Below are 72,089 nucleotides of genomic sequence, written 5' to 3'. Positions count from 1 at the left end.
TTCCGATCAGGTTACAAGACGTGCAACAGTATACTACTGTATGTAGGAAAATCCCCCGCCCACTCTGATTTATGTGAAACCTGTGTGCACCCTTCCATTGAATGTATAACAAAGAAAAATAATAATAATAAAGTGAATGTTACAGGAACACATTAAAAAAAGGTTGGCACTTCCTTCCCATTGGTGTTGGTTTATGCCTTAGGGGACTCGGACGCAAATACTTGTATTTGAAAAGCACGTATTTTCCACTGCCTTTCCCTACCCCCATTGCCCTTCCCCCCTGGGAGCCTGCACAGGTCATGCAGTGGACAGGGAGGGAGTTCAGGTCAGGTACAATACACAAATGCCGACAATCTACAGTACTGTGTTGCTCAGTTAGTTGCGTCGGAATACACTAGTTTATACTCATTACCGCTGTGTATTTGTATATAGCGGAATGAATCGCTGCTGCAGATTTACTTTGATTTATGTGAAACCTGTGTGCACCCTTTCATTAAATGTATAACAAAGAAAAACAATAATAAAGTGAATGTCACGGGAACATATAAAAAAAAAAAGGTTGGCACTTTGGGACTCAAAGCTGGGACTCTCAGTGTGGGACGTAAGAGCCTTCATTGCTAGGTTGGTATGGAAGAGGAGACAATTAGCTACCAGAGGGTACCAACTCCAAGTTTCTGTGACCCCCACAAGGCTCATGGCAAGCGTCGGAACCCATGGTGGGTCTGAATTAACGGGCCCATTATAGTCTATGGGAAAATGAGTCCACTTTGCATACTGATATCTCTGGTTCTGGGTGTCCCAGAGACTCGGGACTGCTACCATTTAAAAGAGGAGACTCTTGGCTTTCAGGGCAGACCAACGACTAGTTTATGTGACACTGGAAAGGGAAACAGTAAGCAACCGTGTATCGGGTCCCCTCCAGTTGTCCGCCTAGCTTGCACAGGATGCAGGGTTTCTGGCTAGATAGGAAATACTGTACAGAAATGCTAAGCATGGTAATTTGACATCCAGGAACATAGGGAGGAGTTTATCTCTCTCCATTATACTTAGAAAAATTACACTTGCCACTGTACGTTACAAGCTGTTCGTGCTAATTAGTACAATAGTAGAACATACTGTACAGAGATACTAAGTACAGTGATTTGGCATCCACAAATTTAGGGAGGAGCTTTAATCTCTCTCCATTGTAATCTTTCTAAGCATAATGGAGAGAGATAAAAGCTCCTCCCTAAATTCCCGGATGCCAAATTGCCATCCAGAGTATCGCTGTACTCTATGTTCTACTAGTGTACTAATTAGCACGAACAGCTTGTAACATACAGTGGCAAGTTTAATATTTCTATGTATAATGGAGAGAGATAAAAGCTACTCAGTAAGTTCCTGGATGCCACATCACTGTACTTAGTATCTCTGTACAGTATTTTCTGTTAGGGCACTAATTAGCTGTTCGTGCTAATTAGTACCCTAATAGAACATACTGTACAGAGATACTAAGGACGGTGATTTGGTATTTTCATGTGTGAAAGTACTGCAAACAGCGCCCGGCCCCCACCCCATTGGTGTTGGTTTATGCCTTAGAGGACTCGGACGCTCGCATTTGTAAAGCACTGTATTTTCCACCGCCTCCTGCTAGCCTATTGCCCTTCCCCCCTGGGAGCCTGCACAGATCATGCAGTAGACAGGGAGGGAATTCAGGTCATGTGCAATACACAAATGCCGAATATCTACTGTATAGTACTGTTTTGCTCACTTAGTAGCGTCAGAATACACTCATTTCTACTCATTGCCGTTGTGCAGTTGCATTTAGCGTAAAGAATCGCTCCTGCAGATGTACTTTGATTTATGTGAAACCTGTGTGCATCCTTCCATTGGATGTATTAGAGAGAAAAAAAAATTTTTTTAAATGAATGTCACGGGAACACATAAAAAAAATGGTTGGCATTTCCTTCCCATTGGTGTTGGTTTACAGTATGCCGTAGTGGACTCGGACGCTCATGTAATTGCATTTCAAAGGCACAGTACAGTATTTCCCATCGTCTCCCCCTACCCCCATCGCCCTTCCCCCCTGGGAGCCTGCACAGGGAGGGAATTCAGGTCATGTGTAATACACAAACGCTGAAGATCTACAGTACTGTTTTGCTCAGTTAGTAGCGTCAGAATACCCTCATTTCATTCCCGCTGTTTAGTTGCATTTAGCGTAAAGAATCGCTCCTGCAGATGTACTCTGATTTATATGTAACTTGTGTGCACCTTTCCATTGACTGTCTTACAATGTAGATAAAATAATACAGTGTATTATTACAATAAAAAAAAAAAAAAGAAGGCACATCACGTCTCGAACCCTGGACCCCCAGCGTGGGAGGTGGGAGCCTTCACCCCTAGCCCCCGACGCCTCATGAGAGACTCCCAATTTCATGTGTGAAAGTACTGCAAACAGCGCCCGGCTCCCACCCCATTGGTGTTGGTTTATGCCTTAGAGGACTCGGACGCTCGCATTTGTAAAGCAGGGTATTTTCCACCGCCTCCTGCTAGCTACTGTAGCCCTCCATTCCCAGACGCTCATGTATTTTAAAAGCAAGGTGTTTATACATTGTCCTGTACATTCATCCTTTTACACAATTACTGTAGTTGCGTCTCCATACACATACAGTACTCCATACTTTTTCCATCGCCTCCCGTTACGCCTACAGTATTGCCAGAGCTGTAGATCAATCCGCCGCTATACTGTACGATCGAAAGTACTGGATTAGTGGAGCATTAGCCACACAGTGGTGGAGATGTGTAATGCATGATGAGTATCTAGATCGCCTCAACGCGCCTACCTGTGATTAAACTCAGCTATCGCCTTAGCGTGACTAAACGCCCGTCTCGGCGGAGAAACAGTCAAGATAAAGGTGGCTACATCTGTAAAGTGGTACTACTGTGTGATGTAATGTGAATAAGGCCCCTTATTGGGCTGTGCACCGAATGTGCGCACTGTTCCTATTTAAAATATAGGGGGTAGGAGCCCCAAAATGAGGACTGCTATGGATGAGAGGTGGGTGATGGTGCTGGAAAAGGGGAGCAGGGTCAGGGGCAGAACTAGTGGCGGTGCTAGGGGGCACCAGCCAAAATCTTGCCTTGGGCATCATATTGGTAAGGGCCGGCTCTGGTCCTGCCCACATAATAACATGAGCAATCACAGAACAAAATTTGTATTCCAGTTAATAAATTGCTTTATACTTATATTACTCTCCAGATTAGAGTGAAAGTTTTTTTGTACTTTGTAAACATATTTACAGGTAGTACATTGATTCTTCCCATTTTTAAAAACCTTTCCGGTTTTTTGGTAACCATGAATCAATTCCCATCGGACACACATAGCTGATCACCGGAGCCGGGTCCCCGTCCAGCTTTCTCTGCCTAGGGGCAGAGAAAGCTTTGCAGAAGGCAGCATATCGCAGTGCTGCCCTCTGATAACACCAGCTGAAGAGGGCGTCATTATCACAGGGCTCACTGCTGTACTTTTTTCCCCCTTTTTTTTTTTTTTAGGTAAATTTGGCCAGATCGCATTTCCCATTATAAGTATGGGGAATGTGATGTGGCTTACTAAAAAATAAAAGTGAATTAAAGGGTTTAAAGCAGTTTTCACAATAATTGCTCCAAAAGTCCTTTAATACATTCAAACAACCTTTTTCAAATTTTTCTAGTGAAAATAATCTTAATAAATATGGTGGTCATTCCGAGTTGATCGCTAGCTGCATTCGTTCGCTGTGCAGCGATGAGGCAAAAAAATGCACTTCTGCGCATGCGTATGCGGTGCAATGCACACACGCGAAGTAATATCACAACGGCCGATGTAGTTTCACACAGGGTCTAGCGAAGCTTTTCAGTCGCACTGCTGGCCGCAGAGTGATTGACAGGAAGGGGGCGTTTCTGGGTGTCAACTGACCGTTTTCAGGGAGTGTTCGAAAAAATGCAGGCATGCCTGGAAAATCACAGGCGTGGCTGGGCGAACGCAGGGCGTGTTTGTGACGTCAAAACAGGAACTAAACAGTCTGAAGTTATCGCAAGCGCTGAGTAGGTTATGAGCTACTCTAAAACTGCACAAAAAAAATTATACCGCCACTCTGCGATCCTTTCGTTCGCACTTCTGCTAAGCTAAAATACACTCACAGTGGGCGGCGGCATAGCGTTTGCATGGCTGCTAAAAACTGCTAACGAGCGAACAACTCGGAATGACCACCTATGCCTCATAGACTGGTTTAAGATCTTTAGAATGCCCCAAACACCCTATCTTGCTCATCTCACTAAGGAGCAGATGTATTAAGCCTGGGGAAGTGATAAAGTAGTGATAAGTCCAAGGTGCTAACACAACAGCCAATCAGCTCCTACAGTAACTGTCATTTTTTAAACCTGTAATGATTGGCTGGTGCGTTATCACCTTGCACTTATCACTGCTTTATCGCTTCTCCAGGCTTAATACATCTGCTCCCAATTCTACTGTGTTTTGCACTTAAAATGTCACAATAGAAAAATAGTGCCATAGGAAGCATAAATTAATGACTGACTTTGGTGCTATGGATGATCAAAGAGAGTAATCATTGTCACATTGCTAGGGAATGCTGAGGAGTTATTGCCTGCTTATTAAACAAATATAGCCCATCGACAGACTTTTGCATGCTGAATGTGTACTGCCATTGGGGGTCATTCCGACCCGTTCGCACGCAGCGACTTACAAAGGAAGCGGTCGCAGAGCCGACCGCTAAGAAGATTGACAGGAAGGAGGCGTGGCTGGGCGGACCCCGACCGTTGAAGAGCATTTTCAGGGAGTGTTGAGTATAACGCAGACGTGTCCAGCAGAACAGAGGGCATATGTCTGACGTCAAAGCCGAGCCCAGCATTGCTGGATCCATCGTACAGGGTAAGTATGTCCAGGGCTAGTCTTGTTCTGCTTGAATTTTTTTTAGCTTAGTAGGGCTGCACAAGCGATCGCAGCCCTGCTAAGCTAAAATACACTCCCCCCATAGGCGTGGACTAGTTGATCGCAGCAGCAGCAGCAAAAAGTTGCTGGCTGCGATCAACTCAGAATGACCACCGTTGCCGCTTTTTGTTCCAAACTGTGGTTTGAATTAATTTAGCCTTTTCCTCATTCTCAATCTTTAGTAGTAAGCAAAGCACCAATAGCTCTATGGCAGAGGCCTGAGACAAAGCTCTAAGGGAGAAGGTGAAAAGAATCATAAGTATCCTGGGATAATTGTTTTCAATAGGTTGATTAAGCGGCTAATATTATAAATTGTAGATTTTAGATCAAAAATAGTTGTCATGAGTGTAGGATGTGGCTGGGGCTCCAAAAATGGAGGATACTCATGTCTACTCCACTTGCATCTCTGGAGCACTACAAAGCACCAGAGACAAACTTATTGCTACTGTTTTAACCATAAAGAGACGAGTTTGCAAGAGGTACGTCTTTGAAGGGTTAGATATCAGCTTCTCACAGATATGTGTGCTGAGCAGTCTAGCACAGGGATCCGGTCTGAAGATCGACAGTGTCTAGGTCGACAATGTTTAGGTCGACCACTATAGGTCGACAGTCACTAGGCCGACATGGATGGAAGGTCGACAGGGTTTCTAGGTCGACATGTGCTAGGTCGACAGGTCTAAAGGTCGACGTGAGTTTTTCACATTTTTTTTTCTTTTTTTTTCTTTTTTCATACTTAACGATCCACGTGGACTATGACTGGAACGGTAAAGTGTGCCGAGCGAAGCGGTAGCGGAGCAAAGGCACCATGCCCGAAGCATGGCGAGCGAAGCGAGCCATGCGAGGGGACGCGGTGCGCTAATTTGGGATCCCGGTCACTCTACGAAGAAAACGACACCCAAAAAAAAAAATCCTCATGTCGACCTTTAGACATGTCGACCTAGCACATGTTGACCTAGAAAACCTGTCGACCTTCCATCCATGTCGACCTAGTGACTGTCGACCTATAGTGGTCGACCTAAACATTGTCGACCTAGACACTGTCGATTTGATGAACCACACCCTCTAGCACAGACCGCTCAGCACACATCTCTCCCCCTGCTCAGCACTCAGCGCGATGTGTGCTGAGCGAGGGGGGGGGGGACGCTCATTTCACCCAGCGGTGAAATGAGCGATCTAAGTAGATTTGGCATGCATGCTGGCCAATCTAGTACCGGCGATAGCGACGCGTGGGGCCGTCCATCACTATCGCTGTGGGAGATACACACGGAGAGATCATCCATGCTAAATTTCTAAGCAATCTAGCCAGATTGCTTGGAAATTAAGCACGGTTCTCTCCGTGTGTACCCCCCTTATCACTTTAAAAAAGCTGCACCAAATATTCTATGACAAAGCTTATAAAGTTATGACAGTGCTTGCTGGGAAATGCAATATACCAGGACTTTAAAATAATTCATCTTCTGCCAGGGCTGTTGGGAAAAGTGTTAATGATATCAGTACTAGATTCTTCCAGAGGAGGTCGCACATTTTATTTATGGGCCTGAAATTCCAGGAGGAATCCAGCCCTGTGTGACTGGTCCTCACCCTGATTCTTCCTCTACCAGCCTAGTGGTGTGCAAGCAGCGCAATTGCTAGAGGCGCAGGGGCCAGAGGGCGGCACCTTCACATTCAGTTTGCAGGGGGCCACTCCCAACAACAATCTACTCCTCCCCCACCCGCACTGCAACATGACTAACGGGTGTACAGTAAAGATACTCTTTTTTTATTTTTTACTTTACTGCCAACCCTTTGCTCCCAACTCTGTCCTTTATATCCCTTTCACAACAAATTTACAGTATAACTAGAGATGAGCGGGTTCGATTCTCTGAGAACCAAACCCCACGAACTTCACGCTCCGAGTCCGGATCCGAGCCGGCTTGCCAGACTCGGAAACCAGAACGAGGCAAAACTTCATCATCCTGCTGCCGGATTCTTGCGTGGTTTGGATTGCATATAAGGAGCCGCGCATCACCGCCATTTTCACTCCAGTCCTGGAGAGTGTAGAGAGAGGACGTGTCTCCTCAGTGTCTGTGCGGAAAAGTGGCGTGGCGCGTGGGTGGGGTCGCGACCTGCTATTTTGTATCATTCTAGTGGTGCTGTCTTCTGCTGCATCAGTCCAGTGGTGGTGTCATGTGCTGCCATAAATCCAGTGCTGCTGTATAAATCCAATCCAGTGGTGCTGTCTTGTGCTGCATCAGTCCAGTGGTGGTGTCCTGTGCTGCCTTTAGTCCAGTGGTGGTATCCTGTGCTGCCATAAGTCCAGTGCTGCTGTATAAGTCCAGTCCAGTGGTGCTGTCTTGTGCTGCATCAGTCCAGTGGTGGTGTTCTGTGCTGCCATAAGTCCAGTGGTGGTATCCTGTGCTGCATCAGTCCAGTGGTGGTGTCCTGTGCTGCCTTAAGTCCAGTGGTGGTGTCCTGTGCTGCCATAAGTCCAGTGCTGCCACCATATAAGTCTTGGGGTACTGCCGTAAAAGTCATGGGGTACTGCCATAAAAGTCCAGGGGTACTACCGTATAAGTCCAGGGGTACTACCGTATAAGTCCAGGGGTACTACCGTATAAGTCCAGGGGTACCGCCGTATAAGTTCAGTGGTTCTGTATAAGTCCAGTCCAGTGGTGCTGTCTTGTGCTGCATCAGTCTAGTGGTGCTGTCCTGTGCTGCTATAAGTCCACTGGTGGTGTCCTGTGCTGCCATAAGTCCAAGGGTACTGCCGGATAGGTCCAGTGGTACTAGCATATAAGTCCAGCGGTACTGCCGTATAAGTCCAGCGGTACTGCCGTATAAGTCCAGCGGTACTGCTGTACAAGTCCAGGGGTACTGCCGTATAAGTCCAGGTCTGCTATAAAAGTCCAGTCCAGTGGTGGTGTCTTGTGCTGCATCAGCCCAGTGGTGGTGTCCTGTGCTGCCATAAGTCCAGTGCTGCTGCTGTATAAGTCCAGTCCAGTGGTGCTGTCTTGTGCTGCATCAGTCCAGTGGTGGTGTCCTATGCTGCCATAAGTCCAGTGGTGGTGTCCTGTGCTGCCATAAGTCCAGTGCTGCTGTATAAGTCCAGTCCAGTGGTGTTGTCTTTTGCTGCATCAGTCCAGTGGTGGTGTCCTGTGCTGCTGTAAATCCAGTGGTGGTGTCCTGTGCAGCCAGAAGTCCAGTGCTCCTGCCGTATAAGTCCAGGGGTACTGCCGTATAAGTCCAGGGGTACTGTCGTATAAGTCCAGGGGTGCTGTATAAGTCCAGTCCAGTGGTGCTGTCTTGTGCTGCCAGAAGTCCAGTGGTGGTGTCCTGTGCTGCCATAAGTCCTGTGCTACTGCCGTATAAGTCCAGCGGTATTGCCGTATAAGTCCAGCGGTATTGCCATATAAGTTTAGCGGTACTGCCGTATAAGTCCAGCGATACTGCCGTATAAGTCCAGCGGTACTGCCGTATAAGTCCAGCGGTACTGCCGTATAAGTCCAGCGGTACTGCCGTATAAGTCCAGCGGTACTGCCGTATAAGTCCAGCGGTACTGCCGTATAAGTCCTGGGGTACTGCCGTATAAGTCCTGGGGTACTGCCGTATAAGTCCTGGGGTACTGCCGTATAAGTCCAGTCCAGTGGTGCTGTCCTGTGCTGCCATAAGTCCAGTGGTGGTGTCCTGTGCTGCCATAAGTCCAGTGCTGCTGCCGTATAAGTCCAGGGGTACTGCTGCATAAGTCCATGTGATACTGCCGTATAAGTCCAGGGGTACTGCCGTATAAGTCCAGCAGCACCACCTTATAAGTCCAGTGGTATTGCCGTATAAGTCCACTCCAGTTTTACTGCCATATAAATCCAGTGGTGCTGTCCTGTGCTGTATATTATTTACTCCAAATAAAGGGGTTATTAATATTTAATCCAAATCATTTTTACAGGGTTTGCCCCGTGTGGTGTAGGGGTACGCTCTCCTGTGCTATATTTTGTTATATAACTCCAGAAAAATAATGGAGAACAAATATTTGGAGGATAAAATAGGGAAAGATCAAGAACCACTTCCTCCTAGTGCTGCTGGCGCTGCTGTTGTTGCTGCTGGGAGTCGATCGTCATCCCAGAGGGGAAGTCGGAAGACCACTTGTACTACTTCAACTAAGCAATTGACTGTCCAACAGTCCTTTGTGAGGAAGATGAAATATGACAGCAGTCATCCTGTTGCAAAGCGGATAACAGAGGTCATAACAACAGCTTTGTTGGTGTTAGACGTGCGTCCGGTATCCGCCATTAGTGCAGTGGGATTTAGACAATTGATGGAGGTAGTGTGTCCCCGGTACCAAATCCCATCTAGATTCCACTTCACTATGAAAGCGATTCCCGGACTGTACAGGGACATTAAGAAAAGTGTCCTCAGTGTCCTGAAAAATGTGGTTGTACCCACTGTCAACTAAACCACGGACATGTGGACAAGTGGAGCAGGGCAGACTCAGGACTATATGACTGTGACAGCCCACTGGGTATATGTATTGCCTCCCGCAGCAACAATATCAGCAGCGGCGGCACCAGTAGCAGCATCTCGCAAACGCCAGCTCGTTCCTAGGCAGGCTACGCTATGTATCACCGCTTTCCGTAAGAGGCACACCGCTGACAACCTCTTACGGAAACTGAGGGACATCATCGCAGAATGGCTTATCCCAATTGGACTCTGTATGATAAACGAGATTGATTCCGCACTCATATATAATGAACTCTGAAATTAATACATATAAACCAACATTTGATGAGATACCAAGGTATAATTCCTACAATCCCTGTGTTGGTGGTGCTCCAGGAAGTCAGTAATACCCCTTTTCCACTAGCTCAAAAAACACGGGTAAATGCACGGGGGCGCGCATTTACTCGTGTTTTTTGCAAGTGGAAAAGGGTAAACCCGGATCGAGTGACCCGTGAATCCTACCCGGCTATCTACCTGGGTAGGACACGGGAATGATCCGGTAGGGTTGTAGTGTAAACGGGAGCCGTGTCGATGCGACACGGCTCCCGTTTACACTGTATGGAAGGGCGGTGCTGGGAGATCATGTGATCTCCCTGCACCACCCCTGCCGCGTCACTAGAAGCGTCACCAAAAGCCAAATAAGCATGTTAAATCTCAGAAACAGCAGGATTAATATCTTCTGTTCCCCACAAAAGCACACTATACCTTCAAAGGTAAAAGTGAAACATATTTGCTACACATTAGCTAGAGAGAAACTCTTACTCCTTGTAACGATTTCTGTTGCTAAAAAATCAAAACGGCAAAAGTACACAAATACTAATACCCCTTTCACACCGCAGCTTGAACCCGGTAAATTGCCGATTTTTAAGGCTTCCTAAACGGTTCGAGCTGCGATGTGAAAGGGTCACCTTCAATTGACCGTTTTCAAAATACCGGTATTTTGAAACGGTAAAAAAGCAGGGTCCTACCCGTTTCAGACCCGTTTCATTGTGCAGTGTGAAAGGGTCTGAAACGGTATTTGCAAGCCCCAGAAGGTGATAGGCTGTCTCCATGTGTGATGTCACCAGGCAGAAGCAGGAAATAAACATTTAAAATGACAACCACTGTTTTCTATGGGTGAAACGGGTTCAGTGTGAAAGGTACCAAAACGGTAATGAAATGGTAATATACTGGTTACAACATGCGATGTGAAGGGGGTTTAACTGCTCAGACCCGTTTTAAGAACCATTTAAAGAACCATTTCAAAAGCAGGTTTTGCGATGTGAAAGCAGCATAAGTGTATGTACTAGATTCTTTATGAATGATGTATTACCCTATAGGTATCATTTAATATGTAAATTTGCATGGGGTTGGTGTCTATAGCTATAACACAGAAAACGTTGTATTTTATAGAGAACCCCTAAGGACAGTCTCGACTTTAGATTAATATATGTATGGATACCCTAAGGTAGATATTTAAGAGGAGATATGCTTATATACGATACCAATCAGAACGAAGGCATATTGAAAAAAACTGGAAAAACGTAAGGATGATGTGCTGATATGGCTCCAAGAGGTCAGGACAGATGGAATACTGCGCCTGTCCGTTGTGGGAAACCGTAGCCTAGGACGAGCAGAGAATAGATAATAGCAGTGTCCTGGTAGGGTGCCTGATGCCCACCCGTGAGATGCGGGAAGGCCCGCTAAGCTGTAAGCTTTCAGCCACCTTGGTCCGTTCAGGGAACCGCTTGTCCCTACTGCCAACCTTGGGCGCCTGGTACCTGCCTAGGTACAGCGGGAGGTTCCGAAGGTCAGAATAGATGGATTGCTACGCCCGTCCATGGCCCGGGACGAGCAGAGGGTAGATGGTGATAGTGTCTTTATTGACCGCCCGATGTCCACCCGTGTGATGCGGCGGGACTTGCTGAGCTATGGGCCGCCTTGTTCATATAGGGAACCACTTGTTCCTGCTGCCAATCTGAGGCACCTGGTGCTCACCTATGTGCAGCGGAAGAGCCCACTGGGCTGTGTGCTAATGGCCACCTATGGGTAGTAAAAGAGGGGTGGTAGGTAATTACAGAGGCCGATATAGCTATAGCTTTTAGCTGATGTTTGCCCACCATCACCTAGGGTTTTGGAGATGGCTGGAATAGAGTGTCCTGGTATAACCTATGCCGTGGAGAAACCGCTAGTCCCTGCTGCCAGCTGCCGGTCGGAAAACGCATTTCACCCGCCGTTGCGGGCTTGTTCACTCCCGGCTCTATTAGCGTATGGGAGGTATATTTAAACCCATTTGATTATGTCCTTACACACACCTGAGCTGACTTGCATCAGGTGTGTGCTTATTATTACCCAGCATGTGCTTTGTAACCGGTATTGAGCTGAATATATTAAGTGTCTGCTAATCCACACACTTGGTTGTAAAACCCTAAATTTTACTTAACGAGTAACACAAACGTGTAATATTGAGACTCAATAGGTATTACTGAAACTTTTAATTAGAAACAAAGAAGGAAAAAACACAGAGATAGATGATATTGGTTAAAATCTGTATCAATGCGCTGAACAGACGGAAGGAAATAAAATAATAAAAACATTTTTTAAATAAAAATAAACAATAACAATAAGAGAGTATCAGATGGACCTTATCTATATAGGGGTAATATCTGACTTAATAAATGTTCCGTTCTTCAGATTAGAAAGGATTAATTATCTCTCTATTAGCTACCTGGACATACTATATGTTATATATTGAACCTTCACAGTGCCTATGATGCTCAGGGTGAGCTGTGAGACACTACAGAGAAAGAATGGCAGAGCCCATAGTATAGTATATACCAACGGGTTAAGACAGAGTCCCTTTAATTTCAACCAAATAGTGGATCCAATTGTAATATTAGAAGCACAAGGTAAAATATTTAAAATTAAAAAAGAACAACAATTAATGTTATGGATGCACTTATTCAGATAGTGAGTTTTGTGATACATTTGTATCACAGTTTAATGCTGTAAAATGAAAAAAGTAAAATAAAATCTAATAAGGAATATTACAGTAAATGATAAATTATATAATTATAAAAGACATGCTTGAAATAACATTTTTATAGATGTCAGTCAATACCTATCTGTTGAGATACAGTCTAATAATAATAAGAAAAAAATAAGATTCAACTAATTGTGGGAATGTATTCAGTTTTGGATTTCAGTGGGGGCACACAGGGCCGTAACTAGATACGTGTTACTTTCACTTGCAGCTCCCCCGCCCCCCCTTTTTGAAGCCCAGCAACTCCTGACCACCCCTGTCTCATACCCCCAGCCCTTCCGCCACTAATACCTGTACAACATTCATGAACTTGACTTGAGAGCTCTTTGTTATTCAGTCACTCTGTCCTTTATTACATTTCAAGATGCTGACATACCCAGGGTTCGAACCCATTGCCCGGTGCAATGCAGTCAGACAACCTATTCATTGAGCTATGTACCCTTGCATATAGAGGTAGATAATTCTAAGCTAGAGAATCCTAACTATGTGAAGCTTGGGTGTGGTTCATCAAATCGACAGTGTCTAGGTCGACAATGTTTAGGTCGACCACTATAGGTCGACAGTCACTAGGTCGACATGGATGGAAGGTCGACAGGGTTTCTAGGTCGACATGTGCTAGGTCGACAGGTCTAAAGGTCGACATGAGGATTTTTTTTTTGTCGTTTTCTTCGTAGAGTGACCGGGATCCCAAATTAGTGCACCGCGTCCCCTCGCATGGCTCGCTTCGCTCGCCATGCTTCGGGCATGGTGCCTTCGCTCCGCTACCGCTTCGCTCGGAACACTTTACCGTTCCAATCGTAGTCCACGTGGATCGTTAAGTATGAATAAATTCAAAAAAAGAAAAAAAATGTGAAAAACTCATGTCGACCTTTAGACCTGTCGACCTAGCACATGTCGACCTAGAAACCCTGGCGACCTTCCATCCATGTCGACCTAGTGACTGTCGACCTATAGTGGTCGACCTAAACATTGTCGACCTAGACACTGTCGATCTTCAGACCGGATCCCGTGAAGCTTACCTTGTACTTTGTGAAAAAAATTATCAGCATTGCATCTGAACAGATCTATGTAGTGTGTGGCTGCAAGGGATTGGATGTGTGGCTGCACACTACATAGATCTGCTCAATTGCAATGCTAATTATTATTTTTACAAAGTACCAGTAGCTTCATATTGTTAGAAATCTCATTGTTTTTATGTAGGAGCAAATAGATCAGGGTGTTTGACTGGAATGCAGCAGGTTTTAGGTTTGAATCCTGGGTATGGCAGTATATGGAAATGTATTATTTAATAAAGGATATTGTAACTGAATAACGAGCTCTCGTGTTAAGTGCATAAATGTGGTGTAAAGAGGAGTTGTGTCCTATCCATTTTCTTGCAGTGTTCTGTAAATGTGTGTGTATTATGATTAGAGATTAGCGGGTTTGGTTCTCCGAGAACCGAACCCCCCCTCCCTTCCCCCCTCCCCCCCCCCCCCCCCCGAACTCCACGTGGTTTACACAGTCCGAGACAGGCTCGGATGTTCCCGTCTGACTCAGAAAACCAGAACGAGGCAAAACATCAGCATCCCGCTGTCGGATTCTCGCGAGATTCGGATTCCATATAAAGAGCCGCGTGTCACCGCCATTTTCACTTGTGCATTATAGAGAAAGTGGAAAGGACGTGGCTACGTTCTCTCAGTGGAAATCTCAATATCAGTGCTCAGTATCAGCGCTTACTTATTGCTGCTCAGTAATACTAGTAGTGTGTCTCTCCTGCTCAGTGTCAGTTCTAGTATCCTCATCAGTGCTCAGTATCACTGCTCATTGTCTTTTGCTGCATTGTGGTGCTCAGTATGCTACAGTACATTACTAATAGTCCAGGGCTGCATCTTGCTGCTCAGTGTCAGTTCTCAGTATTATCCTAATCAGTGCTCAGTATCACTGCTCATTGTCTTGTGCTGCATTGTGGTGCTCAGTATACTACAGTACATTACTAATAGTCCAGTGTCTTGTGCTGCATCTTGCTGCTGTAGGGTGCTGTGGTAGTGTCCTGTCACTGTGCATAGGTCATCATCATTCCAGTCACAGTGGTATCTGGTATCTATCTAGTGGTATCTAATTACAGACATTACCGCCGTCTAATTCCAGATATATTACTGGCATATAATTCCACACATTAAAAAATGGAGAACAAAAATGTGGAGGGTAAAACAGGGAAAGATCAAGATCCACTTCCACCTATTGCTGAAGCTGCTGCCACTAGTCATGGCAGAGACGATTCAATGCCATCAACGTCGTCTGCCAAGGCCGATGCCCAATGTCATAGTAGAGAGCATGTAAAATCAAAAAAAGCAAAAGTTCAGTAAATTAACCCAAAAATGTAAATTAAAATCGACTGAGGACAAGCGTATACTTGCCAATATGCCATTTACAACACGGAGTGGCAAGGAACGGCTGAGGCCCTGGCCTATGTTCATGGCTAGTGGTTCAGCTTCACACGAGGATGGAAGCACTCATCCTCCCGCTACAAAAATGAAGAGTTAAGCTGGCAAAAGAACAGCAAAGAACTGTGCGTTCTTCTAAATCACAAATCCCCAAGGAGAGTCCAAATGTGTCGGCGGTTGCGATGCCTGACCTTCCTAACGGGAAGAGGTGGCTCCTTCCACCATTTGCACGCCCCCTGCAAGTGCTGGAAGGAGCACCCACAGTCCAGTTCCTGATAGTCAAATTGAAGATGTCACTGTTGAAGTACACCAGGATGAGGATATGGGTGTTGCTAGCGCTGAGGAGGAAATTGACGAGGAGGATTCTGATGGTGAGGTGGTTTGTTTAAGTCAGGCACCCGGGGAGACACCTGTTGTCCGTGGGATGAATATGGCCCTTGACATGCCTGGTCAAATTACAAAAAAAATCACCTCTTCGGTGTGGAATTATTTTACAGAAATGCGGACAACAGGTGTCAAGCCGTGTGTTGCCTTTGTCAAGCTGTAATAAGTAGGGGTAGGGACGTTAACCACCTAGGAACATCCTCCCTTATACGTCACCTGCAGCGCATTCATCAGAAGTCAGTGACAAGTTCAAAAACTTTGGGTGACAGTAGAAGCAGTCCACTGACAACTAAGGGGGTAATTCCAATTGATCTCAGCAGGAATTTTGTTAGCAGTTGGGCAAAACCATGTGCACTGCAGGGGAGGCAGATATAACATGTGCAGAGAGAGTTAGATTTGGGTGTGGTGAGTTCAATCTAAATTGCAGTGTAAAAATAAAGCAGCCACTATTTACCCTGCACAGAAACAAAATAACCCACCCAAATCTAACTCTCTCTGCAAATGTTATATCTGCCCCCCCCCCCCCCCCCCCCCCCCTGCAGTGCACATGGTTTTGCCCAACTGCTAAAAAATTTCCTGCTGCGATCAACTTGGAATTACCCCCTAAATCCCTTCTTCCTCTTGTACCCAAGCTCCTGCAAACCACACCACCAACTCCCTCAGTGTCAATTTCCTCCTTAGATAGGAATGCCAATAGTCCTGCAGGCCATGTCACTGGCAAGTCTGACGAGTCCTCTCCTAACTGGGATTCCTTCAATGGATCCTTGAGTGTAACGCCTACTGCTGCTGGCGCTGCTGTTGTTGCTGCTGGGAGTCGATCGTCATCCCAGAGGGAAAGTCGGACTCGTAAGACCACTTTTACTACTTCCACCAAGCAATTGACTGTCCAACAGTCCTTTGCGAGGAAGATGAAATATCACAGCAGTCATCCTGTTGCAATGCGGATAACTGAGGCCTTGACAACTATGTTGGTGTTAGACGTGCGTCCGGTATCCACTGTTAGTTCACAAGGAATTAGAGAATTGCTTGAGGTAGTGTGTCCCTGGTACCAAATACCATCTAGGTTCCACTTCTCTAGGCGATACCGAGAATGTACACAGACATCAGAAAAAGTGTCCTCAGTGTCCTAAAAAATGCAGTTGTACCCAATGTCCACTTAACCACGGACATGTGGACAAGTGGAGCAGAGCAGACTAAAGACTATATGACTGTGACAGCCCACTGGGTAGTTGTATTGCCTCCCGCAGCAACAACAGCGGCGGCACCAGTAGCAGCATATCGCAAACGCCAACTCGTTCCTAGGCAGGCTACGCTTTGTATCACCGCTTTCCATAAGAGGCACACAGCTGACAACCTCTTATGGAAACTGAGGAACATCATCGCAGAATGGCTTACCCCAATTGGACTCTCCTGGGGATTTGTGACATCGGACAACGCCACCAATATTGTGCATGCATTACATGTGGGCAAATTCCAGCACGTACCATGTTTTGCACATACAATTAATTGGGTGGTGCAGAATTTTTTTGAAAAATGACAGGGGCGTGCAAGAGATGCTGTCGGTGGCCCGAAAAATTGCGGGCCACTTTTGACATTCAGCCACCGCGTGCCACTCTTAGATGGGCCAGGTGTCTGTGCCTCACACTTAGGGTCGCTAGCGACCTCAGTGCAACCTTTTGGCCAAAAAACAATATTGTGAGGAGTGAGGTGTTCAGAATAGAGTGGAAATGAGTGGAAATGAATGTTATTGAGGTTAATAATACCGTAGGATCAAAATTACCCCCAAATTCTGTGATTTTAGCTGTTTTTATGTTTTTTTCCAAAATCATCCAGATCCAAAACCAAAACCCGAAAGGGTGGTTTTGGCAAAACCAATCCAGATCCAAAACACGAGCATGGACCCAGATCCCAAACCAAAACATGAAATGTGCCCGCCGCACATCTCTACTTATAACCTTAATGGTCATTGCCGAAGGAACATAGGGGCAGATGTATTAAGCCTGGTGAAGTGATAAAGTGGAAGGTGATAATGCACCAGCTAGTCAGCTCCTAACTGTCATTTTTCAAACCCAGCCTGTAACATGGAAGTTAGGAGCTGATTGGCTAGTGCGTTATCACCTTCCACTTTATCACTTCACCAGGCTTAATACATCTGCCCCAGTGTTTCAGGTTTGGTGTGCTCCTGTCATTTTTCTAACAGTCTGTAACACGACAGTTACTCCAAGGCTTAGTACATAGACCCCTTACTCCTTATGCTGAAAGGTATATGCCAGAATTTCAAACAAATCAATACATTCGGTCCCTAAAAATATAAAGAATGTGATAAAGCAAATGTATACAGAGGGAACCACGCTCATCTAGGCTTCTCTGCTGCACCTAGGTGCACCAAGGCTTATTAGCATAAGACTTACATCTATTGTTCTCAGCTGCAATACAATACAGAGAGGACAGTACAGGAGGGCATTAAGTCTGATTGCCCTGGCTCAATTAATCCTAGTAAAGGCCAAGATGAACAGGGCTCCATCTGTATATACTGTAAGAATGTCCTTTTTGAGTATTTGTAAGGTGATGGATAATCACTTTGGGGCTGATTCTGATTAGCACCCAAGGCCGATATTAACACGTAATGTTTTTCAGCATCGCTTGCATCTGAGTTACGAAAAGGTCGCACAGCACATGCTTCCCATAGCGTACACGCACAGAGCTGCAGTAGTGATTGAGGCGTATGGTCTCAGAAATATATTGCAAAACTATTGGGCGGTAACTGGGACTTGGCTATTCGGAAGCACAGAGATGGACTATCTTATGGGCGGGTTATGAGAGTGTAGCGGGCATGATGCAGAAGTAATTGTGAACTCAGACGCTTGATCGCTCATACTGGAGGCCATACAGTACTCTGACGGAGAATATGCACCTAGCATAGGAGGGCAGGTGAAAGCTTCGAAGGTGCATTGATGGTAGCATCTGAAGTTGCACAGGGTTGGCAACCCAGGGGGTAATTCAGACCTGATCGCTAGGCTGCGTTTTCATACAGCGGGCGATCAGGTCTAAACTGCGTATGCGTATGCACCGCAAAGCAAAGGCACGTCGCACGGGTACAAAGCAATACGCTCCCCTGTAGGCCCCCTGCAAAAATTGCTTGCTAGCAAAAAGGTCTGAATTACCCCCTCAGTCCTTGTGCACTTAGGTGGTCATTCCGAGTTGATCGCTTGCTGCATTCGTTCGCTGCACAGCGATGAGGCAAAAAATCGGCACTTCGGCGCATGCGTATGCGGCATGAAGTAGTATTACAACGAACGATGTAGTTTCACACAGGGTCTAGCGAAGCTTTTCAGTTGCACTGCTGGCTGATTGACAGGAAGTGGGTGTTTCTGGGTGACAACTGACCGTTTTCAGGGAGTGTTCGAAAAAACGCAGGCGTGCCAGCAAAAATGCAGGCGTGGCTGGGCGTGATCGTGACGTCAAAACAGGAACTGAACAGTCTGAAGTGATCGCAAGCGCTGAGTAGGTCTGACGCTACTCTGAAACTGCACAAAATTATTTTGTAGCCGCTCTGCGATCCTTTCGTTTGCTCTTCTGCTAAGCTAAAATACACTCCCAGTGGGAGGCAGCATAGCGTTTGTACGGCTGCTAAAAACTGCTAGCGAGCGAACAACTCGGAATGACCACCTTAGTGAATTAACAAATGGGTTTCCTAATATTTTGCTAGCATACTTAACAGGATCTCATAAGATAGATTGTAGGCAAGGATGTAATAAAGTCAAAGTTCAGATGTTTTTTTTAAAGGGGCCTCATTTACAAGGCTAAACCATGCCTTGTACTGTAAATGATTGCCCTTTTTAAAAATATGTCTGCACAGCCACCGAACTCTGAATTCATTACATCCTGGCCCGTGTTTGACATTGTTCATGAAGATGAAAGAACTCAAACTTTATGTTTGATGTTGACTTGGACTCTTACTGGGAATGAAACGCTCCAGATACTCAAACCACTGGCGTAGAGTGGAGTCTCCAAACATGTGGATGTCCTTCCCTCTTAGACAGGCAAGAGCATCGGACGGCCGAGGAAAATGTCGCGCTAGACACGTAAGGGATCTCCAGTTGTCACCATAATAAAAGCCAGAAGGCTGTGTAGGTTCCTGGCCAGGTCTACAGGCGGAGAGTTTGGAGGTGAGTTCTGGAGGAGAGTGAGATGTGTGAGGATGAGATACAAAAAAATAAAAAACAAACAACATCTAAAGGGTGATCCAACTTCACTTGGGACCCCCACATATGGGCTACACAGTTACACCTCAAAGTTACTTGCATGGAGACCAGTAGATGGGGTGTTAACAAAATCCCACCATTTCTGGAATGGATTCACCTCTCAATTTCTTAACCATTACAAGATAGTTTATCAGAAATCTGTACCACTGGTCAGAAATAAACAAGAAATATTTTCTATACCTGTACTAATAATTTTGGAGGACGCTGTCACATTATAAGAGTCAGATAGCTACCCAGAGAATTTACCAATGGCCCAGGCAGCAGTAGCTATGGGAAATTGTGCAGCAGATAATGATCAGTCAGAAGTTCTGGAAGCAGGCTCAAGAGAAGTCCATAGCCACAGACCAAATTAGTACACAAAGGATCAGAACAAAAGCATGGTGTGCAGTAGCAAATGAGGAGGGGAGTGGATGAAGGTGTTCAGAAGAAAATTATATTTACAGTTAAAAATAATTTATTAGATCTTAAGTTTTGGACATACTGTAGCACAATATACCACATAATATCAGTAAATAAACTATACTAACATTTAAAATTACATTGTTACTATGATCCCTACGTGATAACACCTTAAACTGTTAAAAGTAACTAATTTTTCAGAAACTGTTAAAAGTAACTAATTTTTCAGAAACTGTTAAAAGTAACTAATTTTTCAGAAAATGATTACATAACACATCTATGCTCTTGTCTCTTCAAATACAAATTAACACTGATAATCACCTAGCACTGAATGCTAGGTTTGAACCTTGTTTAAATTGCTAGACTGGTGGTAACTGTGCATGCACAGAGCTGCAAATATATAGAGCTCTATTTAAGACCCCTGTAGCCCTATGATTAGTTGTTTGTGACTACCATTTACGCCATCTAACCAGTACAGATGGCCATTCTACAGATGGCATTAGATGTATGGTCTCCATTTCCAGCACAACCCTTTATGGATTCTGCAATACGATTACCCAGATGGATGTAGCACAATACTCATTTAACCAATCAATGGCTGCAGTAGGCAGCCATCAACCCAGCAGAAAATGGCACCAAGGAGGAGGATAGTGCTGGACCTCACCGGAGAGGTAAAATGCCACTGTTATTTAGAGAGAAGATGAACTTCACTTATGTAAAAAGGAAATGATTACTGTATAAGAATTGATATACTCATAACAGTGCATTATATTGTCCTGCAGGTAACTTACCCAGTGTGCTGTTATCTGCGGTGACACTGATTGGAGAAACTTTGCCAGAGATAATCTTGTCAGTGACAGGGCTGAGGGAGAGGAAGCACTGTTTATTACACAGACTGCAATGTGTCAGATGCATAATTACAACTGAAAACACCAAAAAGTTTTAATTGATGCCCCAGCCCTGCCGATTCATTCCCCACATCCACCCACTCACTCATCCAATTTCTGAAGAAATGAAGCAGGATACAGATCTATCAATGGCACATCCAGATTTTTGTTCCAGTCTGTGTTGCCTGTTTCACTGCTGTCCCTGTGGAATATGCACATGGTGTGACAAAAGGATCAATTGCTGTGTTTCTCCAACATTTACTGAGATGGAGTGTCGTAAAATAGGGATCAGAAGACAAAAATTATATGAGTCCCAAGGCGCAACAGCCACTGATCCATCAGGAAAAAGAGGACCACCTAATCCTCCATAAATAACAATAAAGCAAAACATAAAAAATAAGTTCTGGCGCTGGGTCAAGTTCCAACCTGATATACAGAATGATGTTACATTGGGTTTGGTACAGTATGTGTGACCGGCGGATGGGATGCCGGCTATCACAATACCAACGCCGGCATCCCGATCTTTAAACTCCCGACGGGTGAGATAGGTATGATCTCCCCTACCCCTAACCCTCCTTTCCCACAGTATAACCTTAACCTCCCCCCTTAGTGCCTCACCCTAACCTTCCCCGGATGGTGTTTAAACCTAACCCCCCTCCCTGCAGCCGTACCCTAACCCTCCCCCCTTAGTGTCTATAAGCCTAACCTTCACCTGGTGGTGCCTAACTCCCCTATCCCTCCCCCGCAGCCTAACCCTAACCCACCCCCCCTTCCTACCCCGGCCCTTACCCTAACTCGCCTGTCTTAGTTACGCTCGGGATGCCGACTGTTAGGATGCCGGCTGTCGGGATGCCAGCTGTTGGGATTCCGGCGCCAGTCTCCTGAACCTTTCAGGATTCCGGTGTCGGCATTCAGATGGGTGTCGGGATTCAGGTGTCAATATTCTGACTGCAGGGATGCCGGCAGCCAGTATCTTAACCGCATCCCGTTACAATTCAATGTAAACACACACACAATATAATAGATAAACATAAGATAATGCTCAGGGGTCTATTCATGAAGCATTGAAAAGAGTGGAGAATCAGACCAGTGGAGAAGTTGCCCATGGCAACCAAACAGCACCTCCCTTACATTTTAGACCATAGACTTGATAAAGGCTTCCTTCAAAGCTGATTGGTTGCCATAGGCAATCTCTCCATTGGTCCTTTTCTCCACTGTTTTCACTGCCGGAAAAGTAACGGCCGGTTTCCCAACCACTGGTCGCAAAATCCTAACCCCAATTTGATGTAGTTCTCTATTCCTTCACTTCTGTGGCTAGTCTACTCATAAACAGAAATAGAGAAAAAAACAACTCATGGTGTAGTATGGCTCAAATCATCCGGACACCCTTAGGGTGATAATAGATGAAGAAAAGGACATCCAAATCTCCCTCATATTCATGAAAAATGGTGTACCCAACTCACAAGAGAGAGTGACAATTGATACATATAAAGGTTTCTTTATAAATGACCCTCTTCAACCTCATGAAGAACAGTAGAAGTTATTAACCCTAATTATGCCAAAGTCACGAACAGGATTTGTGTACCATACTCACAATGAGTACAGCTGATCTGTTTGCATCAAGGTTTCTTTGAGGTATACACAGGTGTCCCCGTGGGATATCCGTCTGGTGACTGAAGTTGTTTCCCTGGTCCCTGCTGGGCTGTGATCATCCCTCAAGCCACATAGGGCCATGTGATTTGTCTACAGTAAGGCATTACTGTGGACAAATCACATGGCTTGTCTTTAGCAGACATACTGGGGCCACACACTGTATATGAGCTGGGGGCCAAGGGAGGTCCACGTTTTCCTTCCGTTACATTTCTTGATGTAATACAACCAGGGCCAGTTCTAAACCTTGTGGCACACAGGGCAAAAGTTTCCTTTGGTGCAACCCCCACCACGACAGGTAAATCAGTGTTAGTGCATGCCGCAGGCACGCAGCAAAAAATAGGGGCATGACTTCATAGGGAAGGGGCATGGCCACAGTTTTGCCCCCTGTAGCTGTACTCCCAGTAGAGTTGTGCCCCCTGTAGTTTTGCCCCCTGTAGCTGTACCCCAGTAGAGCCTTGCCCCCTGTAGCTGTGCCCCCTGTAGAGTTTTGCCCCCTGTAGCTGTGCCCCCAGTAGAGTTTTGCCCCCTGTAGCTGTGCCCCTATAGAGTTTTGCCCCCTGTAGCTGTGCCTTCTGTAGAGTTTTGCCCCCTGTAGTTGTGCCCCCATTAGAGTTTTGCCCCCTGTAGCTGTGCCCCCAGTAGAGTTGTGCCCCCAGTAGTTTTGCCCAATGTAGCTGTGCCCCCAGTAGAGTTTTGCCCCCTGTAGCTGTGCCCGTAGTAGAGTTGTGCCCCCAGTAGTTTTGCCCCATGTAGCTGTACCCCTAGTAGAGTTGTTCCCCCCCGTAGAATTTTGCCCCCTGTAGCAGAGCCCCTATAGAGTTTTGCCCCCTGTAGCTGTGCCTTCTGTAGAGTGTTGCCCCCTGTAGTTGTGCCCCCAGTAGAATTTTCCCCCTGTAGCTGTGCCCCCAGTAGAGTTGTGCCCATTGTAGCTGTGCCCCTGTAGTTATGCCCTTAGTAGCGCCGCTTACAAAAAAAAAAAATAATTAAAAAAATACTCACCAGCCCCGCTCCTGCTTTCCAACCGCTGCTGCTGTCTCTGCCGCCGCACCTCAGCTCTATGGGAGAGACGTCATGACGTGTCTTCCATAGTGCCACACAGACACTAGAGGTCAATTAGGACCTCTAGCATCTGCGGATGCTCCCACTATGCCGTGCGGTGGGCGATGATGTCAGGCGCAATGCACAGCAGCATGTGGGAGCTGGGAGGGTCAGGCGGCGCAGCGCTGGCAGCGCCCTTCAGGATGCGGCTCCCCGGGGTAAAAATCCTGCTTTCCTGCGGCAAGAGCTGCTCCTGAATACAAAAGTACCACTCTGAACAGCCCGACTCCTGAGACACTGGAGGTTGTTTATGATGTCATACCTTATACATTTTTTACATCATACATTTTATCGTTTTTGTAAAAAGCGTATTACTGGATGCGCATTTCTAATACTTTTTTTTCATTTTATACTTAGCATCTCGTGTGATGTGAGCTTCTGCTGCACTAGAATAATGGAATCACGGATTATAATTAATTATTAATTGTCTAATTACGTAAATATATTTACATACACACTGTTTTTATGGCCTGAAAGGGACAATGATTTCAAACACAAAACTAATTTGGTCCATAGAACCACCCGTGACCCCGGTAGGTTTGATGACCGGTAGACTTTATTTCAGACTAACCTTAGCAACCGATTTCCAGCAGACAGTCTCACTCACCCACTCAGCAGAGAGTCCTCTAATTTATCCGTCACACTGCGGTAACCACCCGCGGAGTGGTAGATCCAGGAGTCACACGGCAGCTTCCGTGGTCGCACACACTGCCACGTGTCACCGGAGACGTGATTCCTGTATGTGCACACGTCCTTTCCTGGCAGTTCCAGGTTACACTCCATTATCTCACTGCTGCCGTTAAATTGGAAATATCCATAGAAATAGACCTGCAAGTTGGAAGCATATATTGTTTACTGGAATCAAAAGTAATACTGCCGCTTCAGGCAAAAACTGACGGGTATGGTATGCAAGGTGGACAGTAACTAGGTCGACCACTATTGGTCGACAGTAACTAGGTCGACAGGGTCTCTAGGTCGACATGGTGTAAATCGACAGGTTAAAAAGGTTGACATGAGTTTTTTATGTTTTTTTTGGTGTTGTTTTCTCTGTACAGTGACCGGGAACCCCAATTAGTGCACCGTGTCCCCTCGCTGCGCTTGGCGCAGGTTACTATTCCCAATCGTAGTCAGCGTGGATCGTTAAGTATAAAAAAGGTAAAAAAAATAATTTTAAAAAATACTCATGTCGACCTTTTGACCTGTCGACCTAGAACATGTCGACGTAGATACCCTGTCGACCTAGTTACTGTCGACCAATAGTGGTCGACCTAGTTACTGTTTACCTAGAGACCAGATCACAAAACTAACATAGCATCATCCTCATCCTTCAGAGTTGCCACCTGTCTAGGATTGGTAAAACAATAAAAAGGTCCTTGAGCCAAACTAGTTTCAGATGTATGGTCCTTCAACCAACAGTCATTTGGATTCTCCTCATTCAGTATGTCTCACAGGTGTGGAGGTATGAAAAATGAAAAAAAGAGGGGTATAAATAATTAACAACTCTATTTTAAGTGAAGATCAAGCAAGGTTGGTATTATCAAACCCTTATCCTCTCCCCAAAAGAGTGGGGTGCAGAAATCCCCTAAATCTGTATTGTTCCACTCACAATTTGTGAGCACTCAGTTTCCATCCGCCTCCTCTGTTCCTTCCTGCAATGATCATGCTCTGTGCGCAGTGACTGCCTCCAGACTACAGAAGTGTTCCACGGCCGCCCATCGACAGAGTGTCAGTGAGGGATATAAAGGTGCATGATCTGGCTCTGGCATGTAGGGGGTTGGGGTAACTCTCATGCCACATAAATGGGCATGAGGGAGCCAGGGCCACCAAGACGTCCAGCTGGCCTGAGTGGTGCAGCTACAGGAGGGGACTCATCTATGCCCCCTCATTCACTAAGGGTGGGCATCCACAAAGGGTGGGCAAGATCATGGCATTATGGGGTGCGTGGTTATACCTGACCTGCACTATCAGGGCCCTAGAGAGGTCCATGAAATCAGTGCCCTCTGAACCCTCCTTAGGACCCTGGATGTGGCTGTAGCATGAGGGGACTCTTTTAACATGTAAAGCAGCATGAGGGGGCTGTGGTATATATATAAGTGCATGAGGGGTATAGAAAGACCATTTAAAGGGGCATAGCCCCTGTCTGGGAGTCTGAAGATAAACAGTTGGTATCAACATTCCCAGATGGTGGATTTAGACCTCATGCGGTCCTACATAAGACACCGATTTAGGGCCCCCCTCCCTCACACAATCCATATAAAAATATTTTCATTCCTGATTCATGCCTGTTACATCAGTTGTTGTCTTTCCGCGGTATATTCTATTGCAGTATATTATTTTTCCCCGTCACTGATTGCACCATGTCCCCTCACCTCTCCTTTCCATTAGTACACCACTCAAATTTTACTGTTTTTTAGATCGGTGCTTCCCTCACTGAATTTAGCAGGTCCCCACTCCCCACCCCCCATTATTACACCCTCACTGACTGACTGCATTGTATATGAGTGACCCAGAAAGCCCCATCACCTGAAATACTTATTATTATCCCCCCTAACTCACTGGCTGCATTTTATAACAGCATTATATAATATCCATTATTACACCCGTCAGTCAATGACTATATTGATTATATATCGGTACCCCCCTCACTGATTGTAGTGCCTGTTACAATCAATGGGGGGAGGGGGGGCATTGATATATGATGTCTGACAATAAAGTTTGCAAACTCATTGCAGTAAAAGTGCTAAATACCTCATTGCTGAATAACAAAGTACTTCCCTTGGGAAGCTATGCACCGATGCCAGCGTCTAGTCCACCTTTCAAAACTATTTTGAAACTCGTTTTGTGGAATGGCCTTCAGAGCTACCGTCGTATTATTCCTGATGTCACCAAATGGCACCAAAATGCCTTCAATTCAATATTTCCTTTATCTTCGGGATAGAAAAAAAGTAATTGGGGGCTTCTTCAGTTCTGCTCGTTGCTGACTGTCCTGATCTCTCATCATCAGTGACACTTTCTCTTCGCTCAGAAAAACGTTTCACCCACTTGTAAACTGTTGTTTTCTTCATAGAATTTTCCCCAAAAACTTGCACTAACAGCTCTCTGATTTTCACATCCACTCTTGCCAAGTTTAACAAGAAATGTAATGTTTTTGTGTTGCTCTAATTCAAGCTCTGACATTTTCATGACGGCACACCAAAACACATAGACAATAATAGATGCCACTCAGGAAGAGACAGCTACAGATCAACAACAACACAGCTGGGAAATGCTAATGGGGGTCATTCCGAGTTGTTCGCTCGCAAGCTGCTGTTAGCAGCTTTGCACACGCTAAGCCGCCGCCTACTGGGAGTGAATCTTAGCTTATCAAAATTGCGAACGAAAGATTAGCAAAATAGCGAATAGACACTTCTTAGCAGTTTCTGAGTAGCTCGAGACTTACTCGGCATCGGCGATCAGTTCAGTGCTTGTCGTTCCTGGTTTGACGTCACAAACACACCCAGCGTTCGCCCAGACACTCCTCCGTTTCTCCAGCCACTCCCGCGTTTTTCCCAGAAACGGTAGCGTTTTTTCGCACACACCCATAAAACAGCCTGTTTCCGCCCAGAAACACCCACTTCCTGTCAATCACATTACGATCACCAGAACGAAGAAAAAACCTCGTAATGCCGTGAGTAAAATACCTAACTGCATAGCAAATTTACTTGGCGCAGTCGCACTGCGGGCATTGCGCAAGCGCATTAGCGACTAATCGCTCCGTTGCGAGAAAAAAATACAGAGCGAACAACTCGGAATGACCCCCAATATGCCAACGTCATCAAACACTGAGGTTTCTGTCCAGTGCTGCCACAGCAAGCACACATTGGCGAGTTCGCAAACTTAATTGTCAGACCTCATATAATGGAGGCACACTAAAGGCACTGATATATACTGTAATTAATACAGTCACTGACTGAGGTGTGCAATAATGGGTATTATAAGGGATAGGGGACCTGCTAATGGGGGATGAGCTACAGTCAGTGGGGCGGGAGGGACTGATATATAATGCAGGCACCCATACCTTATAATACTTGTTTCTACACCCAATCACATTAGTGTTGAGTGCATTATATATGAGTGCTGATTGTAGCAGCCTAGTAGGTCCCCCATCCCTTATAATACCATTACATCCCTCAGTCAGTGTGACTGTATTGATTATACATCAGTGTCCCACTGACTGTAGCAGGCATCTCCTAGACACAGTAGTACTTAAAATAGAGTATACATGTGAAACTCAAAAAATTAGAATATCGTGCAAAAGTTAATTTATTTCAGTAATTCAACTTAAAAGTAGAGATGAGTGGGTTCGGTTCTCAGAGAACCGAACCCTACCGGACTTCACGCTCCGAGCCCGGATCCGAGTCAGGCTCGGGTTTTCCCGCCTTACTTGGAAACCAGAACGAGGCAAAACATCATCATCCCGCTGTCGGATTCTCGCGGGACTTGGATTCCATGTAAGGAGCCGCGCGTCACCACCATTTTCACTCCGGCATTGGAGAGTATACAGAGAGGATGTGCCTCCGTTCTCTCAGTGTCCGTGTCTTGTGCTGTATTTGTCCAGTCACAGTGGTTGTGTTCTCTTGCTGCCATATGTCCAGTGTTGATGTATAGGGTGCTGTGTTGTGCAGCATCAGTTCAGTGGTGGTGTATTGTGCTGCATCAGACCAGTCACAGTGGTGGTGTCTTCTCCTGCCATATGTCCAATGCTGCTGTATAGGGTGCTGTGTTGTGCTGCATCAGTTCAGTGGTAGTGTCCAGTGCATCAGCCATCAGTCAGTCCAGTGACCAGTCACAGTAGTATCCTCTGCTGCCATATGTCCAGTGCTCCTGTGCCGCATATTGTGTTATATAACTCCAGAAAAATAATGGAGAACAAACATTTGGAGGATAAAATAGGGAAAGATCAAGAACCACTTCCTCCTAGTGCTGAAGCTGCTGCCACTAGCCATGACATAGACGATGAAATGCCATCAACGTCGTCTGCCAAGGCCGATGCCCAATGTGATAGTAGAGGGCATGTAAAATCCAAAAAGCAAAAGTTCAGTAAAAAGACCCCAAAAAAATAATTAAAATGGTCTGAGGAGAAACGTAAACTTGCCAATATGCCATTTACGACACAGAGTGGCAAGGAACGGTTAAGGCCCTGGCCTATGTTCATGACTAGTGGTTCAGCTGACGATGGAAGCCCTCATCCTCCCGCTCGAAATATTAAAAGAGTTAAGCTGGAAAAAGCACAGAAAAGAACTGTGCATTCTGAGATGGTATCACAAATCCCCAAGGAGAGTCCAAGTGTTTCGGCGGTTGTGATGCCTGACTTTCCCAACACTGGCCGGGAAGAAGTGGCTTCTTCCACCATTTGCACGCCGCCTGCAAGTGCTGGAAGGAGCACCCACTGTCCAGTTTCTGATATTCAAATTGAAGATGTCACTGTTGAAGTACACCAGGATGAGGATATGGGTGTTGCTGGCGCTGAGGAGGAAGTTGACGATGAGGATTCTGATGGTGATGTGGTTTGTTTAAGTGAGGCACCAGGAGAGACACCTGTTGTCTGTGGGATGAAGAAGCCCATTGTGATGCCTGGGCAAAGTACCAAAAAAGCCACCTCAACAGTGTGGAATTATTTCTCCACAAATCCGGACAACAGGTGTCAAGCGTGTGTTGCATCTGTCAATCTGTAATAAGTAGGGGTAAGGATGTTAACCACCTAGGAATATCCTCCCTTATACGACACCTGCAGTGCATTCATCAGAAGTCAGTGTCAAGTTGTGAAACTTTGGGTAAGAGCGTAAGCAGTCCACTGACACCTAAATCCCTTCTTCCTGTTGTACCCAAGTTCCTGCAAACCACACCACCAACTCCCTCAATGTCAACTTCCTCCTCAGCCATGAATGTCAGTAGTCCTGCAGGCCATGTCCTCACCTAACCGGGATTCCTCAGGAGGATCCTTGAGTGGTACGCCTACTTCTGCTGTTGCTGCCGCCGCTGCTGTTGTTGCTGCTGGGAGTCGATCGTCATCCCAGAGTCCTTTGTGAGGAAGATGAAATATGATAGCAGTCATCCTGTTGCAAAGCAGATAACTGAGGCCTTGACACTTATGTTGGTGTTAGATGTGCGTCCGGTAACCGCCATTAGTGCAGTGGGATTTAGACAATTGATGGAGGTATTGTGTCCCCGGTACCAAATCCCATCTAGGTTCCACTTCACTAGGCAGGCTATACCGAGAATGTACACAGACGTCAGAAACAGTGTCGCCAGTGTCATAAAAAATGCGGTTGTATCCAGTGTCCACTTAACCACGGACATGTGGACAAGTGGAACAGGGTAGACTAAGGACTACATGACTGTGACAGCCCACTGGGTAGATGTATTGCCTCCTGCAGCAACAACAGCAGCAGCGGCACTAGTAGCAGCACCTCGCAAATCCAAACTCGTTACTTTCTAGGCAGGCTACGCTATGTATCACCGCTTTCTGTAAGAGGCACACCGCTGACAACCTCTTATGGAAACTGAGGGACATCATTGCACAATGGCTTACCCCACTTAGACTCTCCTGGGGATTTGTGATATCGGACAACGCCACCAATATTGTGCGTGCATTAAAACTGGAAAAATTCCAGCACGTCCCATGTTTTGCACATACAATTAATTTGGTGGTGCAGATTTTTTTGAAAAATGACAGGGGTGTACAGGAGATGCTGTCAGTGGCCCGAAAAATTGCGGCCCACTTTCGACATTCTGCCACTGCGTGCCGGAGACTGGAGCACCAGCAAACACTCCTGAACCTACCCTGCCATCAACTGAAGCAAGAGGTGGTAACGAGGTGGAATTCAACACTCTATATGCTTCAGAGGATGGAGGAGCAGCAAAAGGCCATTCAAGCCTATACATCTGCCTACGATATAGGCAAAGGAGGGGGAATGCACCTGACTCAAGCGCAGTGGAGAATGCAAGGTTCTCCAAACCTTTGAACTTACCACATGTGAAGTCAATTCAGACACTGCCAGCCTGAGTCAGGTCATTCTCCTCATTAGGCTTTTGCAGAATCAGCTGGAGAAATTGAAGGAGGAGCTAAGAGGGAGTGATTCCGCTAAGTATGTGGGACTTGTGAATGGAGCCCTTCATTTGCTTTGCCAGGATTCACGGGTGGTCAATCTGTTGAAATCAGAGCACTACATTTTGGCCACCGTGCACGATCCTTGGAATAAAGCTTACGTTGTATCTCTCTTTCAGGCAGACACAAGTCTGCAGAGTTGCAAAGACCTGCTGGTGAGAAAATTGTCAAGTCAAGCGGAACGTGACCCGTCAACAGCTCCTCCTTCAATTTCTCTCACCACTGGGGCTGCAAGGAAAAGGATAAGATTTCCGAGCCCACCCGCTGGCGGTGATGCAGGGCAGTCAGGAGCGAGTGCTGACATCTGGTCCGGCTGAAGGACCTGCCAATGATTACTGACATATCTACTGTCACTGCATATGATTCTCTCACCATTGAAAGAATGGTGGAGGATTATATGAGTGACAGCATCCAAGTAGGCATGTCAGACAGTCCGTATGTATACTGGCAGGAAAAAGAGGCAATTTGGAGGCCCTTGCACAAACTGGCTTATTTTACCTAAGTTGTTTTCCCCCCTCCAGTGTGTACTCCGAAAGAGTGTTTAGTGCAGCCGGCAGGGCCGGATTAACAATGGGGCGGATGGAGCTGCAGCTCCAGGCCCCCCATTGAAAATAGGCCCACAGGCTCCAATGCAACGTTGCCAGTGTTGACAGGAAAAAATATTCCTGTCATCACCAGAAGCTCAGCTCCCTCACCTCCCGGCTACTCAGTTACCTCCACACCGATCCAGCTTGGCGAAGATCAACAGAGTTCCGACCACGAAACTGTCCCTGTCTGAATCTGCCCGAGGCCACGCCCCCCGGCCCCGTCCGTGGCTCCGCCCCCACCGGCCCGAAGCTCCGCCACCTCATCTGATGTAGCACTGGCAGGCTGTGCACAGTGAGTAAGCCTATTCACCTTTGCTTTTACCCTGTCTGGTGGCACAGCACCTAATTAATATATTATTTAACATGCGATAGCAGCATAAGTTAAATAAATATATAAGGGGGGGCAGGCACAAGTTAAATTAATATATAAAGGGGGTAGATACAGGTTAAATTAATATATAGGGGGAGCACAAAGTAAATTAATATATAAGGGGGGAATGGCACAAGTTAATATATAATGGGGGACAGGATGCTCAACTTAAATATAAATTGACTCATTACGTGCCGCCTCTGCTGTGTGCGCCGCGCTGGGGAAGAGAGAGCAGCGGAGAAGGAAGAGGAGGGAGGAGGACTGGAGCCGCAGCAGCGCTATGTCATTGGTAGTAGCGCCGCTGCAGCTGTCTCTGCTCCTTCCGTATTGGCTGCCCGGCGCTGCTGTGAATGCTGGGATGCAGTTCTATTAAAAACACAGACCAATGGTGGGTTTGATTCCCACCATGGGTTTGTGTGGAGTTTGTATATTCTCCCCATGTGTGGGTTTCCTCCCACACGTTGTTTCACGACATAAAATAACCTTAGTGTGTAAGTGTGTGTGTATACAGTAAGTGTATACTTAGTGTGTAAGTGTGTGTGTGTGTATACAGGGAATATAGATTGTAAGATCCACTGGGACCAGAACTGATGTGAATGGCCAAATGTTCTCTGTAATGCGCAGCAGAATATGTGTGCGCTATATAAATAACTGGTAATAATGATAATAATTTTTCTTGGCCAGAAAATGCAGTTCAGTGGCGATTTTATACAGTGAGACACTAAAATAACTTTATTCTGTGATCTAAGTAATAGCAGTAAGGTGAATGTGACATATATTAATAATACAATGTAGAGCCATTGGGGTCAATTCTATTCGGCTACTTAAGAATAGCGCCGGGATTTAGCTCCCGATGCTATTCAATTCAGCTCCAGTTAAGTCGGCGATGTCCCGTTCTCGCCGACTAAACAGGTTGAATTGTCGGGAGAACGGGCATTCTCCGACTTAACTCCCCGGCGCGAGGCTGATTCCCGACAGAATCGGCCTCGCGCCGGCCGCAAGGCAGCACTTTTGTCGGGTTTCTTCTCTCATCCCCCGGGGATGAGAGAAGAATTCCCGACAATTGCGGGTCACTAGGAGCTGAATTGAATAGCGTCGGGAGCTAATTCCCGGCGCTATTCTTAAGTTGCCGAATAGAATTGACCCCATTGTCATTGTTGAAGTGCGGTGATAGGTAGCAACATTTTCTTCTCACCCTATGGTATTGGCCTGCCCCCTCCCAAGCCTAGAGCTCCATAGTATGGAGGGCACAGCCCTGTGCCCTTAGCCGTCGGCGAAACATCTGTTCCAGCCTGCACTAGAATCTTCTAGCTCAGGGGCAGCCACGGATTCCCCCAGACACTCCTCCCACTCTCTCGTCTCCTCCTTCTCTGCATTGAGCAGGAACACACACCACAATGCAAGGAGTGTGCGCCGGGTGTGATGGCGGGGAGCACAGGATAGGGATTGATAGCTATCCCACCCCTACCCACACACTTGTAGCTCATATAGTCATAAACTGCTCACCTGTACGGTGCCTGGGCATAAAAAAAATGAATTACAAGAGAGAGACCAATGTTAATGTATTCACATAATTTGTGTTTAGAGTGGGCTTATTTAATAACCAGTATTAGCATTTCTGCAGACTTTGGGGGTCATTCAGACCATTTTCGCTCAGCAGCGATCGGGTATGAACTACATGAGGTCCCCCCAGCGATGGGGAGTGCAGGACAGCAATGGAATGGCGATCGCTAGAAGATTGACAGGAAGAGGCAGTTTGTGGGTGTCAACTGACCGTTTCCTAGGAGTGTCCGGAGAACTTTTGTTTGTGCAGCTCTCTGAACATGCATTCGCACCCCTGCACAGCGGTTACCACCTCCCCCTGTAGGCGGCGACTACTTGGTCGCAGCAGTGCAAAAAACGCCTGCTTGCGACCAGGTCTGGATTAGGCCCTAAAAGAATAGTTTTCAAGGAGCACCGTTTTCTTATTTCCCTTATTTTTCACACTGGCTGCGCAACCTGCAGGGGAAGAGAAGTCAGGCATTGAAACGTGAGGAGGAGTGGTTGCAATATTGTAGACCTGCTCTGTCTTGCATTTACTGTAAAGGTAATGGAGAAGAGGACGGGCCAGAATGTGAGGGATGAAGCAGAGTTATGGAGGAGAGGGAGAGCCAGAATGTGAGGGAACGAGTAGGTGATGGAGGAGAGGATGTGCCGGAGTATGAGTGATGGAGGAGAGGGGGATCCGGAGTATGAGGGAAGGAACAGTTGATGGAGGAGAGGAGGTGCTGGAGTATGAGGGATGAAGGAGAGGAGGTGCCGGAGTATGAGGGATGAAGGAGAGGAGGTGCCGGAGTATGAGGGATGAAGGAGAGGAGGTGCCGGAGTATGAGTGATGGAGGAGAGGGGGAGCCGGAGTATGAGGGAAGGAACAGTTGATGGAGGAGAGGAGGTGCTGGAGTATGAGTGATGGAGGAGAGGGGGAGCCGGAGTATGAGGGAAGGAACAGGTGATGTAGGAGAGGAGGTGCCGGAGTATGAGGGATGAAGGAGAGGAGGTGCCGGAGTATGAGTGATGGAGGAGAGGGGGAGCCGGAGTATGAGGGAAGGAACAGTTGATGGAGGAGAGGAGGTGCTGGAGTATGAGGGATGAAGGAGAGGAGGTGCCGGAGTATGAGGGATGAAGGAGAGGAGGTGCCGGAGTATGAGGGATGAAGGAGAGGAGGTGCCGGAGTATGAGTGATGGAGGAGAGGGGGAGCCGGAGTATGAGGGAAGGAACAGTTGATGGAGGAGAGGAGGTGCTGGAGTATGAGTGATGGAGGAGAGGGGGAGCCGGAGTATGAGGGAAGGAACAGGTGATGTAGGAGAGGAGGTGCCGGAGTATGAGGGATGAAGGAGAGGAGGTGCCGGAGTATGAGTGATGGAGGAGAGGGGGAGCCGGAGTATGAGGGAAGAAACAGGTGATGGAGGAGAGGAGGTGCCGGAGTATGAGGGATGAAGGAGAGGAGGTGCCGGAGTATGAGTGATGGAGGAGAGGGGGAGCCGGAGTATGAGGGAAGGAACAGGTGATGGAGGAGAGGAGGTGCTGGAGTATGAGTGATGGAGGAGAGGGAGATCCGGAGTATGAGGGAAGGAACAGGTGATGTAGGAGAGGAGGTGCCGGAGTATGAGGGATGAAGGAGAGGAGGTGCCGGAGTATGAGTGATGGAGGAGAGGGGGAGCCGGAGTATGAGGGAAGAAACAGGTGATGGAGGAGAGGAGGTGCCGGAGTATGAGGGATGAAGGAGAGGAGGTGCCGGAGTATGAGTGATGGAGGAGAGGGGGAGCCGGAGTATGAGGGAAGGAACAGGTGATGTAGGAGAGGAGGTGCCGGAGTATGAGGGATGAAGGAGAGGAGGTGCCGGAGTATGAGTGATGGAGGAGAGGGGGAGCCGGAGTATGAGGGAAGGAACAGGTGATAGAGGAGAGGAGGTGCCGGAGTATGAGTGATGGAGGAGAGGGGGATCCGGAGTATGAGGGAACGAGTAGGTGATGGAGGAGAGGAGGTGCTGGAGTATGAGTGATGGAGGAGAGGGGGAGCCGGAGTATGAGGGAAGGAATAGGTGATGTAGGAGAGGAGGTGCCGGAGTATGAGGGATGAAGGAGAGGAGGTGCCGGAGTATGAGTGATGGTGGAGAGGGGGAGCCGGAGTATGAGGGAAGGAACAGGTGATGTAGGAGAGGAGGTGCCGGAGTATGAGGGATGAAGGAGAGGAGGTGCCGGAGTATGAGTGATGGAGGAGAGGGGGAGCCGGAGTATGAGGGAAGAAACAGGTGATGGAGGAGAGGAGGTGCCGGAGTATGAGGGATGAAGGAGAGGAGGTGCCGGAGTATGAGTGATGGAGGAGAGGGGGAGCCGGAGTATGAGGGAAGGAACAGGTGATGGAGGAGAGGAGGTGCTGGAGTATGAGTGATGGAGGAGAGGGAGATCCGGAGTATGAGGGAAGGAACAGGTGATGTAGGAGAGGAGGTGCCGGAGTATGAGGGATGAAGGAGAGGAGGTGCCGGAGTATGAGTGATGGAGGAGAGGGGGAGCCGGAGTATGAGGGAAGAAACAGGTGATGGAGGAGAGGAGGTGCCGGAGTATGAGGGATGAAGGAGAGGAGGTGCCGGAGTATGAGTGATGGAGGAGAGGGGGAGCCGGAGTATGAGGGAAGGAACAGGTGATGTAGGAGAGGAGGTGCCGGAGTATGAGGGATGAAGGAGAGGAGGTGCCGGAGTATGAGTGATGGAGGAGAGGGGGAGCCGGAGTATGAGGGAAGGAACAGGTGATGGAGGAGAGGAGGTGCCGGAGTATGAGTGATGGAGGAGAGGGGGATCCGGAGTATGAGGGAACGAGTAGGTGATGGAGGAGAGGAGGTGCTGTAGTATGAGTGATGGAGGAGAGGGGGAGCCGGAGTATGAGGGAAGGAATAGGTGATGTAGGAGAGGAGGTGCCGGAGTATGAGGGATGAAGGAGAGGAGGTGCCGGAGTATGAGTGATGGAGGAGAGGGGGAGCCGGAGTATGAGGGAAGGAACAGGTGATGTAGGAGAGGAGGTGCCGGAGTATGAGGGATGAAGGAGAGGAGGTGCCGGAGTATGAGTGATGGAGGAGAGGGGGAGCCGGAGTATGAGGGAAGGAACAGTTGATGGAGGAGAGGAGGTGCTGGAGTATGAGTAATGGAGGAGAGGGAGATCCGGAGTATGAGGGAAGGAACAGGTGATGTAGGAGAGGAGGTGCCGGAGTATGAGGGATGAAGGAGAGGAGGTGCCGGAGTATGAGTGATGGAGGAGAGGGGGAGCCGGAGTATGAGGGAAGGAACAGGTGATGGAGGAGAGGAGGTGCCGGAGTATGAGTGATGGAGGAGAGGGGGATCCGGAGTATGAGGGAACGAGTAGGTGATGGAGGAGAGGAGGTGCTGGAGTATGAGTGATGGAGGAGAGGGGGAGCCGGAGTATGAGGGAAGGAATAGGTGATGTAGGAGAGGAGGTGCCGGAGTATGAGGGATGAAGGAGAGGAGGTGCCGGAGTATGAGTGATGGAGGAGAGGGGGAGCCGGAGTATGAGGGAAGGAACAGGTGATGTAGGAGAGGAGGTCCCGGAGTATGAGGGATGAAGGAGAGGAGGTGCCGGAGTATGAGTGATGGAGGAGAGGGGGAGCCGGAGTATGAGGGAAGGAACAGTTGATGGAGGAGAGGAGGTGCTGGAGTATGAGTGATGGAGGAGAGGGAGATCCGGAGTATGAGGGAAGGAACAGGTGATGTAGGAGAGGAGGTGCCGGAGTATGAGGGATGAAGGAGAGGAGGTGCCGGAGTATGAGTGATGGAGGAGAGGGGGCGCCGGAGTATGAGGGAAGGAACAGGTGATGTAGGAGAGGAGGTGCCGGAGTATGAGGGATGAAGGAGAGGAGGTGCCGGAGTATTAGTGATGGAGGAGAGGGGGAGCCGGAGTATGAGGGAAGGAACAGGTGATGTAGGAGAGGAGGTGCCGTAGTTTGAGGGATGAAGGAGAGGAGGTGCCGGAGTATGAGTGATGGAGGAGAGGGGGAGCCGGTGTATGAGGGAAGGAACAGGTGATGTAGGAGAGGAGGTGCCGGAGTATGAGGGATGAAGGAGAGAAAGTGCCGGAGTATGAGTGATGGAGGAGAGGGGGAGCCGGAGTATGAGGGAAGGAACAGGTGATGTAGGAGCGGAGGTGCCGGAGTATGAGGGATGAAGGAGAGGAGGTGCCGGAGTATGAGTGATGGAGGAGAGGAGGTGCCGGGGTATGAGGGATGAAGGAGAGGAGGTGCCGGAGTATGAGGGATGAAGGAGAGGAGGTGCCGGAGTATGAGGGATGAAGGAGAGGAGGTGCCGGAGTATGAGTGATGGAGGAGAGGAGGTGCCGGGGTATAAGGGATGAAGGAGAGGAGGTGCCGGAGTATGAGGGATGAAGGAGAGGAGGTGCCGGAGTATGAGTGATGGAGGAGAGGGGGAGCCGGAGTATGAGGGAAGGAACAGGTGATGTAGGAGAGGAGGTGCCGGAGTATGAGGGATGAAGGAGAGGAGGTGTCGGAGTATGAGTGATGGAGGAGAGGGGGATCCGGAGTATGAGGGAAGGAACAGGTGATGTAGGAGAGGAGGTGCCGGAGTATGAGGGATGAAGGAGAGGAGGTGCCGGAGTATGAGTGATGGAGGAAAGGGGGAGCCGGAGTATGAGGGAAGGAACAGTTGATGGAGGAGAGGAGGTGCTGGAGTATGAGTGATGAAGGAGAGGGAGATCCGGAGTATGAGGGAAGGAACAGGTGATGTAGGAGAGGAGGTGCCGGAGTATGAGGGATGAAGGAGAGGAGGTGCCGGAGTATGAGTGATGGAGGAGAGGGGGAGCCGGAGTATGAGGGAAGAAACAGGTGATGGAGGAGAGGAGGTGCTGGAGTATGAGGAATGAAGGAGAGGAGGTGCCGGAGTATGAGTGATGGAGGAGAGGGGGAGCCGGAGTATGAGGGAAGGAACAGGTGATGTAGGAGAGGAGGTGCTGGAGTATGAGGGATGAAGGAGAGGAGGTGCCGGAGTATGAGTGATGGAGGAGAGGGGGAGCCGGAGTATGAGCGAAGGAACAGGTGATGGAGGAGAGGAGGTGCCGGAGTATGAGTGATGGAGGAGAGGGGGATCCGGAGTATGAGGGAACGAGTAGGTGATGGAGGAGAGGAGGTGCTGGAGTATGAGTGATGGAAGAGAGGGGGAGCCGGAGTATGAGGGAAGGAACAGGTGATGGAGGAGAGGAGCTGCTGGAGTATGAGTGATGGAGAGAGGGAGATCCAGAGTATGAGGGAAGGAACAGGTGATGTAGGAGAGGAGGTGCCGGAGTATGAGGGATGAAGGAGAGGAGGTGTCGGAGTATGAGTGATGGAGGAGAGGGGGAGCGGGTGTATGAGGGAAGGAACAGGTGATGTAGGAGAGTAGGTGCCGGAGTATGAGGGATGAAGGAGAGGAGGTTCCGGAGTATGAGTGATGGAGGAGAGGAGGTTCCGGAGTATGAGTGATGGAGGAGAGGAGGTTCCGGAGTATGAGGGATGAGGGAGAGGAGGTTCCGGAGTATGAGTGATGGAGGAGAGGGGGAGCCGGAGTGTGAGAGAAGGAACAGGTGATGCAACGCAGGTGTGCCCGGACCATGCGGGGGGGGGGGGGGGCACGGCGGCTGTGTGACGTCACATGCAGCCGCTGCAACCCGGACAGCGACGGGTAGCTCCCTGTCAGAGAGCAGGAGCTGCGCAAGTAGGGAACTACTCGTCAAGTACAAAAGCATCGCCACCGTGCAATGCTTTTGTACTTGTGCAGGGGGAAGGGTTTAGGGCCAGACACGGCTGCGATTAGGTCTGGATTAGGCCCGTAGATTCAAACCCCTATTTAGGGCTACTTCAGAAATGTCCTTGGCTGGTTTTCCATCCCAATCCGCCCCTGTCTCCATGGATGTCAGAGCAGAGCAGGTGTGCAAAACCCGGCGAGTTGCAGCATACACCAGGCCCTGGGGTCTCCTCTCACATATTTAAGTGGTGTCTGTCAGTAAGTTTATCTGTGTTTTGTGTGTCTGTCAGTAAGTGGTGTCTTTGTCAGTAGGTTTATCTGTGTTGTCTTTGTCAGTAAGTAGCATCTATCAGTAAGTGTGTGTGTCTGTCAGTAAGTGGAATCTGTGTCAGGAAGGGGTGTCTGCGTTAGTAAGTGGTATCTGTAGGGGGTGTTTGTGTCAGTAAGGGTGTCTGTGTCAACAAGTAGTGTCTGTTTATGTAAGTGTGTTTATGTCAGTAAGGGGTGTCTTTGTCAGTAAAGGGTGTCTCCTTATGTAAGTGTGTCTGTGTCAGTAAGGGTGTTTGTGTCAGTAAGGGTGTCTGTGTCCATAAGGGCTGTTTTTGCCAGTGTGTTTGTATCAGTAAGTGTGTCTGTGTCAGTGCATTTGTTTCAGTAAGGGGAATCTGTGTTAGTAAGGGGTGTCTATGTCAGTAAGTGGTATCTGACAGTAAGGGGTGTTTGTGCCTGTATGTTTGTGTCAGTAAATTGTATCTTTGTCAGTAATGGGTGTCTTTCATTAAGTATGTATGTGCAAGTAAGTGATGTCTGTGTCCATAAGGGGTATCTGTCAGTAAGTGGTGTCTGTGTCTATAAATGTGTGTATCAGTAAGGTGTGTCAGTGTGTATGTGTCAGTAAGTCTTTGACAGTGGTGTGTGTCAATATGTGGTGTGTGTGTGTGCCTGTATTAGTGTGTCTGTCAGTAAGTGGTGTCTGTGTTGATAAGTGTGTCCCAAGAGCCCTCAGTTGCCGGTCTACTCTGTATTGCCCCTATCTTTTCTAATCTTTCCATATATGCTCTGTATTGCCCCATCTTTGCTCACCTTTCCACCTTCTTTGCATGTTGCTACAGTTCTCTGTATTATATGGCAGTCGCTGCGATGCTCCCTGTATGATATGGTGATCACTGATGCTCTGTATTATATGGTGGTCACAAACTTTTTCTCTTTATAGTTAACTATTAAGTGGTTAAAGGTAATCACTAGCTACTGTATGACCTCCACGGCGATAGCCACACTCATGGCACAGACCACACCCCCTATTCATACCAAACTGGTCACATCACTAGTCACACCTCCTTCCGAGGCACACAATAGGCCCTTCATAAGTTTCAGCTCCAGGCCCATGTGGACCTTAATCTGGCACTGGCAGCCGGTAACCTTGTCAGCGATCTGCGTAGGAGGTTACTTCCACAAATGCGTTTTTTATTGATTTTATGTAATATTCTAGTTTTCTGAGATCTTGGATTTGGGTATTTCTAAAGCTGTAAACTACAATCATCAAAATTAAAACAAATAAAGGCTTGAAATATCTCACTTTGCATGTAATGAATCTATATAATATATTAGTTTCACCTTTTAAGTTGAATTACTGAAATAAATGAACTTTTGCACAATATTTTAATTTTCTGAGTTCCACCTTTAATAGCATATTAATATATCACCAGTCAGTGTTTATTAATGTGGATCTTAAATAAATTAATGTGTTATATTTGCATCTTGTTTATTTTTTTATTTAATGGGTTCCAAGCTTTAGAAAGGAGAATGCAAAAAGAGAAGGAAAAACGAGGAAGAGAAAAGAAGAAGGGGGAGGGGGAAAGGGGGAAAGGAGGAAGGAGGAGTGACAAAGGGGAAAGTAAAAAGTAGGGAGAAGGAGGGAGGAAGGGGAAGGAGAAAGGAGGAAGAAGGAGAAATGAAAGAGGAGTAAGGAAATAGGAAGGAGGAGAAAGAAAGAAAGAAAGAAAGAAAGAAAGAAAGAAAGAAAGAAAGAAAGAAAGAAAGAAAGAAAGAAAGAAAGAAAGAAAGAAAGAAAGAAAGAGAAAGAAAGGAAAAGGGGAAAAACGAATGGGAAAGTTGAATGAGAAAGGAGCAGAAGAATGGAAACGGAGTGAGGAAGGAGAAGGAGAAATGACAGAGGAGAAAGCAGATAGGAGGGAGGAGAACGGAGGAAGAAGGAGAAAGAGAAAGGAGAAGGGGAAAGGTGAAGGGGAAACAGAATGGAAAAGGAGAAATTAGAAGAAGGGGAAAGGGAGGAAGGAGAAAAAGAGGAAAGATAAAGGAAATGGAAGAAAGAGAATGTCAGAGTAGGAAGGAGGGAGGAGAAAGGAGTCAAGGAGAAAGGAGGATGGAAAAGGAAAATGAGAAAGGAGAAGGAGAAATGAGAAGCGGAAGTAGAAACAAAATGGAAAAGGAGAATTAAAAGTAGGGGAAAGAGAAAGGAAAGAGAAAGGAGTAATTAAAAAGAAGAAGTGAGGAAGGAGAAAGAGAGAGAAAGAAAGAAAGAAAGAAAGAAAGAAAGAAAGAAAGAAAGAAAGAAAGAAAGAAAGAAAGAAAAAGAAAGAAAGAAAGAAAAATGGATGGAGGAGAAAGGTGAAGGGGATGGAGGAAGTAGAAGAAGAAAGGAAAAGAAGAATTGGAATAAAGGTAAAGGGAGAAAGGAGAAATGATGACAGAGAACAAAAAAAGGAGGAAGGCGAAGGAGATCTCATTATTAGACGTTAAACAGTGAATATATTTTAAAATGTATTATGCAATGGAAGCTTTTACAAGCACTTTTATCTACAGTATGTGTGGCATCATTTTAAATCATTTAAATAACTGAATAATTTTAAATTGCACCTAATAACAGGACATGAAATACGTTGCAATATATTTTTACATGATAGCAGTAGACACAGTAGCAGCTGGGCAAACCTGATCAGTGAGGTCTGTGCTGAAACATGGGTGCCAGGCTACGTGATTATAATGCTTATTCCCAATTGCCATTCCCCTTGTATTGCTGTGTATTTCATATGCTTATACACACTGTATGTTATACTGTGTGATGGTTACCCTGTTCTTAAATTTTGCCTGGTGTGTTCTCTATGCTAGATTCATTTGCACGCCCCCTAAAAGAGTTACCTTCACTGGTGGTCAGAAAGGTACCCAGCCAGAGCTATGCCAAGGATTTGCCCTATACTAATTATATCATGATGATCATAATGTATATTACAATGGCCCTCATTCCGAGTTGTTCGCTCGGTAAAAATCTTCGCATCGCAGCGATTTTTCGCTTAATGCGCATGCGCAATGTTCGCACTGCGACTGCGCCAAGTAAATTTGCTATGCACTTAGTAATTTTACTCACGGCTTTTTCATCGTTCTGGCGATCGTAATGTGATTGACAGGAAATGGGTGTTACTGGGCGGAAACAGGCCGTTTTATGGGCGTGTGGGAAAAAACGCTACCGTTTCCGGAAAAAACGCAGGAGTGGCCGGAGAAACGGAGGAGTGTCTGGGCGAACGCTGGGTGTGTTTGTGACGTCAAACCAGGAACGACAAGCAGTGAAATGATCGCAGATGCCGAGTAAGTCTGGAGCTACTCAGAAACTGCTACGAGGTGTGTAATCGCAATATTGCGAATACATCTTTTGCAATTTTAAGATGCTAAGATTCACTCCCAGTAGGCGGCGGCTTAGCATGAGCAAATCTGCTAAAATCCGCTTGCGAGCGAACAACTCGGAATGACCACCAATATACTATCATATTATAAAGCAGTCCACTCCCTATTCGTACTGAATGGTGTTAGGGCAATACGAATAGTTTAATGGTTAGCATTACTGCCTCACAGCACTGAGGTCATGAGTTCAATTCCTAGCATGGCCCTAACTGTGTGGAGTTTGTATATTCTCCCCATACCCGCGTGAGTTTCCTCCCACAAGCCTAAATTATTCTGGTAGGTTAATTGGATCCCAACAAAAACGATTGTGTGCATGCAATTGTGTTTGGGGCAGACTTCATGGGCCAATTGGTTCTTATCTGCCATATAGGGCTGTCCTGTCCACTCCCCACCTACCATAAAAAATAAATACTATAGTGTACTTTACAAAATAAAATGGGGTGGGGGCTGCCCGTATACCTATGTGTGAGTTTTCAGTGGCTGCTTGACGGTTTGGAGACTAGAGGTCAGTCTTATTGTGATTAGTGTAAGGTTTGTGGTTAGGATTGAGTTAGGGTAGGGATGCTATGTGTCATGAATTTACCAATCTAAATATCTTTGTGTAGACACAGGCAGATAAAGATGTGGTCGGAGTAGCTATCACTTCCTTGGAAGCAGCAGTGATAGCGCTATATGGGGATACAGCAGTAGGTGTCTATTACAAGCAGACGCCTTCTGCTGCAGCAGTAATCCGAGCTGCGTCCTAGGATGCGGCATTGCTTCTCTCACCCACCATCGGGTGGCATATAGCATCTATGGTGCCACAGAAGTCACTCGTTGCAGAGGCCAGGAAATCACTGTCCTTCGACAGAGATCCCTGGCCCTCTCCCATTCCCTTGTTGGTGGTGACATTGACAGTCTGCTGCCATATGCGTTGCAGAACCCGCTCACGCACACGGAGGGGCATAGCGAGGGTGGTTCCAGTGGAGCACGAGCTCCAGGTGCCAAAAATGTAAGCGGGCGCCGCACTGTCAACATGAAAGAGTTCCCGCTGTGATTCTGTGTTGGTGCGGCAGCTCCTTGCCGCCTCGAGCAGTGCAGCATTCAGGAGATCAGGAAAAGAAGCTCCCATGAGCCTTTGCACGTCACTCTCTCCCTTTCAGTGGACTGCCCGGGAGCTCTGCCGGCAGACACCCTAGCCTGGACGATTGGACAGCGCGGCACCCTGACAAAGGAAGCACCCGAGTAGAAGACCAGGCATCAGTGATGGGCTGGACCGGGGGGAAGGATGGCAGATGCTCCCCAGGCCAGTCCCATTTTCTGCACCTTGGCCCAACCTGATACTACATAGCTGCAGGCAGCATGGGCTGTGCGGCGTGCCGTGCGATGCGCCTGGTCCCCACAATCTCCTCGTCGCAGTGGAAAAGCAGAGCTCCGGCTGCTGGCAGTGACACTGGTCATCTGTGGAGAAGAAGAGGCCGGCTCTGCCGGGAACTCCAGCGATAAGAGTTGGTGAGTTGTCCCTTGGGGAGACTTCAGTGGCGCATGCAGGGGGGGGGGGGGGGTTCTGGGTACCCAGAACCCCCCTCCCGACCAGCAAAATATTTTTTTTTCTGAGACGGAGAAAGCTGTGTCTCCATCTCAGTGGTTGCGATCGTGATCACTGAAGCTGCTGCTGCACGGAGCTCTCGACGGGGCAGAGCTCAGGCTGTTCACAGCAACGCGTGAAAAATGCTGCTGCTGCACCTCACATTCTACTATGACATGGCCCCAGATGTGTGTGAGTGTGTGTGATATGTAAATATATATTTTAATAAACACAATACAGTATACAGTAATGTATATACCATATAGATAGATAGATAGATAGATAGATAGATAGATAGATAGATATAAAGTATATATATATATATATATATATATATATTAGTGATGAGCGGGTTCGGTTTCCGAGAAACCGAACCCACCCGAGCTTTACCTTTTTTACACGGGTCCGAGCAGACTCGGATCCTCCCGCCTTGCTCGGCTAACCCGAGCGCGCCCGAACGTCATCATCCCGCTGTCGGATTCTCGCGAGATTCGGATTCTATATAAGCAGCCGCGCGTCGCCGCCATTTTCACACGTGCATTGAGATTGATAGGGAGAGGACGTGGCTGGCGTCCTCTCCGTTTATATACAAGACAGTTGATCTGATTGCTTTGCTTGTTTATTTTACTATTGTGGGGAGGATTGGGGAGCAGCTGTTAGGAGGAGTACAGTGCAGAGTTTTGCTGATAGTGACCACCAGTTTTTTATCCGTTCTCTTCTCTGCCTGAAAAAAACGCTCCATACCATATCTGTGCTCAGTGTGCTGCATGATATATCTGTGCTGAGTGCACTGCTCACACTGCTTAATTGTGGGGACTGGGGAGCAGCTATAGCAGGAGTACAGTGCAGAGTTTTGCTGACAGTGACCACCAGTATACGTTTGTCTGCCTGAAAAACACTCCTGTGGCTTTTTTTTTATACTAGTAGTTTAGCAGTTTGCTGACAGTGTCCACCAGGTCCATTATACTGTATATAGCAGTACGGTAGGCCACTGCTGTACCTACCTCTGTGTCGTCACTCGTCATCCATTAAGTATACTATCCATCCATCTACATTGTATACCTGTGGTGGCTTTTTTTTTATACTAGTAGTTTAGCAGTCTGCTGACAGTGTCCACCAGGTCCATTATACTGTATATAGCAGTACGGTAGGCCACTGCTGTACCTACCTCTGTGTCGTCACTCGTCATCCATTAAGTATACTATCCATCTACATTGTATACCTGTGGTGGCTTTTTTTTTATACTAGTAGTTTAGCAGTCTGCTGACAGTGTCCACCAGGTCCATTATACTGTATATAGCAGTACGGTAGGCCACTGCTGTACCTACCTCTGTGTCATCACTCGTCATCCATTAAGTATACTATCCATCCATCTACATTGTATACCTGTGGTGGCTTTTTTTTTTATACTAGTAGTTTAGCAGTTTGCTGACAGTGGCCACCAGGTCCATTATACTGTATATAGCAGTACGGCAGGCCACTGCTGTACCTACCTCTGTGTCATCACTCGTCATCCATTAAGTATACTATCCATCCATCTACATTGTATACCTGTGGTGGCTTTTTTTTTATACTAGTAGTTTAGCAGTTTGCTGACAGTGTCCACCAGGTCCATTATACTGTATATAGCAGTACGGCAGGCCACTGCTGTACCTACCTCTGTGTCGTCACTCATCATCCATTAAGTATACTATCCATCCATCTACATTGTATACCTGTGGTGGCTTTTTTTTATACTAGTAGTTTAGCAGTCTGCTGACAGTGTCCACCAGGTCCATTATACTGTATATAGTAGTACGGTAGGCCACTGCTGTACCTACCTCTGTGTCGTCACTCGTCATCCATTAAGTATACTATCCATCCATCTACATTGTATACCTGTGTGGCTTTTTTTTTTATACTAGTAGTTTAGCAGTCTGCTGACCGTGTCCACCAGGTCCATTATACTGTATATAGCAGTACGGTAGGCCACTGCTGTACCTACCTCTGTGTCGTCACTCGTCATCCATTAAGTATACTATCCATCCATCTACATTGTATACCTGTGGTGGCTTTTTTTTATACTAGTAGTTTAGCAGTCTGCTGACAGTGGCCACCAGGTCCATTATACTGTATATAGCAGTACGGTAGGCCACTGCTGTACCTACCTCTGTGTCGTCACTCGTCATCCATAAAGTATACTATCCATCCATCTACATTGTATACCTGTGGTGGCTTTTTTTTTTATACTAGTAGTTTAGCAGTCTGCTGACAGTGTCCACCAGGTCCATTATACTGTATATAGCAGTACGGTAGGCCACTGCTGTACCTACCTCTGTGTCGTCACTCGTCATCCATAAAGTATACTATCCATCCATCTACATTGTATACCTGTGGTGACTTTTTTTTTATACTAGTAGTTTAGCAGTCTGCTGACTGTCCACCAGGTCCATTATACTGTATATAGCAGTACGGTAGGCCACTACTGTACCTACCTCTGTGTTGTCACTCGTCATCCATAAAGTATACTATCCATCCATCTACATTGTATACCTGTGGTGGCTTTTTTTTTATACTAGTAGTTTAGCAGTCTGCTGACAGTGTCCACCAGGTCCATTATACTGTATATAGCAGTACGGTAGGCCACTGTTGTACCTACCTCTGTGTCGTCACTCGTCATCCATAAAGTATACTATCCATCCATCTACATTGTATACCTGTGGTGGCTTTTTTTTATACTAGTAGTTTAGCAGTCTGCTGACAGTGTCCACCAGGTCCATTATACTGTATATAGCAGTACGGTGGGCCACTGCTGTACCTACCTCTGTGTCGTCACTCGTCATCCATAAAGTATACTATCCATCCATCTACATTGTATACCTGTGGTGGCTTTTTTTTATACTAGTAGTTTAGCAGTCTGCTGACAGTGTCCGCCAGGTCCATTATACTGTATATAGCAGTACGGTAGGCCACTGCTGTACCTACCTCTGTGTCGTCACTCGTCATCCATAAAGTATACTATCCATCCATCTACATTGTATACCTGTGGTGGCTTTTTTTTATACTAGTAGTTTAGCAGTCTGCTGAGTGTCCACCAGGTCCATTATACTGTATATAGCAGTACGGTAGGCCACTTCTGTACCTACCTCTGTGTCGTCACTCGTCATCCATTAAGTATACTATCCATCCATCTACATTGTATACCTGTGGTGGCTTTTTTTTATACTAGTAGTTTAGCAGTCTGCTGACAGTGTCCACCAGGTCCATTATACTGTATATAGCAGTACGGTAGGCCACTGCTGTACCTACCTCTGTGTCGTCACTCGTCATCCATTAAGTATACTATCCATCCATCTACATTGTATACCTGTGGTGGCTTTTTTTTTATACTAGTAGTTTAGCAGTCTGCTGACAGTGGCCACCAGGTCCATTATACTGTATATAGCAGTACGGTAGGCCACTGCTGTACCTACCTCTGTGTCGTCACTCGTCATCCATAAAGTATACTATCCATCCATCTACATTGTATACCTGTGGTTGCTTTTTTTTTATACTAGTAGTTTAGCAGTCTGCTGACAGTGTCCACCAGGTCCATTATACTGTATATAGCAGTACGGTAGGCCACTGCTGTACCTACCTCTGTGTCGTCACTCGTCATCCATAAAGTATACTATCCATCCATCTACATTGTATACCTGTGGTGGCTTTTTTTTAATACTAGTAGTTTAGCAGTTTGCTGACAGTGTCCACCAGGTCCATTATACTGTATATAGCAGTACGGTAGGCCACTGCTGTACCTACCTCTGTGTCGTCACTCGTCATCCATTAAGTATACTATCCATCCATCTACATTGTATACCTGTGGTGGCTTTTTTTTATACTAGTAGTTTAGCAGTCTGCTGACAGTGGCCACCAGGTCCATTATACTGTATATAGCAGTACGGTAGGCCACTGCTGTACCTACCTCTGTGTCGTCACTCGTCATCCATAAAGTATACTATCCATCCATCTACATTGTATACCTGTGGTGGCTTTTTTTTTATACTAGTAGTTTAGCAGTCTGCTGACAGTGTCCACCAGGTCCATTATACTGTATATAGCAGTACGGTAGGCCACTGCTGTACCTACCTCTGTGTCGTCACTCATCATCCATAAAGTATACTATCCATCCATCTACATTGTATACCTGTGGTGGCTTTTTTTTATACTAGTAGTTTAGCAGTCTGCTGACTGTCCACCAGGTCCATTATACTGTATATAGCAGTACGGTAGGCCACTACTGTACCTACCTCTGTGTTGTCACTCGTCATCCATAAAGTATACTATCCATCCATCTACATTGTATACCTGTGGTGGCTTTTTTTTTATACTAGTAGTTTAGCAGTCTGCTGACAGTGTCCACCAGGTCCATTATACTGTATATAGCAGTACGGTAGGCCACTGTTGTACCTACCTCTGTGTCGTCACTCGTCATCCATAAAGTATACTATCCATCCATCTACATTGTATACCTGTGGTGGCTTTTTTTTATACTAGTAGTTTAGCAGTCTGCTGACAGTGTCCACCAGGTCCATTATACTGTATATAGCAGTACGGTAGGCCACTGCTGTACCTACCTCTGTGTCGTCACTCGTCATCCATAAAGTATACTATCCATCCATCTACATTGTATACCTGTGGTGGCTTTTTTTTTATACTAGTAGTTTAGCAGTCTGCTGACAGTGTCCACCAGGTCCATTATACTGTATATAGCAGTACGGTAGGCCACTGCTGTACCTACCTCTGTGTCGTCACTCGTCATCCATAAAGTATACTATCCATCCATCTACATTGTATACCTGTGGTGGCTTTTTTTTTATACTAGTAGTTTAGCAGTCTACTGAGTGTCCACCAGGTCCATTATACTGTATATAGCAGTACGGTAGGCCACTTCTGTACCTACCTCTGTGTCGTCACTCGTCATCCATTAAGTATACTATCCATCCATCTACATTGTATACCTGTGGTGGCTTTTTTTTATACTAGTAGTTTAGCAGTCTGCTGACAGTGTCCACCAGGTCCATTATACTGTATATAGCAGTACGGTAGGCCACTGCTGTACCTACCTCTGTGTCGTCACTCGTCATCCATTAAGTATACTATCCATCCATCTACATTGTATACCTGTGGTGGCTTTTTTTTATACTAGTAGTTTAGCAGTCTGCTGACAGTGTCCACCAGGTCCATTATACTGTATATAGCAGTACGGTAGGCCACTGCTGTACCTACCTCTGTGTCGTCACTCGTCATCCATTAAGTATACTATCCATCCATCTACATTGTATACCTGTGGTTGCTTTTTTTTTATACTAGTAGTTTAGCAGTCTGCTGACAGTGTCCACCAGGTCCATTATACTGTATATAGCAGTACGGTAGGCCACTGCTGTACCTACCTCTGTGTCGTCACTCGTCATCCATTAAGTATACTATCCATCCATCTACATTGTATACCTGTGGTGGCTTTTTTTTATACTAGTAGTTTAGCAGTCTGCTGACAGTGGCCACCAGGTCCATTATACTGTATATAGCAGTACGGTAGGCCACTGCTGTACCTACCTCTGTGTCGTCACTCGTCATCCATAAAGTATACTATCCATCCATCTACATTGTATACCTGTGGTGGCTTTTTTTTTATACTAGTAGTTTAGCAGTCTGCTGACAGTGTCCACCAGGTCCATTATACTGTATATAGCAGTACGGTAGGCCACTGCTGTACCTACCTCTGTGTCGTCACTCGTCATCCATAAAGTATACTATCCATCCATCTACATTGTATACCTGTGGTGGCTTTTTTTTTGTACTAGTAGTTTAGCAGTCTGCTGACAGTGTCCACCAGGTCCATTATACTGTATATAGCAGTACGGTAGGCCACTGCTGTACCTACCTCTGTGTCGTCACTCGTCATCCATAAAGTATACTATCCATCCATCTACATTGTATACCTGTGGTGGCTTTTTTTTTATACTAGTAGTTTAGCAGTCTGCTGAGTGTCCACCAGGTCCATTATACTGTATATAGCAGTACGGTAGGCCACTTCTGTACCTACCTCTGTGTCGTCACTCGTCATCCATTAAGTATACTATCCATCCATCTACATTGTATACCTGTGGTGGCTTTTTTTTATACTAGTAGTTTAGCAGTCTGCTGACAGTGTCCACCAGGTCCATTATACTGTATATAGCAGTACGGTAGGCCACTGCTGTACCTACCTCTGTGTCGTCACTCGTCATCCATTAAGTATACTAATATCCATCCATCTACATTGTATACCTGTGGTGCCTTTTAGTTGTGCACAGTAAATATAGTAGTAGGCCATTGCTATTGATACTGGCATATAATTCCACACATTACAAAATGGAGAACAAAAATGTGGAGGTTAAAGGGAAAGATCAAGATCCACTTCCACCTCGTGCTGAAGCTGCTGCCACTAGTCATGGCCGAGACGATGAAATGCCATCAACGTCGTCTGCCAAGGCCCATGCCCAATGTCATAGTAGAGAGCATGTAAAATCCAAAACACAAAAGTTCAGTAAAATGACCCAAAAATAAAAATTAAAAGCGTCTGAGGAGAAGCGTAAACTTGCCAATATGCCATTTACGACACGGAGTGGCAAGGAACGGCTGAGGCCCTGGCCTATGTTCATGGCTAGTGGTTCAGCTTCAAATGAGGATGGAAGCACTCATCCTCTCGCTAGAAAAAAGAAAAGACTTAAGCTGGCAAAAGCACAGCAAAGAACTGTGCGTTCTTCAAAATCACAAATCCCCAAGGAGAGTCCAATTGTGTCGGTTGCGATGCCTGACCTTCCCGACACTGGACGGGAAGAGCTTGCGCCTTCCACCATTTGCACGCCCCCTGCAACTGCTGGAAGGAGCACCCGCAGTCCAGTTCCTGATAGTCAAATTGAAGATGTCACTGTTGAAGTACACCAGGATGACGATATGGGTGTTGCTGGCGCTGGGGAGGAAATTGACAAGGAGGATTCTGATGGTGAGGTGGTTTGTTTAAGTCAGGCACCCGGGGAAACACCTGTTGTCCGTGGGAGGAATATGGCCCTTGACATGCCTGGTCAAAATACAAAAAAAATCAGCTCTTCGGTGTGGAATTATTTCAACACAAATGCGGACAACAGGTGTCAAGCCGTGTGTTGCCTTTGTCAAGCTGTAATAAGTAGGGGTAAAGACGTTAACCACCTCGGAACATCCTCCCTTATACGTCACCTGCAGCGCATATATCATAAGTCAGTGACAAGTTCAAAAACTTTGGGTGACAGCGGAAGCAGTCCACTGACCACTAAATCCCTTCCTCTTGTAACCAAGCTCCTGCAAACCACACCACCAACTCCCTCAGTGTCAATTTCCTCCTTACCCAGGAAAGCCAATAGTCCTGCAGGCCATGTCACTGGCAAGAATGACGAGTCCTCTCCTGCCTGGGATTCCTCCGATGCATCATTGAGTGTAACGCCTACTGCTGCTGGCGCTGCTGTTGTTGCTGCTCGGAGTCGATTGTCATCCCAGAGGGGAAGTCGGAAGACCACTTGTACTACTTCCAGTAAGCAATTGACTGTCCAACAGTCCTTTGCGAGGAAGATGAAATATCACAACAGTCATCCGGCTGCAAAGCGGATAACTGAGGCCTTGGCAGCCTGGGCGGTGAGAAACGTGGTTCCGGTATCCATCGTTAATTCAGAGCCAACTATAGACTTGATTGAGGTACTGTGTCCCCGGTACCAAATACCATCTAGGTTCCATTTCTCGAGGCAGGCGATACCGAAAATGTACACAGACCTCAGAAAAAGACTCACCAGTGTCCTAAAACATGCAGTTGTACCCAATGTCCACTTAACCACGGACATGTGGACAAGTGGAGCAGGGCAGACTCAGGACTATATGACTGTGACAGCCCACTGGGTAGATGTATTGCCTCCCGCAGCAAGAACAGCAGCGGTGGCACTAGTAGCAGCATCTCGTAAACGCCAACTCGTTCCTAGGCAGGCTACGCTTTGTATCATCGCTTTCCAGAATACGCACACAGCTGAAAACCTCTTACGGCAACTGAGGAAGATCATCGCAGAATGGCTTACCCCAATTGGACTCTCCTGGGGATTTGTGACATCGGACAACGCCAGCAATATTGTGCGTGCATTACATCTGGGCAAATTCCAGCACGTCCCATGTTTTGCACATACCTTGAATTTGGTGGTGCAGAATTATTTAAAAAACGACAGGGGCGTGCAAGAGATGCTGTCGGTGGCCCGAAGAATTGCGGGCCACTTTCGGCGTTCAGGCACCGCGTACAGAAGACTGGAGCACCACCAAAAATACCTGAACCTGCCCTGCCATCATCTGAAGCAAGAGGTGGTAACGAGGTGGAATTCAACCCTCTATATGCTTCAGAGGATGGAGAAGCAGCAAAAGGCCATTCAAGCCTATACATCTGGCCACGATATAGGCAAAGGAGGTGGAATGCACCTGTCTCAAGCGCAGTGGAGAATGATTTCAACGTTGTGCAAGGTTCTGCAACCCTTTGAACTTGCCACACGTGAAGTCAGTTCAGACACTGCCAGCCTGAGTCAGGTCATTCCCCTCATCAGGCTTTTGCAGAAGAAGCTGGAGACATTGAAGGAGGAGCTAAAACAGAGCGATTCCGCTAGGCATGTGGGACTTGTGGATGGAGCCCTTCATTAGCTTAACCAGGATTCACGGGTGGTTAATCTGTTGAAATCAGAGCACTACATTTTGGCCATCGTGCTCGATCCTAGATTTAAAACCTACGTTGTATCTCTCTTTCCGGCAGACACAAGTCTGCAGGGGTTCAAAGACCTGCTGGTGAGAAAATTGTCAAGTCAAGCAGAACGTGACCCGTCAACAGCTCCTCCTTAACATTCTCCCGCAACTGGGGGTGCGAGGAAAAGGCTAAGAATTCCGAGCCCACCCGCTGGCGGTGATGCAGGGCAGTCTGGAGCGAGTGCTGACATCTGGTCCGGACTGAAGGACCTGCCAACGATTACTGACATGTCGTCATCATGTGCTGTTTGGGGACTATTTTTTTCAAGTGCCATCCTGTCTGACACTGCAGTGCCACTCCTAGATGGGCCAGGTGTTTGTGTTGGCCACTTGGGTCGCTGAGCTTAGTCACACAGCTACCTCATTGCGCCTCTTTTTTCTTTGCATCATGTGCTGTTTGGGGACTATTTTTTTCAAGTGCCATCCTGTCTGACACTGCAGTGCCACTCCTAGATGGGCCAGGTGTTTGTGTCGGCCACTAGGGTCGCTTAGCTTAGTCACACCATTACCTCATTGCTCCTCTTTTTTTCTTTGCATCATGTGCTGTTTGGGGACAATTTTTTTGAAGTGCCATCCTGCCTGACACTGCAGTGCCACTCCTAGATGGGCCAGGTGTTTGTGTCGGCCACTTGTGTCGCTTAGCTTAGCCATCCAGCGACCTCGGTGCAAATTTTAGGACTAAAAATAATATTGTGAGGTGTGAGGTGTTCAGAATAGACTGAAAATGAGTGGAAATTATGGTTATTGAGTTTAATAATACTATGGGATCAAAATGACCCCCAAATTCTATGATTTAAGCTGTTTTTTAGTGTTTTTTGAAAAAAAACACCCGAATCCGACAAAAAATTTCCGGTGAGGTTTTGCCAAAACGCGTCCGAACCCAAAACACGGCCGCGGAACCGAACACAAAACCAAAACACAAAACTGGAAAAATTTCCGGTGCACATCACTAATATATATATATATATATATATATATATATTTGGTTTAAAAAAGCCGCGCATTCAGATCTCACTCAGTCTCTTGAATTAGTTGTGTTAATAAGCAGTCTGTGTCCCGCTCAGAGATGTATCCTGCAGCTTCCTCCGTGTTAGAACCAGAGCCACTGGTTCAAATGTACATGCAAATAAGAAGAGAATGGAGGGCGCAGGTGTGAGTATAAAAATACAATTCTATTTATTCACAATACATGCTCACATACATTTTAGCTTCTAATAGCAGGCTCCGTGATCCGTGTAGTGGTTTGAGCGTCCGGACCGCTTTCTCCCGCACAAATTCAGATGGCTAGCCTCCAGTGCCGCGAGCACCGCTCGTTGCTAAGCGATGACCGACCAGATGACGTCACAACGTCCAACGTTCCGTTAGCCATGCCCATATATATATTTGTATCTGTATACTGCTCGACAAAAGCGTTATTAAAGGATGCTGGAACTTTGCTAAACAAACCTATTTTTGGACATTGATTATTGACCAGAGTGCCGCCGTATTACAGTGTGTATGGGGACGCGTCCTTGCAGGACACCCGTCGTGGAGGGCACCCGGGAAAGTTATTCTGTAAGTGCAACCGTGGAGTGCCGGAATTTGGAAATATATATATATATATATATATTAGAGATGAGCGGGTTCGGTTCATCGAGATCCGTACCCCCCCAAACCACGTGGTTTACACGGGTCCAAGGAAGCCTTGGTTCTTCACCCCTTACTCGCAAAACCTGAACGAGGCAAAACGTCATCATCCCACTGTCGGATTCTCGCGAGATTCGGATTCCATATAAAGAGCCGCGCATCGCCGCCATTTTCACTTGTGCATTGTAGATTGAGTGGAGAGGACGTGGCTACGTTCTCTGCCTGAATAGCCCAATATCAGCTAAATATCAGCTCAATATCTGTGCTCAGTATCAGTGCTGCATTGTGGTGACCAGTATATACTAGTACAGTACAGTAGTCCATTGCTGTATTTTGCTGCTCCGTGTCAGTTCTAGTATCCTGAACAGTGCTCAATATCTGTGCTCATTATTATCATTGCTGCATTGTGGTGACCGGTATATAGTAGTACAGTACAGTAGTCCAGTGCTGTTCTCGCTGCTCAGTGTCAGTTCTAGTATCCTGAACAGTGCTCAATATCTGTGCTCAGTATCAGTGCTGCATTGTGGTGACCAGTATATAGTAATACAGTACAGTAGTCCATTGCTGTATTTTGCTGCTCCATGTCAGTTCTAGTATCCTGAACAGTGCTCAATAACTGTGCTCATTATTATCATTGCTGCATAGTGGTGACCAGTATATAGTAGTACAGTACAGTAGTCCAGTGCTGTTCTCGCTGCCCAGTGTCAGTTCTAGTATCCTGAACAGTGCTCAATATCTGTGCTCATTATCATTGCTGCATTGTGGTGATCAGTATATAGTAGTACAGTACAGTAGTCCATTGCTGTATTTTGCTGCTCTGTGTCAGTTCTAGTATCCTGAACAGTGCTCAATATCTGTGCTCATTATTATCATTGCTGCATTGTGGTGACCAGTATATAGTAGTACAGTACAGTAGTCCAGTGCTTTTCTCGCTGCCCAGTGTCAGTTCTAGTATCCTGAACAGTGCTCAATATCTGTGCTCATTATCATTGCTACATTGTGGTGACCAGTATATAGTAGTACAGTACAGTAGTCCATTGCTGTATTTTGCTGCTCCGTGTCAGTTCTAGTATCCTGAACAGTGCTCAGTATCTGTGCTCCTTATTATCATTGCTGCATTGTGGTGACCAGTATATAGTAGTATAGTACAGTAGTCCATTGCTGTATTTTGCTGCTCCGTGTCAGTTCTAGTATCCTGAACAGTGCTCAATATCTGTGCTCAGTATCAGTGCTGCATTGAATATCTGTGCTCAGTATCAGTGCTGCATTGTGGTGACTAAAAGTCCAGTGTCTTGTGCTGCATCTTGCTGCTGTACGGTGCTGTGGTAGTGTCCTGTCACTGTGCATAGGTCATCATCATTCCAGTCACAGTGGTATTTGGTATCTAATTCCAGACATTACTGCCGTCTAATTCCAGATATATTACTGGCATATAATTCCACACGTTAAAAAATGGAGAACAAAAATGTGGAGGGTAAAATAGGGAAAGATCAAGATCCACTTCCACCTAGTGCTGAAGCTGCTGCCACTAATCATGGCAGAGACAATGAAATGCCATCAACGTCGTCTGCCAAGGCCGATGCCCAATGTCATAGTAGAGAGCATGTAAAATCCAAAAAACAAAAGTTCAGTAAAATGACCCAAAAATCTAAATAAAAAGCGTCTGTGGAGAACCGTAAACTTGCCAATATGCTATTTACGACATGGAGTGGCAAGGAACGGCTGAGGCCCTCTCCTATGTTCCTCATGACTAGTGGGTTAGATTCACATGAGGATGGAAGCACTCATCCTCCCGCTAGAAAAATGAAAAGAATTAAGCTGGTAAAAGCACAGCAAAGAACTGTGCATTCTTCTAAATCACAAATCCCCAAGGAAAGTCCAATTGTGTCGGTTGCGATGCCTGACCTTCCCAACACTGGACGGGAAGAGGTGGCTCCTTCCACCATTTGCACGCCCCCTGCAAGTGCTGGAAGGAGCACCCACAGTACAGTTCCTGATAGTCAAATTGAAGATGTCACTGTTGAAGTACACCAGGATGAGGATATGGGTGTTGCTGGCGCTGAGGAGAAAATTGACAAGGAGGATTCTGATGGAGAGGTGGTTTGTTTAAGTTAGTCACCCGGGGAGACACCTGTTGTCCGTCGGATGAATATGCTTGTCAAAATACAAAAAAAATCACCTCTTCGGTGTGGAATTATTTCAACAGAAATGCGGACAACTGGTGTCAAGCCGTGTGTTGCCTTTGTCAAGCTGTAATAAGTAGGGGTAAGGACGTTAACCACCTAGGAACATCCTCCCTTATACGTCACCTGGAGCGCATTCATCAGAAGTCATTGACAAGTTCAAAAACTTTGGGTGACAGCGGAAGCAGTCCACTGACCACTAAATCCCTTCTACCTCTTATACCCAAGCTCCTGCGATGGATCCTTGAGTGTAACGCCTACTGTTGCTGGCGCTGCTGTTGTTGCTGCTGGGAGTCGATCGTCATCCCAGAGGGGAAGTTGGAAGACCACTTGTACTACTTCCAGTAAGCAATTAACTGTCCAACAGTCCTTTTGCAAGGAAGATGAAATATCACAGCAGTCATCATGTTGCAAAGCGGATATTTCAGGCCTTGATAACTATGTTCGTGTTAGACGTGCATCCGGTATCCGCCGTTAGTTCACAGGGACTTAGAGAATTGCTTGAGGTAGTGTGTCCCCGGTAACAAATACCATCTAGGTTCCACTTCTCTAGGCAGGCGATACCGAGAATGTACACAGATGTCAGAAAAAGAGTCACCAGTGTCCTAAAAAATGCAGTTGTACCCAATGTCCACTTAACCACGGACATGTGGACAGGTGGAGCAGGGCAGACTCAGGACTATATGACTGTGACAGCCCACTGGGTAGATGTATTGCCTCCCGCAGCAAGAACAGCAGCGTCGGCACCAGTAGCAGCATCTCGCAAACGCCAACTCGTTTCTAGGCATGCTACGCTTTGTATCACCGCTTTCCAGAAGAGGCACACAGCTGACAACCTCTTACGGAAACTGAGGAACATCATCGCAGATTGGCTCACCCCAATTGACTCTCCTGGGGATTTGTGACATCGGTCAACACCACCAATATTGTGCGTGCATTACATGTGGGAAAATTCCAGCACGTCCCATGTTTTGCACATACAATGAATTTGGTGGTGCAGAATTTTTTTTAAAATGACAGGGGCGTGCAAGACATGCTGTCGGTGGCCCGAAAAATTGCGGGCCACTTTCGGCATTCATCCACCGCGTGCCGAAGACTGGAGCACCAGCAAACACTCCTGAACCTGCCCCTCCATCAGCTGAAGCAAGAGGTGGTAACGAGGTGGAATTCAACCCTCTATATGCTTCAGAGGTTGGAGGAGCAGCAAAAGGCCATTCAAGCCTATACATCTGCCTATGATATAGGCAAAGGAGGGGGAATGCACCTGACTCAAGCGCAGTGGAGAATGATTTAAACGTTGTGCAAGGTTCTGCAACCCTTTGAACTTGCCACACGTGAAGTCAGTTGAGACACTGCCAGCCTGAGTTAGGTCATTCCCCTCATCAGGCTTTTGCAGAAGCAGCTGGAGAGATTGAAGGAGGAGCTAAAACGGAGCGATTCCGCTAGGCATGTGGGACTTGTGGATGGAGCCCTTCATTCGCTTAACCAGGATTCACGGGTGGTCAATCTGTTGAAATCAGAGCACTACATTTTGGCCACCGTGCTCGATCCTAGGTTTAAAGCTTACGTTGTATCTCTCTTTCCGGCAGACACAAGTCTGCAAATGTTCAAAGACCTGCTGGTGAGAAAATTTTCAAGTCAAGCGGAACGTGACCCGCCAACAGCTCCTCCTTCATTTTCTACCGCCACTGGAGCATCCAGGAAAAGGATAAAATTTCCAAAACCACCCGCTGGTGGTGATGCAGGGCAGTCAGGAGCGATAGCTGACATATGGTCCGGACTGAAGGACCTGCCAACAATTACTGACATGTCGTCTACTGTCACTGCATATGATTCTGTCACCATTGAAAGAATGGTGGAGGATTATATGAGTGACAGCATCCAAGTAGGGGGTCTGGGACTCCAGGTCGACAACAAAAAGGTCGACACACCTTAGGTCGACATTGACAAAAGGTCGACATGGACAAAAGGTCGACAGGAACAAGGTCGACATGGAAAAAGGTTGACATGAGTTTTTTATGTTTTTTTGGTGTCGTTTTCTTCGTAGAGTGACCGGGAACCCCAATTAGTGCACCGCTTCGCTCGCCATGCTTCGGGCATGGTGCCTTCGCTTCGCTCGGCACAGATTACCATTCCAATCGTAGTCCACGTGGATCGTTAAGTATGAAAAGGTTCCAAAAAAGAAAAAAACTGTGAAAAACTCATGTCGACCTTTTTCCATGTCGACCTTGTTCCTTTCGACCTTTTGTCCATGTCGACCTTTTGTCCATGTCGACCTAAGGTGTGTCGACCATTTGGCGTCGACCTAAGGTGTGTCGACCTTTTTGTTGTCGACCTAGAGTCCGGATACCCAAGTAGGCATGTCAGACAGTCCGTACGTATACTGGCAGGAAAAAGAGGCAATTTGGAGGCCCTTGCGCAAACTGACTTTATTTTACCTAAGTTGCCCCCACCTCCAGTGTGTACTCCGAAAGAGTGTTTAGTGCAGCCGGTCACCTTGTCAGCGATCGGCGTAGGAGGTTACTTCCAGAAAATGTGGAGAAGATGATGTTCATCAAAATGAATTATAATCAATTCCGCCGTGGAGACCTTTACCAGCAATTGCCTCCAGAAAGTACACAGAGACCTGTGATGGTGGATTCCAGTGGGGACGAATTAATAATCTGTGAGGAGGGGGATGTACACAGTGAAAGGGGTGAGGAATCGGAGGAAGAGGAGGAGGTCGACATCTTGCCTCTTAGAGCCAGTTTGTGCAAGGAGAGATTGATTGCTTCTTTTTTGGTGGGGGCCCAAACCAACCAGTCATTTCAGTCACAGTCGTGTGGCAGACCCTGTCGCTGAAATGATGGGTTTGTTAAAGTGTGCATGTCCTGTTTATACAACATAAGGGTGGGTGGGAGGGCCCAAGGACAATTCCATCTTGCACCTCTTTTTTTATTTTATTTATATTTGCATCATGTGCTGTTTGGGGACTATTTTTTTGAGTGTCATCCTGTCTGACAATGTAGTGCCACTCCTAGATGGGCCAGGTGTTTGTGCCGCCCACTTGGGTCGCTTAGCTTAGCCATCCAGCGACCTCGGTGCAAATTTTAGGACTAAAAATAATATTGTGAGGTGTGAGGTGTTTAGAACAGACTGGAAATGAGTGGAAATTATGGTTATTGAGGTTAATAATACTATAGGATCAAAATTACCTCCAAATTCTATGATTTAAGCTGTTTATGAGGGGTTTTTGGAAAAAAACACCCAAATCCGACAAAAATTCTTAAAGGAGGTTTTGCCAAAACGCGTCCGAATCCAAAACACGACCGCGGAACTGAATCCAAAACCAAAACACAAAACCCGAAAAATGCCCGCTGCACATCCCTAATATATCTTTCCCCTATTTTTTGGGGGGGGGGGCGCCGCATCCACATGAGCTCCGGATGCCATGGCTGAACGCTACACCTCTGCACACACACAGAACGTGCCCTGCACATGAACAAAGTACCTATAATCGGACAGTATAGCACACAACTCTAACCATATCTGAATAAGACCCAATTTTGTTAAGGGACGTTCTTTGATGACACAATCGGGAACAAAAATGTAATGCTATGGATTGTTTGAGGGAGGGGGGCCACAACATAGGGCTACATGAGGTCTAAATCCGGCTCTGATCCAAACCATGAATTCATCTAAAAAGACTGTAGAGGGTTAAGTTGTCTCAAAATGCCCAGATACATTCTCCTATGTCCATCTGAGTCAGGGGTTTTTATATCAACACCAGCTAAACTTACTGGATCGAAATATCACAGAAAACTGCTGCGGATATGAAATATGGGGTGAGCATGTCAGTGCTAGATTACCCACCGGGCTGTCGCGCAGGTGAAACTACACATGAGGGGGTCACTCACACAGGGTGGGAGTGGCCCACAGGGGTACAGGGGAAACCGCCGGTGGGCCCCTCTGCCTGAAGGCCCACCCTTTCCTCTAAGGATCAGGTTCCAGACTGCGTTCTTGAATTCCACATTATTTTGACTGACATACCCTCTGACAGGTCTGTCAGTCAAAAGCTACCGATTCCTTCTTGAGCTCACACCATGAAAAAGGTGAGGGAGTATCTAAAATTAACATCATACATTGACCATACTGGACTTAACTTTCTGGCATTTTTGTCTTATTGTATTTTATATAATTTTATATAATTTTATATGCAAATATTGTACAATTAACTATTTTTAACATCTGTCTGTTCAAATCTGTGACATTAAACTAATATGTTTTACTAAGTGGCCTTTGGCCTCTTGTTTGGGTGACTATTTGGTGAGGGGTTGTCTGTTACAGGTCCCCAGTTATTACTATTCTCCAGTATACTACATATCTATGTGGGTTTCCTTGGAAGAATCACCATAAATACGTCTCATATAGCAAGCTTGGGAATTGTGTTTTATTTTATATATTATAAATAAATATATATATATATCAAAGGGAATAGCCCATGCACTCTCTCATGGTTAGGCAAACCAATGTAGTGGCTGGCCACCCCTCCCCTGGAGACGTAAAGCCCTTACTACTGCATTCTCCCAGCATGCCCCAGTCCAACACTGCCCCCACATATAGCAATCTCAGGTTCATTGGATTGGTGTATGGGGTATAATATGTACAGGGAGCACTGTGTGGCATAATGTGAATTGGGGACAATTTGTGGTATAATATGTACTAGGGACAATACACTACCTATTTGTAGTGCTGGGATTATATGCCTCTTGATAACATCAAAAACATTTTATTAGGACACCCCATTATTTAGTTGCCCCATGGTGCCCACAAACCTTGGGCACAGTGAGATCCTCTATAATAAATGGTTAGGTTTTCTTCATAATTACCGCAGTCATATATTTGGGAAAGCATTGGTTAAGTTCTAAGGTTCAGTCAGATGGGATGGGGTCAGGATCCTGGCAATCAGAATAATGAGAGTGGCTTCCTGCCAGTTAGAATCCCGAGGTATCCTGACGGTAAGGACTAGGGTTAGGGTTAGACACTTGGGAGAGGGATAGGTTAAGGCTGCGGGGGTGGTGGAAGTTAGGGTTAGGTGGTGGGGCAGTTAGGGTTAGGCTGTGGGAGAGGTGGATTAGGGCCAGGGATACGGGTAGGGTTTAATTACTTACCAGGATCCATCAAGATGCTGTCCGCATCCTGACCAATGGGATTGGGCCTACCGGGGTTTCTTACCAAATCAGGTCAGACTGATAATAGTCATAACATTAGTGTTAATATACCAGAATAAGAGCACTGCTTTGCTTTACCATGCCTCAGTGATGTCATTTCATCAACGGGCAAAGCAACCAGCTGCAAGAGAGTTAAACATAACCAGGTATTCTCGCAAAGTCATCCTAGGGTCCAGAATTACATGACTATCTAGCACCTACCCAGAGGTGACCACATCAGCCTGGTACATGCTGCTGCTGAGTTACCCTGCCCCATTTTAATAAATATTGACTAATTAAACTCCATATTATTCTATAAGTCACATGTGGATACCACCGATACACAAATGCAAAACAATAGTGATTTATATTGGTTAATGGATAGATAAGTGTCAGATTAGTCAGAGATACTCTGTATCTGTACCTTTTCTGGGTGGCTCTCCCTCTTCTTCTTCAAAACAGCCACCGCCTCACTGGAGTGAATGAGCCGGATTTGCACCTCTGCTCTCCCTGCCCATGATAGGAGGAACGTGGCCATATAGCTTCCATCACCGTGGTCCTTTACGTGTCCAGTCACTCCAGCCATCAGTGCCGGAGAGTGCAGCTTGGCTCGGAAGTAATCTCCACCGTATTCCTTTGGCCGACCATGGTGGTCCCGAGCTGTGATGAGCACCTCCAATGTCTCCCCAATCCTGTACGTCTCCCGTACATTCAACAGATGGTAATCACAGTGTCCGGGGCTGGTAGATAGATTATAGTGTGCCACAGGGGATGGCGGCTCAGGCCAGTCAATCAGTCCTAAAAGTTCTGTGAAGCTGGACGCAATGGGTTGGGGAGAAATATTCAAGCATTGAGGGGCAACTGCGGGGGCAGTGTTCATCTTAGGGTTGGGTGGTTTGTACTTTTTCATAGAATCCACTGTTAGGAACCTATAAATAAACTAAAAATATCACAAATTACAAACACTTGTCACTCTAAATATGTAACAAACCGTGAAATAAACCAAGCTATGCAAGAGGGGGTGGAGGTCCCTCCCTGGGAACACATGGAATTTAAGGGAAACAGCTGGACTCTTGTACCTTTATATGGGCAGCTGCTTGGGGGCAGAATGATCTGCTGAGGAGAACTATGTAAATCTAATTCCCTGCAAAAATAAGAGTAATCTTTTGATTGGTTGGCTGCAGTGCTCTTCACTTCTAGAGGTGGTCTTCATATTTAGCAATGCATAATTCTGATGCTTTCCCAAGTAGCTTGTCCTGGGCCCAGACAATCAGTACCCCCTCCCCTTTCCTGACCAGCTAATGTCGAAGAATAGTCACAAAAGTATGCGCGGTAAGGCAGCCGTGAGAGCCAATCACAGACAATCTACATCAGAAAAAAATCTATCAATTGTGAGAAAACATTGAAATATCAAAATCATGGTAAAACACGGAACATCAGAACTAAATCATTGATGGTTCCAGGGTGTCATCATTTAATTACCCTCCCTTGTCAGGAAATAGGGTCCTAAATACATTATATATATATATATATATATATATATATATATATATATATATATATATATATTAGAGATGTGCACTGGAAATTTTTCGGGTTTTGTGTTTTGGTTTTGGATTCGGGTCCGTGGCCGTGTTCTGGATTCGGACGCGTTTTGGCAAAACCTCTCTCAAAATTTTTTGTCGGATTCGGGTGTGTTTTGGATTTGTGGGTTTTTATTCAAAAACCCCTCAATAACAGCTTAAATCATAGCATTTGGGGGTAATTTTGATCCTATAGTATTATTAACCTCAATAACCATAATTTCCACTCATTTCCAGTCTATTCTGAACACCTCACACCTCACAATATTATTTTTAGTCCTAAAATTTGCACCGAGGTCGCTGGATGACTAAGCTAAGTGACTCAAGTGGCCGGCACAAACACCTGGCCCATCTAGGAGTGGCACTGCAGTGTCACACAGGATGGCACTTAAAAAAATTGGCCCCAAACATCACATGATGCAAAGATAAATAAGAAAAAAAGAGGTGCAAGATGGAATTGTCCTTGGGCCCTCCCACCCACCCTTCTGTTGTATAAACAGGACATACACACTTTAACAAACCCATCATTTCAGCCACAGGGTATGCCACACGACTGTGGCTGAAATGACTGGTTGGTTTGGGCCCCAACCAAAAAAAGAAGCAATCAATCTCTCCTTGCTCAAACTGGCTCTACAGAGGCAAGATGTTGACCTCATCATCATCCTCCGATTCCTCACCCCTTTCACTGTGTACATCCCCCTCCTCACAGAGTATTAATTCGTCCCCACTGGAATCCACCATCACAGGTCCCTGTGTACTTTCTGGAGGCAATTGCTGGTGAATGTCTCCACGGAGGAATGTATTATAATTCATTTTGATGAACATCATCTTCTCCACATTTTGTGGAAGTAACCTCGTACGCCGATTGCTGACAAGGTGACCGGCTGCACTAAACTCTCTTTTGGAGTACACACTGGAGGGGGGTGAAAACTTAGGTAAAATAAAGACAGTTTGCGCAAGGGCCTCCAAATTGCCTCTTTTTCCTGCCAGTATACGTATGGACTGTATGACGTGCCTACTTGGATGCGGTCACTCATATAATCCTCCACCATTCTTTCAATGGTGACAGAATCATATGCAGTGATAGTAGACATGTCAGTAATCATTGGCAGGTCCTTCAGGCTGGACCAGATGTCAGCACTCGCTCCTGACTACCCTGAATCACTGCTAGCGGGTGGGCTCGGAAAATCTTATCCTTTTCCTCGCAGCCCCAGTTGCGGGAGAATGTGAAGGAGGAGCTGTTGACGGGTCACGTTCCGCTTGAGTTGACAATTTTCTCACCAGCAGGTCTTTGAACCTCTACAGACTTGTGTCTGCCGGAAAGAGAGATACAACGTAAGCTTTAAACCTAGGATCGAGCACGGTGGTCAAAATGTAGTGCTTTGATTTCAATAGATTGACCGCCCGTGAATCCTGGTTGAGCGAATTAAGAGCTCCATCCACAAGTCCCACATGCCTAGCGGAATCGCTCCATTTTAGCTCCTCCTTCTGTTAGGCGCCGGGGTCCGCTCGTCGGTGCGGCCCGGCGCCTAGCAACCAGGGATGCCGTGCGCGTACAGCCGCCGGCTCCCTGGCAACGCTAGACGCCGGGCGCACGGAGCCGCTCTGACCTTAGCAACGGGGACGCCACGTTCAGCCGCGTTCCCCGTTGCTGGGTCTGTCCTGATTACCTCATGGTGTGCTGGCCGTGCAGCATGCAAGCTGCACGGCATTTCAGTTGATTACCCTGTCTGGATTTTGATTGGAGGGTTCCTGAATAAAGGCACCCTCAGGACTCCTTACAGACGCCGGTGATAGCTTCCTGTTTGCCTGTGTCTGCTACAGAGAGTTTCCAGTCCTGCTCAATCCGGTTGTTCCTGTCCTCAGAGATCCTGTACTCGGAAGTTTGTCATCTGTTCCTGGAGTCTGACCGAGCACCTTTAACATCTTGTGGTGTTCGTGAGTCGCGGCTCAGCCGTGTGTTGCGGCTTGTCCGCTTACTGTTTATTATTTAGTTTACTTGTGTTCTGGAGCTTTTGCGGAGGATTCCGCTCCCACAGATCCACTCTGGTATCCAGCGGTGCTGGATAGGAGTAACGGATCAGGGGATCTTTGGTTGTCCTTTTCCCTGGCGGCTAGTCCGCACATACCTTTGGTTTAAGTTAGTTAGCTTGTAACCCCTGGCCTGGTTGCTTAGTCAGAGGGCCCCTTGTTATCACCCTGTCTCGGACTTCCCCTTGTCTCCCTTTAAGACCTGCGGGGGCATCGGGGTTGGGCAGACATAATCCGCCCTTCGAACGCGGCTGCCATGGGCTCAAGCAACCATAGTCTCGCAGGGGATTTCTGATAACACGGGCGAGACAACGGAGTTAGGGTGCCAGGGGTTACTAGGCTCTCCTGCTCCCACAACCAGCTTATTTTCCCTGTACTCAGACCTCTGCCATAAGATCTCCTCCGGTCTGGAGTACAGGAATCATAACATTATCACCGGCCAGACAAAAGAAAAAATTTTAATTAACAGGAGTTAATTTTTTCACTTATTCAGTTGGGAGATTTTGTCGGCCTCATGAATCCCGCCGGTATTGGGCCAAATCCTGGCCAGCTTCTAGTTAGTCAGATTCAAGAACTTACTCAGATGGTTCAGGATCTGTCCCTCCGGGTGAGGTCACAGGAAGATCTGTTACGGACTTCCCCGAGGGTCATCCCTGAACCAAAAATGCATCTGCCTGACCGTTTTTCTGGGGATAGAAAACAGTTTTTTAATTTTAAAGAGTCTTGTAAACTTTATTTTCGTTTAAGACCAGTCTCCTCAGGTACGGAGGCTCAGCGGGTTGGAATTATTATTTCTCTGCTTCAGGGGGATCCTCAGACCTGGGCTTTTGGTTTAAAGACAGACGATCCGGCCTTATCGTCTGTAGACGCCTTTTTAAAATCTTTAGGGCTATTGTATGACGACCCTGATAGAGAGGCGTCCGCTGAGAGTCAGTTGCGTGCTCTTAGACAGGGTAGGAATCCCGCAGAGAATTATTGTACGGAGTTTTGCCGTTGGTCGAACGACTGTGGATGGAATGACCCAGCTCTGCGCAGTCAGTTTCGCCTCGGCTTATCTGAATCTATAAAAGACAGTCTCCTTCAGTATCCCGCTCCTGAGACTCTCGATAAACTCATGGAGCTCTCTATTAAGATAGATCGTCGGCTCAGAGAGCGGAGGGCTGAAAAAGGGGCATCTGTCGGGTCTACTCCTTGTGTGCTTTCCATTCCTGTAGACATGGAGGAGCCTATGCAGATAGGTCTCTCCAAACTGTCTCCTGAAGAAAGAACCAGGAGGCAAAATTCTGGTCTTTGTTTATACTGTGGAGGTAAGGGACATTTTGCCCGTAGTTGTCCGAACAAATCGGGAAACTTCCTGACCAAGTGAATTGTGAGGGGGTTCACTTTGGTCTGCAGCTCATCTCCTCAAATAACTCACTGTTAGTTCCTGCTAAAGTTTCCTTTGGCAGCCTCTGTTCCTCGGTCTCTGCTTTTGTGGACAGTGGAGCTGCAGGGAACTTTATGGATTTAACATGGGCCAAGGCCTTAGGTATTCCTCAGTTAACCTTGGGTAGGTGTGTCACCATGCATGGTTTAGATGGGAGTCCCTTGTCCAATGGGGTTATTTCTCTAGGTACACCTCCTGTTTTACTCTCGGTGGGAGCCCTGCATTCTGAAAAGATTGAGTTTTTCCTTACTCATTGTCCAGCAGTTCCTGTGGTTCTGGGTCACCCTTGGCTGGCCTTTCATAATCCCATCATTGATTGGCAGTCGGGGGAGATCTTACAATGGGGTACCATCTGTAATAAAGAATGTATTACGCTTCCTATCCGAGTAGCTGCCGCCGTTCCTGCACCCATTCCTGAGGAATATCAGGATTTTGTTGACGTGTTTTCCAAGGGCAATGCGGATATTCTGCCTCCCCATAGGCCTTACGATTGTGCCATTGAGCTAATTCCTGGTGCCACGTTGCCTAAAGGAAGGTTATATGCATTGTCTGGTCCTGAAACTGTGGCCATGAATGAGTATGTGAAAGAAAGCCTTGGGAAAGGTTTTATCAGGCCATCTAAATCCCCTTTAAGTGCAGGTTTCTTCTTCGTAGAGAAGAAGGATGGTTCACTCAGACCCTGCATTGACTTTAGAGCTTTGAATAAAATCTCAGTAAAGAATACTTACCCTCTGCCTCTGATCTCTGTCCTCTTTGATCAGCTACATTCGGCTGTGATTTTTTCTAAGATTGACCTTAGAGGAGCATATAACCTCATCAGAATCAAGTCAGGGGATGAGTGGAAAACGGCATTCAGTACTCAATCAGGCCACTATGAGTATCTGGTTATGCCATTCGGCCTGTCAAACGCTCCGGCAGTTTTCCAGGATCTCATTAATGATGTGCTCCGTGAATTTCTTGGAAGATTCGTTGTAGTCTACTTAGACGATATTTTGATATATTCTGACTCTGTAGAACAACATGTTACCCAGGTGCGTCAGGTGCTAAAGAAATTACGTGAAAATCACCTATATGCCAAACTGGAGAAGTGTGAATTTCATGTCACGGAGGTATCCTTTTTAGGGTACATTATTTCCCCTCGGGGATTCCGTATGGAACCAAAGAAGCTCCAAGCCATCCTTAGTTGGGCGCAACCCACCAACTTAAAAGCAATTCAGCGCTTTTTAGGGTTTGCGAACTACTATAGAAGATTTATTCACTCTTTCTCTGACCTAGTTGCTCCCATTGTGGCACTTACTAAGAAGGGAGCAGATCCTACCAATTGGTCATGTGAAGCTGAGTTATCTTTTCAGGCCTTGAAACAAGCCTTTGTCTCAGCCCCTGTCCTTAGACATCCCAACCCAGAATTGCCTTTCATTGTTGAGGTTGATGCCTCGGAGGTTGGAGTTGGGGCTATCCTTTCTCAGAAGGATCCAGATTCCCTTGAATTACATCCTTGTGCCTTTATGTCCAGGAAATTCTCATCTGCAGAATCCAACTACGATGTTGGTAACCGGGAATTGCTGGCTATTAAATGGGCTTTCGAGGAGTGGAGGCATTGGCTTGAAGGAGCGACCCATACCATTTCAGTTTTGACTGATCACAAAAATCTTCAATACATTGAATCTGCTAAACGACTGAATGCCCGGCAGGCTCGTTGGGCTTTATTTTTTACTCGTTTCAAATTCATTATCACCTTCAGGCCAGGTTCCAAGAATACTAAGGCAGATGCCCTGTCACGCAGTTTTCTTCCAGTTCAAGACAATAGTCCTGTTACTCCCATACTTCCGTCTTCAGTCATTCGGGCAGGCCTCACACAGGATGTATTTACCCAGTTAAAGCTGCTTCAACATCAAGCTCCTGGAAATACTCCTGCTGGTCGTCTTTTTGTCCCTGAGTTTTTGAGAGCTACTGTTTTGGCGGAGTTTCATGATAGCAAGGTTGCCGGGCATCCGGGAATCGCTAAGACTTTGGAATTAGTCTCCCGCTCAGTATGGTGGCCTGGTCTTTCCAAAGACATTAAAGAGTTTGTTTTTTCTTGTCAGGTCTGTGCACAGCATAAAGTTCCCCGTTCTTTGCCTATAGGTCAACTTATGCCCTTGAATGTTCCCCTTAGGCCATGGTCGCATATCTCCATGGATTTTGTGGTGGACCTCCCTCTGTCAGCCGGATGCCGAGTCATATGGGTGGTAGTGGATCGTTTTAGCAAAATGGCCCATTTCATTGCTCTTCCCCGATTGCCATCTGCCCAGGGATTGGCAGTCTTGTTCCTCCGCCATGTTTTCAGACTCCATGGCTTACCCACTGATATTGTTTCTGATAGGGGTCCACAATTCATTGCACAATTTTGGATGTCTTTTTGTGCTTCGTTAAAGATGAAATTATCTTTAACGTCCGGTTATCATCCCCAATCCAATGGGCAGACTGAGCGAGTTAACCAATCTCTAAAACAATATTTGCGTTTGTACTCGGCCAAACTCCAAAATGACTGGTCTGAGTTTCTTCCATTGGCGGAGTTTGCTTATAATAATGCCTGTCATTCCTCCACCAATGTGTCTCCATTTTTTGCAGTTTTTGGTTTTCACCCCAGAGCTAATTCATTTTTTCAACATTCCTCTGTCTCCTCTCTGGCCCTGACCTCTCATCTTAAACTTATTTGGAAAAAAGTGCACTTGGCTCTCAGAAAAGCAGCATTCCGGGAAAAAAGATTTTCTGACAGGCTCCGGCGGCCGTGCACTTTTAAAGTAGGAGACAGGGTGTGGTTGTCGACTCGCAACATTAAACTTCGACAAACCTCAGCCAGATTGGGTCCTAGATTTATTGGACCATTTCTCATTATCAAAAAAGTCAATCCAGTTGCTTTCCGGTTACGTTTACCAAAAACTTTACGGATCGGAAATACCTTCCATTGCTCATTACTGAAACCATATGTTTCGTCCAGTAGATTTCCTCGTAAAATATCTCAGGGGAGATCACCAATAAATGTACAGGGTCAGCAGGAGTTCTTGGTGGAGAAGGTTCTCGATTCCAAGTTGTCCCGGGGTCGGCTTTATTTTTTGGTACATTGGAGAGGTTATGGGCCAGAGGAAAGGTCTTGGGTCCTGGATGAGGATCTTCATGCCCCGAGGCTCAAAAGGGCATTTTTTCGAGAATTTCCTCAGAAACCCGGCTTTAGGGGTTCCTTGACCCCTCCTCAAGGGGGGGGTACTGTTAGGCGCCGGGGTCCGCTCGTCGGTGCGGCCCGGCGCCTAGCAACCAGGGACGCCGTGCGCGTACAGCCGCCGGCTCCCTGGCAACGCTAGACGCCGGGCGCACGGAGCCGCTCTGACCTTTGCAATGGGGACGCCACGTTCAGCCGCGTTCCCCGTTGCTGGGTCTGTCCTGATTACCTCATGGTGTGCTGGCCGTGCAGCATGCAAGCTGCACGGCATTTCAGTTGATTACCCTGTCTGGATTTTGATTGGAGGGTTCCTGAATAAAGGCACCCTCAGGACTCCTTACAGACGCCGGTGATAGCTTCCTGTTTGCCTGTGTCTGCTACAGAGAGTTTCCAGTCCTGCTCAATCCGGTTGTTCCTGTCCTCAGAGATCCTGTACTCGGAAGTTTGTCATCTGTTCCTGGAGTCTGACCGAGCACCTTTAACATCTTGTGGTGTTCGTGAGTCGCGGCTCAGCCGTGTGTTGCGGCTTGTCCGCTTACTGTTTATTATTTAGTTTACTTGTGTTCTGGAGCTTTTGCGGAGGATTCCGCTCCCACAGATCCACTCTGGTATCCAGCGGTGCTGGATAGGAGTAACGGATCAGGGGATCTTTGGTTGTCCTTTTCCCTGGCGGCTAGTCCGCACATACCTTTGGTTTAAGTTAGTTAGCTTGTAACCCCTGGCCTGGTTGCTTAGTCAGAGGGCCCCTTGTTATCACCCTGTCTCGGACTTCCCCTTGTCTCCCTTTAAGACCTGCGGGGGCATCGGGGTTGGGCAGACATAATCCGCCCCTCGAACGCGGCTGCCATGGGCTCAAGCAACCATAGTCTCGCAGGGGATTTCTGATAACACGGGCGAGACAACGGAGTTAGGGTGCCAGGGGTTACTAGGCTCTCCTGCTCCCACAACCAGCTTATTTTCCCTGTACTCAGACCTCTGCCATAAGATCTCCTCCGGTCTGGAGTACAGTAATCATAACACCTTCAATCTCCAGCTGCTTCTGCAAAAGCCTGATGAGGGGAATGACCTGACTCAGGCTGGCAGTGTCTGAACTGACTTCACGTGTGGCAAGTTCAAAGGGTTGCAGAACCTTGCACAACGTTGAAATCATTCTCCACTGTGCTTGAGTCAGGTGCATACCCCCTCCTTTGCCTATATTGTAGGCAGATGTATAGGCTTGAATGGCCTTTTGCCGCTCCTCCATCCTCTGAAGCATATAGAGGGTTGAATTCCACCTCGTTACCACCTCTTGCTTCAACTGATGGAGGGGCAGGTTCAGGAGTGTTTGCTGGTGCTCCAGTCTTCGGCACGCAGTGGCTGAATGCCAAAAGTGGCCCGCAATTCTTCGGGCCACCGACAGCATCTCTTGCACGCCCCTGTAATTTTAAAAAAAATTCTGCACCACCAAATTCAATGTATGTGCAAAACATGGTATGTGCTGGAATTTGCCCACATGTAATGCACGCACAATATTGGTGGCGTTGTCCGATGTCACAAATCCCCAGGAGAGTCCAACCGGGGTGAGCCAATCTGCGATGATGTTCCTCAGTTTCCGTAAGAGGTTGTGAGCTGTGTGCCTCTTATGGAAAGCGGTGATACAAAACGTAGCCTGCCTGGGAACGAGTTGGTGTTTGTGAGATGCTGCTACTGGTGCCACCGCTGCTGTTCTTGCTGCGAGAGGCAATACATCTACCCAGTGGGCTGTCACAGTCTTATAGTCCTGAGTCTGCCCTGCTCCACTTGTCCACATGTCCGTGGTTAAGTGGACATTGGGTACAACTGCATTTTTTAGGACACTGG

This window comes from Pseudophryne corroboree, chromosome 6 (assembly GCF_028390025.1).
Source record: "Pseudophryne corroboree isolate aPseCor3 chromosome 6, aPseCor3.hap2, whole genome shotgun sequence".
Classification (NCBI taxonomy): Eukaryota; Metazoa; Chordata; class Amphibia; order Anura; family Myobatrachidae; genus Pseudophryne; species Pseudophryne corroboree.
The sequence above is the reverse complement of the archived record's forward strand: the minus strand, read 5'-3'. Positions refer to the sequence as shown.